Source organism: Chlorocebus sabaeus, chromosome 2 (assembly GCF_047675955.1).
Source record: "Chlorocebus sabaeus isolate Y175 chromosome 2, mChlSab1.0.hap1, whole genome shotgun sequence".
NCBI classification, from domain to species: Eukaryota; Metazoa; Chordata; class Mammalia; order Primates; family Cercopithecidae; genus Chlorocebus; species Chlorocebus sabaeus.
The window spans coordinates 6790122-6861965 of NC_132905.1; the positions used below are offsets into that span (position 1 = coordinate 6790122).

The 71844-nt window shown below is 43.5% G+C and overlaps 2 protein-coding genes across 3 annotated transcripts; both read right to left on the reverse strand.

Annotated features, from left to right (window-relative positions):
• Positions 1–839: 839 nt before the first annotated feature.
• Positions 840–28564, reverse strand: RAE1 (ribonucleic acid export 1). The gene is made up of 12 exons (XM_008013339.3): positions 28388–28564; positions 25663–25759; positions 24978–25082; positions 22756–22848; positions 14553–14639; positions 13091–13177; positions 12905–12976; positions 11124–11231; positions 6372–6478; positions 6212–6287; positions 5145–5339; positions 840–1963 (listed from the first exon to the last, which is right to left on the reverse strand). Exons 2-12 carry the CDS (start codon positions 25750–25752, stop codon positions 1877–1879), a joined length of 1107 nt encoding a protein of 368 aa, XP_008011530.1. The 5' UTR covers positions 25753–25759; positions 28388–28564; the 3' UTR covers positions 840–1876.
• A 5722-nt stretch (positions 28565–34286) lies between these two features.
• Positions 34287–48559, reverse strand: SPO11 (SPO11 initiator of meiotic double strand breaks). 2 transcript variants are annotated; one of them, XM_008013363.3, is made up of 13 exons: positions 48364–48559; positions 46108–46221; positions 44786–44874; positions 44308–44374; positions 43966–44074; positions 43537–43623; positions 42891–42927; positions 42439–42548; positions 39955–40054; positions 39304–39341; positions 38149–38225; positions 35448–35559; positions 34287–34949 (listed from the first exon to the last, which is right to left on the reverse strand). In XM_008013363.3, exons 1-13 carry the CDS (start codon positions 48492–48494, stop codon positions 34830–34832), a joined length of 1191 nt encoding a protein of 396 aa, XP_008011554.3. In that variant the 5' UTR covers positions 48495–48559; the 3' UTR covers positions 34287–34829. The 2 variants fall into 2 exon arrangements, with proteins under 2 accessions (XP_008011554.3, XP_037838189.2); XM_037982261.2 differs by lacking the exon at positions 46108–46221.
• Positions 48560–71844: the final 23285 nt, after the last annotated feature.

Sequence of the window (71844 nt, forward strand, 5' to 3'; positions counted from 1 at the left end):
TTTATTAAAACAGCCACGATTACACTAGTATATCTTTGAACTAGAAGATGCCATCAAACTTATGAATACTTAATGAGCACCTACTGCATGCAACTTACAGGTGACTGCAGAGATGTTGAAGTTTAAGATGAAGAGTTCCTCTAAGTCTTCATATGCATTTTAGGAAACATGAAAACAAATATTTTAAGCAGCTTCATGATCTCAGTGAATATTTCCTAGATCCTCATTAGCAAATATGCAGTGTGCTAAAGCTTTGGGTCCTGGCAGCGGAGAAATGAGTCTTGGCCTCATCTAGGGCTCACATCCTGGTGGCAGCGAAGAGCCCCCTGACCCCAGCTTCTGACAGCCCAAGTCCAATCTTGGACTTATGCACATATTTTATATTTGCCAATTACAAAAACTGTCCCCTTCAGGAGGCAGTAAGGTCCCATCCTGGGAAAGCGTACTCTAAAAGGAATGCAATTTAGACTCATTTTCCACCCTAGCCTGTCACTAGGGCTGGCAAAAACAATGAAACTCTGGCTAAGCTAAAGCTGACAAGTCTATTCCCTCTCATATGAAAGTTGGCTGCTGAGATAATCAAGCTTCCATCTCCCCTCACAGCAGTCTTATACTTGCTAGCTAGATCTTCCCCACGTTGATAAGACCACAGGTCTGATTCATAAAGTGAAGAGAAAAATGAGCTGGAAACGGTTAACCTGAAAATTCAGATATTTTTCTAGTGCACCTGCCTTTTTATCTCTAAAAAATAAGTTTTTAGGCTAAAAATTAGGGCTGGAGAGTGAGTGGGTCTGAATTCATTTGTGACCTACCAAAGAATTTAAACCAGAGTGCAGACGGTCTCTTCCAGTAGAAAATTTTATTTTCATTGTTTTTTATGAGGAGGCAAACACATCTTACAACATTATCAATACTAGAATTTCACACTCAGCAAGTCAGACTTCACACATTAGTCCAAACAGGAAGGCCTAAGCAGCATTTGAGATCACAGGTGAAAAATACAGTGATAGACCCAAAAGTCACACGGTAAGCTGAATTTCACTTTGAATACTTACCAACCAGGAATTTTAAATTACACAATATACAAAAGCAACAGCCAAACAACCACTACCGAGGGTATGAGTTCAGGGCAATTCCCATGCAGGGGACCTGGGTTCTAACTTGAAAGTCACACAAGTGTCACCCACAAATGGCCTGTCACCCAGCACAAGTAACGGTCCCCATTTGAGTCACTCGGAAATCTGAGCAGCAGGGCCAGAAAGCACTGGGGATGTTGAAGATGGGAATGAGGGAAGCTAGGAAAAACACATTCAAACTCTTCCCACCAGGGCTCACAGAGGCTGCCGCTCCCCGTGGCAGAAGTGAGTGCAGCTGGGGGACCCCTTTCCCCTAAGGTTGCTGCGTTTCCCAGAGGTTGTCTGAAATCTCAACTCAAAACCCCACGCTGATGCTGGGCAGGACGCATGTTCCTGAGGTTACAGGGTGGGAAAGGGGAGAAAAGGACAAAGGAAGCTCGGAAAGCAATCTGCAAGACTTTATTACAAAATACAGCACGGGGCTCACAGACGCTTGGCCAATATTCTCTAACACATACACTGAAGCACTGCAAAATCCCGGGCGGTGCCCGCAATCTAACGTCTATAGTAACCTCAACCCCCTTAGAGTTACAGAAAAACTCTGCAACAGGCAGTGGAATGGAGAGACGGCAAGTCGCCACGGACGCCTGGGCTCTCGGCTGCTCAACAATGACATCGTTTTCTCCAAGGGTTGAAATCCATGTCCATGGCTGACAACCCAACAAGGCTGGGACCCAAATTCGTATAGAGATGAGGCAGAGTGGAGAGAACAACTCTGGCCGGGCCAGAGTCTCCAGCCACTACTTCTTATTCCGGGGCTTTAGCTCTTCGGCTGCATTACGCAGGAAAATGTAATTTTTTTTCTGGGGATTATAAAATTCATGTCCCTAAAGAGAACAAAAAACACCAATGATCTTATTATTCAACAGAAAGCGTTTGTAGGTGCTTTTTCTAGGTGAAGTCCTGTGCTACAATACTGGAAGCATAATCTCTCAGAGAAATAAAACAACAAAGATAAAGTTAAATGTGAAGCAAAACTTCAGTCCTCAGAGAAAGGCCTAAGGACGTGTTGGTACCAGTGTGTCATCCATGTTCTGCTGAGAGAGTCTTCACAGGTTTGTGTTTTCGACACTGAGCCCCCTTTTAACACCCCAGGACTTTAACGCCAAGATAACTGCCTTGGGCCCCTTGGTCAGCATTAGCTCTGACCTGAGAATGTTTCACGGAAAGGAGGACATCTGACCTGTGAGTATCATGGGGACGAAGGAGGACATCCCGCCCCACACAGAAGGAGCGACAGACACAGAGTGCAGCAGAGGCATGCACGGTGGCGAGGGATCCAGAGGCGTGTGCAGAGGTGTGCGCGTCTGCCCAGGCCCACACTGGAGGGGTGCAGGGCTACAGAGCATCGAAAGACCCCTGAAATCAGGAAGAGGCCATACTACAGGGCTGTGAACGGCAGAGGGAGGCCTTTGAATGTTATTCCCCAGGAAAAAGGAGGCCGAGGGCAGGTCAGTGATGTGATCACATTTCAGTTTTAGGAAGAGAGGCGAGTGGGGTGGGCCAGGCAGATGATCTGGGAGAGAGACAGCAGGCAGGGGCCACAGGTGGGCCAAAGACCTGGAAGACGGAGGTGGGGCGTGGTGCCGGGTGCACTCTGTCACCTGTACTGTGATGACACGTTTTTATTCTCTTCCCAACAGGCACGCCAAGAAAGCTCTAGAAGTTTTGCTCAACAGTGACCACTAATTCTCATAATATACAAAGTGTAGTTTTTCTGAACAGTTACTCAAGCAGCAAGCTAATAACATCAATCATGTGTGATCATGACTTTGCACTAGATAACTGTCCTTGAACTAAGAGCAATGAAAAACCCCTGAAGCAAATTTCTCTTTTAAACTAAGGAGATTCTAATTTTTGTAACCCCCACAATAAGCTGACATTAACTGCTTAAATGAATTAGATTATTTCAATTTTTAAACAGCACTCAGAGCAATTACCTTTCTCACTGCTTTCAATTTATTACTACGTTTTTTAATGCTTATAATGTATAGAGTCCCGAGTGTCATTTAAGTTAAAATAGAGAATTTTGATGCAGCTGCTGGGACAAGGACGCAAAGAGAAGATTCAGTAAAGAGCCCAATGTGGGAGTTGAGGCCTCGGGCTCCACGCATGCCACAGCCTGTCCAACCTCAGCCAGGCAGAACCAAAAAAGTACACTCGTCACAAAACTGAGTGCATGGCTTACACAGGTGAATGGATAAACAAATGGCACACCCTACCTGGGAATACTATGCAGCACTGAAAAGTAACAGACGAGTGATTCACTCAACAGCACGGGTGAATTTCAAAATCCTTATGCTGAGGGAAAGGAGCTGGGGCAAGGGGAAAATGTAGTGTAGGGCTCCACTTACAGAAAATTCTAGAATATTCAGACTGGTCCATAATGCCAGAAAACAGATCCATGGTTGTGTGTGTGTGTATGGGAAGATTACAGGAACACACACAAAAACCTTTCGGGGAGATAACTGTGGTGATAGTTTCATGGGTATTTACAGATGTTGAAACTGATCAAACTGTACTTTAAACAATGACTGCATTTCAACTGTACCTCAATAAAGTTGCTTTAAAAAAAATACAGCTGCATGGCTCACACAGCAAACCCTCAAACGGGGAAACACAGAAGCAGCAGCAGGCCTGGAGGATCAGAGGGATGGAAGGCAATCAGCTGGACTTCTGTGTCTATGTTCAGGGCCTCAGGTAAGGTGCAGCCACACTCCTGAGACTGGGAAATACTAAAGGTGGAGTGGGCAGGGCCGGAACCAAGGGACGTCTCCAGTCACTGGCTTGTGTGGCAGCAGGTGTCTTGGGAATGCAAAGCACTGGTTAGAGCCCTGTGGTGGCCCCCCAGGGTAAGATGGCGAGAGGTCAGCAAGGCAAGAGGGGCCAAGAGACAGGAGCTGGCAGGAGGATGGAAACCACAGCCCGAAGCAGAATAAACCAGGACATGGCCAAGCAGTAGTGAGGAAAGCTGTGTGGAAGAGGAAGGGACAGGTGAGTGCCCGGCACAGACAGAAAGGAAGCTTCTGGACTGGACAAGGAGGATGTGGCCACGGGGACTCTGAGTACAGCTCTAAGAGGCCAGAAAGTACATGGCAGTGGACTGAGGAGGAGACCGAGCACAGGGAACCAAGAGGGTAGGTGCTGACACCACTCTCTCTCGATAGCCTTAACATACAGGGAAACGGCTCCTCGAGGCTTCCGTGCTTAGACAGAGGGGAGGAGCTGGTGAACGGGGACAGAAGACAGTGGGAGAAGGCCCAGAAAAGAGCCGTGAGGGTGGAAGGAGGTGGGGTCAGCACAGGTGGACATGAGGTGAGCGGGAAAGACACTGCAGGCCACTAGAAGCCCCTCCTATGTGAAGCAGGCGACCTCCCCATCGGAAGCCAGGGCAGGGTAGGTAGGGAAAAGTCTAGAAGGCTGCTGTGGAGCAAAGGGCAGAGTGGGGTGGGAGGAGAATGATGAAAACCACAAATACAATGATGACAACCTCTCCAGAAGAGCTGAGCAGTGGAGAAACACGCAGGCTGGCTGAAAGCCAACACACTTCCCATGGGGCTGGGCTTTGAGTACCCGAGTCTACACATTTCACCATCACTCCCAAAGGCCTCAAAATTGCAGCCCCGCTCCTGCCAGCTCCTAACTCCCCCTGCGCAAACTACCCAGCTAACCAACCAACCAACACCACCCAGGCGAAAGCTCCATGACCCACCCTGCCACCCCCTTCATGAAGTGCAGCCCCTGGCTTGCCTGTGCTTCTGTGCCCAGGAACAGAGCAGCCCATAATGGCTCACACTGGCTGACTGCTTCCTGTGTGCTGGGTTCTGGCCAAAGGCTGTACTGAATTCCCACAACCATGTGAGGAAGTCCTGCAATTTCCCCTTACAGGGAGGGGACGGTGACCTGCCCAAGGACACATGTGAGTCCTGAGAAGAGTCACAACTCAGGCCTAGGCCTTCTGAACCCAGAACCTGGCTCTACTAACTTGGAGCGCCCGGGAGTTCTCACCTTTGACCAGTCGTAGCTGGAAGCGTACGCAAATATGTTTCCATTGTGATTGAAACAGCAAGCTGAAATGGGCTGATCTAACTGTTCGGAAGTTTTTAGTTTTGTTCTGGCATCTTTGTCCCAGAAGCTGAATCTACCATCAGATCCCACAGTGGCAAGGGTGCCATGAACAGGATGGAACGCGATTCCATTTACCTGCAAGGTAAATGCACAATGAGAAGCCAGGCAGAAGGGTACGGAGAAGGTTCCACCCGCGCACACTTCCTGCTTGAGTTAGGAAACAAAGCGCACAGGTACATTTCCTTCGAGCTGCCGCCCGCTGATCGCAAAAGAAACTATCCAGACTTCCTCCATCAAATGCCAGCCCAGAACGCAATCTTGCCTCCTGTAAGGCCTGCACACCAGAGAAAGTGAGCATGTGGACAGCAAGAAACAAGGAGTAGACCTCAGGAAAACGTTTCTTTTGAGCAAAAGATTTCTCAGTGTGAGCTCTGTGTGTGAGCTGTCTACCAGCACTCCTAAGGGAGGGAGAAGACTCCGGCAAAACATCCTAAGCCTGCGTTCAGAAACAAATACACAACGCTGCTAGTCGGGGGCACATTAACACAGAAAACAAGGCCGGGTGCGGTGGCTCACGCCTGTAATTCCAGCACTTAGGGAGGCCGAGGCGGGCGAATCACAAGGTCAGGAGTTCGACACCAGCCTGGCCAATATGGTGAAACCCCGTCTCTACTAAAAATACAAAAATTAGCTGGGCGCCTGTAGTCCCAGCTACTTGGGAGGCTGAGGCAGGAGAATCGCTTGAACCCAGGAGGTGGAGGTTGCAGTGAGTTGATATCATGCCACTGTACTCCAGCCTGGGCGACAGAGTGAGACTTTGTCTCAAAAACAGCAACAACAACAAAAACCCACAGAAACCTGAAGCCTACAGCATAAGCCACTTATTTCCAGATATGAACACACACAAGCTCTTCAATGATGAGTCTTTTCTGATCCCACAATTCCTCAGCCACCTCCAAGTCTGGTTTCCAGATGTATCACCACGGTTAAAGTGTCTAAAAACGTACCGCATAAATGTCTTGAGGAGCTGAAGTGTTGGTTCCATTAGATCGATGACATTTAAAGGTGAAGTTATCTTTGGCACTGAAAAACAAAGGTTCATGTAAGTCTTCCTTTGTTAAAAAAAAAAGTCAGGTGAAATCTGCAAGCTGACAGAGTCACACTTACGGGTTTGGGGGGTTGATATAGTGAATAGCAACTCTCCCCTCGATACTTCCCAGGGCAAAACCAGTAGGCTTGTTCTGTTTGTCTTTAAAAATAGCCACACACCGATGCTACAGTTAAAATAAAACAGAGACATAATCACAGCGTAATATAAGATTTCATGACTAACATGAAGGTAAGTCATTTTTACCCCATGTTTAGGTTTGAGAAGAACCAGAAGAACATCACTCAAATACGATACAGCAGTAAGCATTGCTTTCTAACTCCTTAATAACTCCGTCTAAGCCGTGAGCTTATGACCAAACTGCACACCCCGTGCCCCTCCCTGCCTCCGCTGCTCGCTCTCCCTCTGCCACCCTACAAGGCCGTGTTCACACCAGCAGAGCCCCATGGGCAGCGAGGCGGAATGCCCGTGGGGAATGGAGACGTCCCTGGCTAGGCAGACACCCCTCAGGAGGTCACCTGATGCCTCTGCACCTCTGCCTCCCCAGCTGGAGGAGGGATGCAGGCTCTGCTGCACCAGTCTCACAGGGAAACAGGGTGAAGGGGACAGTGGGTGCAGTGGCCATGCTACACACAAGCAACACGCTGCACTTCGCCCAGTGTTGAGTTTGAGGGCCCAAGGGCGGGTCTCCAGTCTACAGAAGAACCCAGAGGTTCCACTACCCAGCCTTCTGGGCAGAGAAGCCGACCACCCTGAGGAGAAGCTAACTTCAGAGATATCACTTCTTCCTTCCAGTCGTGGCAACCTGCCCAAAGCCCGGAGCGCCACCTGCCCTGCCCGAGCTGGCCATCTGAGCTTCTGTGTGAGTTCAGGGGAAGCCCGGCAGGACCCAGGCAGGGGCTAGGCAAGATGAAGGGAGAAGCGCCTCTGGCGTTGTGACAGCTGCTGGGGATGCATGTTTCCTAAGTACGAAGGAAAACGGCCTGCTCTTTCATTGCTGTACTGTTTGCTCCCCCACCTTTTTAAAAATTGCCAGACCATTACTTTTGTGAGTACAAAGAAAAAAAGTAAAGCAAAGTGACAAACATCTGCAAGTTCTTAGACGACAGAAAAGGCCATGGCTGGTCCTCAGCACAGGGTCTACTGTGTGGCACACACCAGGAACTGCAGAACTCCAGGGGTGCCACTTGCACCAGGAGCCACACGCATTGGCCCTGTGCAAAGGCTGACGACAACCAGTCCTCGACAACGGAGAGGCCAGGGCGCTACCACCAGGTGGCAGGAAGTGAAGCCAGATGGGACCCACTTTTTTGGGGATTCACCCAAAAAGAAATGGGGAGGCAGGGAAGGGCTTAGGCCGCAGTCCGGCAAGGCCAGTGGTGCCACTTACAAGAGCCGCTGCCTCACCTCGGGAGGATGCCTTGAATGAGCGCCAAGGTCTATGTGCTTATTTTATTGTGGTAAGAACAGTTAACACGAGAGCCACCACTTAATACATTTCTAAGTCTACGTTATTGTTGACTACAGGTACCATGTTGTACGGCGTATTTCCAGAGCATTCTCATCTTGCTTAATGAAATTTCATCCCATTGATTAAGTAGCTCCCCATTTCCCTCTCCCCCAATCCCCTGATGACCACCATTCCACCCTTTACTTCCGTGAGTCTATGTTGGATGTCACATTTCAGTGGAATCATGCAGTTTCTTTCCGTGTCTGGCTATTTCACTTTGCATAATCTCCTTCATGGTCACCCATACTGTCACGAGTGGCAGGATTTCCTCCTTCAGGCTGCACAGCATCCTACTGCAGGTATACACCTCATTTTCTTTATCTGTTCACATGGCTATTGAGAACAGCGCCGCAAGGAACGCTAGGAGTACAGGTCTCTCTTCAAAATACCCATTTCGATTCTTTTGAATCAAGACCCATAAGTGGAACTGCTAGATCATACGGGGATTCTGTTTTTCATGTTTTGAGGCCTCCAGTTTTCTGTAACGGTTGTGGCATTTTGCATCCCCCCAATAGTGCGCAAGGGTTCCAGGTTCCCCACACCCTCCCCAGCACTTGCTATCTTTGGGCTTTCTGGTAACAGTGGTCCTGTCAGGTAGGAGATGGTATCTCATTGTGGTTTTCGTTTGCCTTTCCCTGATGGTTAGTATGTTAAGCACATTTCCATACACCTGCTGGATATTTGTACATCTTCTTTGGAGACATGTCTATTCAAGTCTTTGGTCCATTTTTCATGTTGCCAGTTTTCTTGCCATTGAGTTGCAGGGGTTCCTTATGCATTCTGGAAATCAATCCCTTGTCAGAAATAGTCTCCAAATATTTTCTCCCATTCCACAGGCTGCCTTTTCACTCTCTTCATGGTTCCCTCTGCTGTGCAGGAGCTGTTAGTTTAACACAGCTCCACTTGGCCATTTTTGCTTTTGTTGCCTGTGCTTTTTGGTGTCATAGCCAAGAAATCACTGCCAAGACCAATGTCATAGAGTTCCGATCTAAGTGCTTTCCCATATTTGAATTAGATGTGGCAGAAGGGAGGGAGAAAAATGAACAGATTCCCAAATAATTTCAGGGTGGAGGGGAGGAGACTGAGGATTAATGAGACAGGAGGGGGAGAGTTCAATCAGGGGTGACCTCAAGATTTCTGGCTCTATCAAAGGAGATGGAGGTCTCATTGAATGGGCCGTGAAGCACATCAGGAGTAACAGGCTGGTGGTGGCCATGAGGGGCAGGTTCGGATCCAATGTTCACTCTGCAAATATTTACAGAGCACCTTTTACACTTGAGGCCCTGCTCCAAGTGCTGGGAGGTGGCAACAAATACAAACAAAAATCTCTGCTCTCATAGAGTTTACATTCTAGTAGGCAAAAGAAGTGAAATATTTAGTATGTATATGACATCCATATATACACATAAAATAGATGGTACTGCTGGTAGTGGTGAGGGAGAATCCTAAGGCAAGGGTAACATTTGAATAAAGAGCCATACAACATAGTCGTGGGTTTGGCGTGGGATACTGCAGGCTCAGACGCCTGGGAGACACACCAAGGAGCTGTCCGACTGGGTGTCCCTGTCAGGAGCACAGAAATGAGGTCTGAGTCTCCAGTCCACAGGGTGTGGCTGAGCGACAGTCGATGGGAGATCAGTTGTGCTTGGGTGGAGGAGGCAGCAGCTTAGGGAGACATCTGTGGAACCTCCACATTCAGCCAAGAGCCAGCAAAGACGGAGTAGCAGCCACAGAGGTAGCAGGTAAGAGGCTGGCAAGACAGCAGCCGGGGAAATGTGTCTTGTAAGAACAGTGAGTGGTGCTCTGTTCCAGTAAGAGGATGGCTGTCCAGTGTCCCCTGGAATTACCAATGAGGATGCCACCAGTGGTCATGACAAAAACCGTTCTGACGGAACAACAGGTGCAAAGGTCTCACGAGTGAGAAATGAGTGGGAGGTAGGGGAACAAAGGACATTTCAGGCAAGATGCCCAACTGCGGAAGGAAAAGGGACCCAGGCGGTACTTGAGGAGGATGTGGGGGTCAAGGGAGGTGTGTTTTCTAGGATCAACTAGATTTGAGCAAGTGTCAGTGCTAATGGAGAAGTACTACGTGGCAGGAGAGATGGGGGAATGGGAAAGAGGTGATACTCTGCATACGGTTCCCGAGAAGTCTGGAGGGCATGGGGTCCCACCACAAAACTGGCCTTAGCAGGACGGTTTCCACCTCATGGGGGAAAAGGCAGAGGAGGAGGCAAGCACAGACAAATTTCTAGATCCGGCAGGAGAAAGAGGAGGAAGTTCCTGTTAGCTTCTTTTTTCTCTGAGCAAGAGCTGATCTGATTGGCTGAGACAAAGACTAAAGGATGGAGAAGCTGACAAGAATGCAGGCCCAGCAGCCCTGTGGCAAGTGGACAGGGCTGAGCGAAGGAGAAAAGGCTAGCAACTGTCTAGGTGTGATGCAAGCTGAGTTGAAGTCGGAAGCTAGGAATTTACAATGGAACCAACCCATCCAGATGTGTAATTTTATTCTCAAGGAAACCAAAATATTTCGCCCCAAAATAGACTTCTCTGACATATTTCAAGATGGCTATTCAGAAGGACTGGAAATAATAGCTGAAAAACTATCTTTTGTGGGGAGATTTGCATCTGCAGAGAAAAATGGGCACTGGTGCAGCCAGGCTTTCTCCGAGGCCCTTCCCCTGTACTGATTCAGGGAAGATTAACTGCCGTCTGATGCCGTTATCTCAGTCCTCTCCGAGGGTGCTGCCTGAGGAGCTTCCTCCACATTAACAAGACCACCTTTGCCCCACAGAACTCCTCTTCTCTTCTTCCCATAACCTGTCTTGTCACGAGAACCCGATTTACCATGAGAGCCTGTTTTGGGCCATGCCCTGAGCCCCCTTCTTGCTGTGACCTCGAGATGGTATGAAAGCATCAACCACATTGCCTTTAAGATCTTCGTAAGACGCTGTGCACATCAATAAATTTGTATGCCATTTCTCCTATTAATCTGTCTTTTGCCAGCTGGTTTTCAGTAAACTCCTTCAGAGAGCAAAGGAGAAGCTTTCCCTTGGTCCCTACAATTCAGTTGCACTCAGCCATCCGGGGGCATGTTTGGAGAAGATACAAGTTCAGTTCATCCAGGGATACCTTAGTATTACTTAGTATTCACTCACTAAGTATTTGTGTTTATATCCTTTAATTCACCCTCCTTTGAACATACTTATAGGTTTTTCAAAATACAACTGTATTCCAGATGTGAGCACAATCTTGCATACAGCAGGTGCTAAATACATGCTTCTTGATTTGACTAATGACGCACCTGATGTTTCAGGGGAGATTCTATCCTCCTGAATTCAGAAGGTTGATTCTCTAGTTGATAGACAATCAGGCCCCTCTCTGCAGTTGCCACCACAGCCATGGGGTATATCTAGGGAATAGAGGAAAACAGAGACGCAATTCAGGTGAAGCAGTATGCTGTTTTTATACTAATGTGTGTGATTAAGTTTTGGTTACAAAATTAAGTCTGCATTTTAATAATCCTGTGATTATGTTTCACTAAAACCTAGAGAAACAGTATTTGAAAGTGGAACATTCATATATTTTAAAAAGTCTTGTGTTTTAAAATTAACTATAAATTATATGGATATTTAGAAAATATACTCAGGAACTAAGAATAAATAAAAATCCCCTACACCACCCCTTCAGTTGCTCTCACTAATTGGCTAACAGTGTAGTGTATTTTATTTCAGTCTTTGTCCTCAGCATGATGCTGGGTATGTAGCATATTTCTGTACAATTCATATCCTTTACTCAAAATGTGTTCCATAATGTCCATGTTACACACTTTTTCAAGTACTAGCAGTGGCTGTCTAACGTCCCCTCAAATGAACCTACCAAAGGGTTTATTTATCTGTGTCTTGGTGGCCCCTTAGACCACTTCCAATGTTCCACTATATAACATAAAACAAAGACCAGCCAGATGTGGTGGCTCACGCCTGTAATCACAGCACTTTGGGAGGCCAAGGCAGGTGGATCATGAGGTCAAGAGATTGAGACCATCCTGGCCAACACGTGAAACCCTGTCTCTACTAAAAATACAAAAATTAGCCAGGCCTGGTGGCGCACACCTGCAGTCCCAGTTACACGGGAGGCTGAGGCAGGAGAATCGCTTGAACCCGGAAGGCAAGAGGCTGCAGTGAGCCGAGATCGTGCCACTGCACTCCAGCCTGGCAACACAGCGAGACTCCGTCTCAAAAAACAGACAAACAAACAAAAAACAAAGACCACTTCTATCTTTATTTTCTTGTGATAAATTCCTAAAAGTGGAATTACGGGACTGTTGGTACAAAACTTTAAGATGTGACTAAACAGATGGAGAAAGTTCCATTTCTTTCTTTTCTTTTCTTTTTTTTTTTTTTTTTGAGACAGAATCTCACTCTGGCACCAAGGCTGAAGTGCAGTGGCGTGATCTCAGCTCACTTCAACCTCTACCTGCTGGGTTCAAGCAATTCTCATGCCTCAGCCGCCCAAATAGGGATTACATACATGTGCCACCATGCCCGGCTAATTTTTGTATTTTTAGAGGGGTTTGTATTTTTGTATTTTTTTTTGTAATTTTTGTATTTTAGATGGGGTTTCACCATGTTGGCCAGGGTGGTCTCAAACTCCTGACCTCTTGGCCTCCCAAAGTGCTGGGATTATAGGCGTGAGTTACCGTGCCTGGCCGAGAAAGTTCAATTCTATCCCACTCAGAGACAGTCCCCAAAGACCTGGTACCACCTCACAAAGTTACTGCAAGTTTTCCTACTGCCATGGAAAGGACATGATAGATATCACACTAGAGATGGCACGTAGCTAGCTGCATATGTTCAAACAAGTGGCAGGAAAATCTGACATCCAGTATTAAGTACTTCTAGAAGAAATGCAGTACAAAAATCTCCCAATTGAAGACGACTGAGGCAATCTGAACTCTATCCTTTATAGCTATTACTAAAGTTGGCAGGATTTTTACATTACCCACTAACTGCAAGATACCACAAGGTAAGAAATACTTATTTTGTTTTTTTAAAAGTAAATACATGTTAAGTTAAAATCCCTTACCACATCAGCACAGTAACACCTTTCAGGGAGTTGCAAAACCATCATAGGACTTGAGGATCGAGTATCCCAAAACTAAAAGCAAAAAAGAGAAGCCAGTATGTGACCATTCAGAGCAGAAGTCAAAATGGTGCAAGAATAAACGACAATCCTGACGGGGCCAAACAATGCCTCAATTGCACATTATACCTTTAAAGTCTTATCCCAGCTCCCAGTCATCACACAGCTGTAGTTTGGAGCTTTGATCCAATGGATGGTTTTAACAGGAGCATCATGCTTTCAACAAGACAAAAACAAAACAGGCCAAGGTAAATGTAACAATGTGCTGAATGGCTTTAGTTGTGGCAATTCAAAGGGAAGAAACTAATTTAAATACTGAGATCATACCAAACAAAAATGAAAAGATATTTAGCATTTTACCAATCTTTCCTCACTGACATAGTTTGCATGTCCCCACTAAATCCCATGTTGAGATGTAATCCCCAGTGTTGAAGGTGGGACCTGGTGGGAGATGTCTGGGTCATGGGGGCGGATCCCTCCTGTCTTAGTGCAGTCCTCACGATAGTGAGTTCTCACGACATCTGGCTGTTGTAAGGTGTGGCACCTCCTCTCGCCCATAGCTGTCTCTCCTACTTTTGCCATGTGATGTGCCTACTCCTGCTTCACCTTTCGCCATGAATAAAAGCTCCCTTGGGACTCCCCAGAAGCCGAGCAGATGCCAGCGCCACGCTCATACCACCTGCAGAACATGAGCAAACTAAATCTCTTCTCTCTATAAATTACCCAGTCTCAGGAATTTCTTTACAGCAATGCAGGAAGGGACTAATACACTCCTGATCAAAACAGTCAATTTAATATAAGAACATACATCTACCTTCCATTCCAGCAAACTTTAATTTTTTAACTCATAAGACATGTGCGAGTGAAAGTAAGCTCCTCCTTAGGGAGATACTCAGAAATAACAAGTAGGGGAGTCCACCAGTTTTACTCACTAAGGTGACATGAATTAAGAGATCAAGGAGATGTTTCTAGTACACAGCACTGTGACCTGAGTACGCAGCGCATTCCTGAAAATGTTTCAGCATTGTGCTCTTCCTGAAGCCCCCTTAGCAGGCTGGACCCTCTGGTTCTAGGTTCTCTTATCTTCATTACTTCGGCCCTTGGCATTCTTCACACAGTACCTGCCAGTGGCCCCTGAGTAATGGTAAAAGCTCCACATGTGTGGGGAAACGCCCCTCTTACTCGCTGCTCTATTACTGGCCCCTAGACAGAGAACACTTGCTGAACGAGTAAGTGACCAAATACAGTTGGCAGAAGACCAGCCATGCATGAGGTCAAAACGTCCAACCTGTGAATGTCATGGATCACCTATGACCTATCTTTCATAGATTTTAATGTCGCTAACTCCTTATGACTCCATCCATACATATATGAAGACCCATGACAAGACAATCTGTGAACACTAATTAAGAATGAGAATGGTTATAAAATTGTTATTTCTGTGCTCAAGACGTTTCTGCTATATTGTCTAATTGATTTGACAGAGTCTAACTGCACCTTTTATTATAATTATAATAATTATTTCACTTAAAGAGCCATGAGAGTCCTGGGTACCAGCTGTGCCCAGCCTTTCTGCAGAGGCTTCTGTTACCTGTGCGATCTGTATCGCTTGGTTACTGCTGAGGTCCCACATTTTGGCAGTTTTATCACACGATGCCGTAAACACTTTGCTACCATCCTAAAATAAAATGAAGAAAATTTTGCATTTTAAGGAAAATTAAATCTCTATATACATTTAGATACTAAGTTGAATATACTGAGGCAAACTTTGGCAATATTTATTTTTCCAATTGTTTGGGGACCAGTGTACTGCAAACTACAGTGTCATACAAAAAACTCATTTTCATCTATTTCATTATTGACTTACTTTTCTAAGCGAGAACATACAAACAGGATTTTAAAAATCAGAAATCACAAACTAGTGAAAACAAACTCTCTTGTCCCTGATCCCAGGTCTCCTGTCAGCAGCAACCATGGGCCACTTTAAAAATTTTTTCTTATTTTGATAAATCTTAAGCCTTCAGAAAAGTTGCAAAAATACAAAAAATACCCATAAGCACTTCACACAGATTCACTAATTGTAAACATTTTGTTACATTTGTCTTTCTCTCTATATATAAAACACATAACTCTATAATCACTATTACTTTTGTTCAGTCCCTATCTAATAACACTTCGAAGTACATGCAATAAAGCTATGCCAATTTACAATAGTCACTGGTCCTATCTAACCTGTCAAATAGATTTAAAAATTAGTGGTCACTGTCTGATAGTTTCATAATATCCACACAAAGAACTCAAAGTAGGTTTTCTCTGTCACTGCAGCTTGAAAGCAGCCAGACATATTATGTCAGTCAATGAGTGTGGCTGCATTCCAATAAAACTTTATTTACAAAAACAGTCAGTGGGTCAGGTTTGACTCATGGGCCATAGTTTGCTGAACCTTGGCCTGGACTATTTATTTCATTTTTGGTTTCAGAGCTCAAAAATTGACCACCATTCTCCTCTAGCAAAAACTTGTTCCACTGAAGTGACTTCATTTGAAAGAAGAGATAAACCTTGCTCCTCATGCTTTTAATGGCATTGTAATTCTACAAATCCTTGAAAACACAGCAAAGGAAAGGTATGAGTGTATGGAGAGGGCTGCCCTGAATCCAAGTGAACACTGGCCTCTCAATCTCATAACACTAGCCCCACCACATGTCATCAGCATTGTGGAGCAGAGCATGCCAATCTCAGTGGACAAGTGCAGACATAAAGGAGAATCCAGCAAAGCACTGGGGAGAGAAAGAGTATGTGTGTATGCTCCACCAGCTGCTCTAAGTCTACCTGCTTCAGCCGCAGAGTTTGAACCATGTCCTTAAAGTACCGAAGATTCAACTTTACCAAGTTTGGCTTGGGAGGAAGGATAGCTTGAGGCCAAGAGTCTGAGACCAGCTTGGGCAACATAAGGAGACCCCATCTCTACAAAAAATAGAAAAATAAGCCGGGTATGGTGGTGCACACCTGTAGTCCCAGCTATTTTAGAGACTGAGGCAGGAGGATCACTTCATCCCAGGAGATCAAGGCTGCAGTGATCCATGATGACACCACTGCATTCCAGCCTGGCAACAACCCTGTCTTTCTAAACAAGAGAACAAATTTAGAAAGATTAAACAACTTGGCAAAGTCAAAAGCCTGGAAGAGACAGAGCTGAAATTTGAACCCAGGCCTCAACTGGATGAGACAATGCTTAAAAAGCTATAGGCATGTGGTTTACTTTTCAAGAATCAGCTCTACTGGCAAGGCGTGGTGGCTCATGTCTGTAACCCCAGAATTTGGGGGAGGCCGAGGCAGGTGGATCGCTTTGAGCTCAGCAGTTCGAGACCAGCCTCGGCAACATGGCAAAACCCCATCTCTACTAAAAATACAAAAATTAGCTGAGTGTGGAGGTGGGCACCTGTAATCCCAGCTACTTGGGAGGCTGAGGCAGGAGAATCACTTGAACCCAGGAGGCGAAGGCTGCAATGAGCTGAGATCGCACCATTGCATTCCTGGGTGACAGAGCAACAGTTAAAAAAAAAAAAAAAAAGCTCTATTCTTGTTTTCTATAAAGCATTCACAGAAGCCTTTCCAAACTTTACAGTTGCCTTCTGTATTCTTTTTCTCACCCAGCACCAGTTCATCTTACCTCCCTCAGAATGTACAACTCTCATTCCCATGTCTGATCCTCCCACTAGATGGTATGAAACTTAGACTCAGTTTTATAAATTCCAATAGCCATTAGTTAACATTTGAGCAAAAGGATTCCTGCATCAGTTAGTTCTATTTCTTGCCATACTTTATGAGAAACTTTCTAATTCTGACCCGTCGCCCAATCAGTAAAGACAGGCAAAATACATTAGAAAAGTTTCAAATCTACTCATGCTGCTACTTTTCCATGCGTAAACTAAAAATAAGTTGCAGATGAAATGAATGCTTCAGTTTTCAAACTTTTCATGTATCTATTAATGTAGTGTCATATCTTTGATCAGGTATGTCAGGAAGACATTTTACAGATGATAAAAATGCCTTAGAGAAGCCTATCCTTGCTAATGAATGAAATGGGAGCAACTGTGGCCCCTAAACTATGTCAAAATGTTTATACACAGAATTATTTCTTATATACGAGATAAATAAGATCACATTAAAGCAGCAGTCCTCAACCTTTGTGGCACCAGGGACCGGTTTCATGGAAGACAATTTTTCCAGACTGGGGAGGGGTGAGGGTGTGGTTTCAGGATAAAACTGTTCCACCTCAGATCATCAGGCATTAGATTCTCATAAGGAAGACACAACCTAGATCCCTCACGTGCGCAGTTCACAACAGGGCTCGAGCTCCTATGACAATCTAATGCCGCCGCTGATCTGACAGGTGGTGGAGCTCAGGGAGTTAAGGCTCACTGGCCCACCATTCACCTCCTGCTGTGCAGCTTAGTTCCTAGCAGGCCATGGACCTGTTCTGGTCCACAGCCTGGGGGTTGGGGACCCCTGCATTAACGTATGGATATAAAATTAAGATGGCTCACACGTTCCCTTTAAATAAGACATCCTGATGGACTAAAGACTACCACCCTATTAGCCAGTCACGGGAGCACTATCATGTATTTGGTATTTAACTTTAGGGGTGCTGTGACTCAGTATGGCAAGAGCCTGATTCCTGCCAAACCCATTGTAGTTGAACTTATGCTGAATATTCCAGACTGACATAACAACCATAAGGTGTTAATTCTGGTTGAAGGATATAACAATTAATCAACAGACGCTCACGCTTGCACATACGCTCAATTTCAAGAACTATTTCCGATTAAATCTGCAGCCCTCCCCCAATCTGACTTTACTATCAGCCTGGGTAAACACACCTTTGCCAAACCCCAAACACAAGAGACTAAAATGCAACCCAGTCAGAACCCAGACATATTTTAACCACAAACACCCCAACAGCTACCCCCTGATTGATGTAATTTTCTAAAAAATCTTAAGACCCCCCTACCAAATAAATCCTCCATTATGTATAAGATATTAACTAAACTTCTGCCCTAATACCAATATAATACCTTGAGCATAGCCCTCTGAAAGTGCTGCCCCAATATACCATAACCCTCAGTCAACCATGCTCTAATTTATGAATAACCCTCTCAGCCAAATCTCTGCCAATTCACCTTTAAAGACCCTGAACTTCCAGAACTGTAAACAACTATTTCTTTCTTTCTCATACTTTAATTTGCCACTTAAGTATTCTATGCAGTTAATGTAGCTTAACCACTCAAAGCAAGACACTGAAAATGTCTAGATGGGTCCACACAACACCATAAACAGATAGGTTTGGTCCTGGCCTTTTTATTAGTTATTTGTAAGATTACACATGCAAACATCCCTACCCCAGTGAAAATGCCCTCTAGATCACCCGGATCAAAGGGAGCAGGTATCAAGCACGCATACACAAATGCAGCTCAAAACACTTTGCTCAACCACACCCCCACAGGAAACAGTAGTGTTAAATCTAGTAATAAACAGAAGTTTAACTAAGCTATACTAATATTTAGTGTTGGTTAATTTTGTGCCAGCCACCGTGGCCATAAGGTTAACCCAAGCTAATAGAACTTGGCGTAAAGAGTGTTTAAGGTCTGCCCTCAATAAAGCTAAACTCCATCTAAGTTGTAAAAAACTCTAGTTGAAATAAAATATACTACAAAAGTAGCTTTAATACCCTGAAGACACAGTAGCTAAGACAAGAACTGGGATTAGACACCCCACTATGCTTAGCCCTAAACCCTAATAGTTACATTAACAAAACCATTCGCTAGCGTACTACAAGCAACAGCTTAAAACTCAAAGGACTTGGCAGTGCTTTACATTCCTCCAGAGGAGCCTGTTCTATAATCGATAAACCCCGATCCACCTCACCATCTCTTGCCCCCGGCCTATATGCCGCCATCTGCAGCACACCCTAAAAAGGTTATAGAGTAAGCACAAGTACACACATCAAAACGTTGGGTCAAGGTGTAGCCCATGAGGTGGCAAGAAATAGGCAACATTTTCTACGTCCAGAAAATCTCACGACAGCCTTTATGAAATCTAAGGGCTTAAAGAGGATTGAACAGTAAACCAAGAGCAGTGTCTGACTGAATAAGGCCATGAAGCACGCACACAAAACCCATCATCTTCCTCAAATACTACTCTAGAAATCACTATTACTGTTAATTTTCTACACAGGTATAGAGGAGATAAGTTGTAACATGGTAAGCATACTGGAAAGTGCGCTTGGATAAGCCAAAGTGTAGCTTAACCCAAAGCACCCGGCTTACACCCAGAAGATTTCATCATGACCTGACCACTCTGAGTCCTAACCCCAAACCTCGCGAAAAATATTATCAAACTTTCTTAATCAAACCATTTACCTTAAACAAAAGTATAGGTGAAATTTCTATCCTGGTGCAATAGACAGTACCGTAAGGGAAAGATGAAAGAACTAGATCAAGGAATAAAAAGCAAAGATAAGCCCTTATACCTTCTGCATAATGCATTAACTAGAAATAACTTTACATAGAGAACTATGGCCAAGTCCCCTGAAACCAGACGAGGTACCCAAGAATACCTGAAAGAGCACACTCACCTATGTGGCAAAATAGCGGGAAGATTCATGAGTAGCAGTGACAAGCCTGCCAAGCCTGGTGACAGCTGGCTGTCTTAGTTCAACTTTAAACTTACCCATGGAATTACTTAATCTCCCTGTAAGTTTGTTAGTCTAGAGAGAGAGAGCTCTTTAGACTCTTCCTACAGAGAGTAAAAAACATTACCACCACAGTTGGCCCAAAAGCAGCCACTAATTAAGAAAGAATTTAAGCTCAGTATCTAACTATCTTAAATTCTAACCAGTCTACTGAACTCTTAACATCACATCAGACTAAACTATTACTTAATAGAAGCAATAACGTTAATATAAGTAACATGAAGGCATTCTCCATTGCATAAGCTTACATCAGACTGGAGTAACCCACTGACAGTTAACAGCCCAATACTAATAAATGATATAATAAACACCCTATTATTTGCACTGTTAACCCAACACAGGCATGCTCTAAAGAAACATTACAAAAAGTAAAAGGAACTTGGCAAATCCTACCCTGCCTGTTTACCAAAAACATCACCTCTAGCATTACCAGTATCAGAGGCACGGTCTGCCCAGTGACATATGTTCAACGGCCGTGGTATCCTGACCATGCAAAGGTAGCATCATCACTTGTTCCCTACATAGGGACTTGTATGAATGGCCACACGAGAGTTCAGCTGTCTCTTACTTTCAACCAGTGAACTTGACCTATCCGTGAAGAGGCGGATATAAACAAGTAAGACGAGAAGACCTTACGGAGCTTTAATCCATCAATGCAAATAAAAACTCCAACAAGCCTACAGGCCCTAGCCTCCTACCCCTGCATTAAAAATTTTGGTTGGGGTGACCTCAGAACATAATTCAATCTCCTAACAACCTAAACTAAGACCACACTAGTCTAAGTGAGTTATTACACACTGAGCCAATAATTTGATCAACAGAATAAGTTATCCTAGGGATAACAGTGCAATCCTATTCTAGAGTCCATATCGACAATAGGGTTTACGACCTCGATGTTGGATCAGGGCATCCTAATGGTGTAGCCACTACTAAGGGTTCGTTTGTTCAATGATTAAAGTCCTGTAGCGATCTGAGTTCAGACTGGAGTAAACCAGGTCTGTTTCTACCTATTTAACATTCCTCCTAGTAAGAAAGGACAAGAGAAATAGGGCCCACTTCATAACGTGCCCTCACTCCATAGATGATGCTATCTCAATCTAATAAATCATCACACACTCTACCCAAGAGTAGGGTTTGTTAAGATGGCAGAGTCTGGCAACTGCATAAAACACTTTATAATCAGAGGTTCAATTCCTCTTCTTAACAACATGCCTATAATTAACCTTCTCCTGCACCTAAAATCCCCACTCTTATCGCGATAGCGTTCCTTACACTCATCGAATGAAAAATCTTAGGCTATATACAACTACGTGAAGGACTCAACATTGTAGGACCCTACAGACTGCTTCAACCATTCGCTGATGCAATAAAACTTTTCACCAAAGAACCCTGGCGGCCCTTACCATCTACTATCAATACCCTTTATATTACTGCTCCAACCCTAGCCCTCTCCATCGCTCTCCTCTTATGAACCCCCCACCCTATACCAGATCCTCTAATTTTAATGGAGGCCTCCTATTTATACTAGCCACATCAAGCCTAGCCATCTATTCTATGATCAGATGAGCATCTAATTCAAGATATGCACTAATCAGCACACTATGAGCTTTGGCCCAGACGATTTCATATGAAGTCACCCTAGCTATTATCCTGCTATCAGTTCTACTGATAAGCAGCTCATTTAACTTATACACACTCCACAAGAATTCCTCTGACTGCTCCTACCATCATGGCTCCCAGCCATAATATGATTTATCTCCACACTAGCAGAAACTAACCGAGCCCCTTTTGATCTAACAGAAGTAGAGTCAGAGTTAGCCTCAGGCTTCAACATCGAATATGCCGCAGGCTCATTTGCCCTCTTCTTTATAGAATATATGAATATTATCATAATAAATGTTCTAACTACTACTATTTTCCTAGGAGTACTACACACTGTATATCCGCCAGAACTCTATACCACAAATTTCATTATCAAGACCCTTCTAACCACTCTCGTCTTATGAATTCTAACGGCATACCCCCAATCCCACTACGACCAACTTGTACACCTTTTATAAGAAACTCCTACCACTTACACTAGCATTTTGCAGATGATATATCTCAATGACTATCCTAATTTCCAGCATCCCACCCCAAACACAGGAAATATATCTGACAAAACAATCACCATATGTTAATGCAACATGCTGAGTGCAAAGGTTGCACCCTACAGGACTTCACTGAGATGACATTCCTGTAAAGGCAAAACTATAGGGACAAAAAAAAAAAAAAACAAAAAACAAAAAAAAAAAAACAGATCAGTGGTTTCCAGGGGCTGGGAGTTGGGAAGAAATTGACGAGAATCTGGAGGCCGATGGATCTGCTCTGTATTTTGAACACAACTCTATGCATTTAACACTCACAGAGCTGTACACCAAAAAGGTTCAATTTTACAGCAGGCAAATCAGACTCAATAAACCTGACTAAACGAACAGGTACAAGGCCTCGGAAGGGTCCTCACGGCTTAGCAACTTCAGCACTGCAGTGTGTCTGCCTGTCACCAGGCCCCTTACCATTCTCACTACTTTTGGGTTCAGCCACCAGGAGCAATGGCAGGAGAAGAGAAGAGAGAGGCTGGGGTGTTCAACCCCTGGCTCCCCTCGCCAGGCCAAGGCCTATCTACAGCTGTTCATCCCTTGGCTCCCCTGTGCCAGGTGGAAGACCCTCTACAGCTGCAGCACATGCTGTGCTCCAGGAGCCCCGCCCACTGCAGCTCGCCATAGGTGTTTCACCTTTCCTGCTGGCTTCTTTGTAAACTGCCGCTTAATCATTCAACTCTCCTTAATCACACACACAAAATTTAACACAAGAAAAGCTTTCAAAGAAAGTGGCTAACTAAAGCCAACATTAAGAACATTAACAAACGACTATATTTATGTTCAGAAACTTAGAATTCTTACAATATGAACACATAAATGCTATTTGTGTTTGGATTATTAAATATTCTCAGTTACTCTGTACTGTAAGTAAAAGGGTACATGAGAAACGGAAGGGAACGTACATCACTCCAGCAGACATCCAGCACAGGCCCAGTGTGCATCTGCTGGGCTTTTGGAATGGTCTGTCCACTGTCTTGAACTTCCCAGCAGCGAACCTGTAGTAACAAAAAAATTCAACGCAAACAAAGCAATTTACAATGTATTGCTTGCATTTAACACCTAAAAACTAATGGGGTACACCTTAACCATACATAGACTTCTCATAGCAACCTAATTATCTAACTTAAAGAACAAAGGAATTAAAATATCTGTGAAAACAACTGTTTTCTTATGCCTAAGCTATTAAAATAAACAAATTCTATTGCTTACACATAAAATTGCAGATAATTTTCTCACTGCATCTATGAGACATGTCTTCTTTTTTTTTTGAGACGGAGTCTTGCTCTGTCGCCCAGGCTGGAGTGCAGTGGCCGGATCTCAGCTCACTGCAAGCTCCGCCTCCCGGATTCACGCCATTCTCCTGCCTCAGCCTCCCAAGTAGCTGGGACTACAGGCGCCCGCCACCTCGCCCGGCTAGTTTTTTGTATTTTTTAGTAGAGACGGGGTTTCATTGTGTTAGCCAGGATGCTCTCGATCTCCTGACCTCGTGATCCAACCGTCTCAGCCTCCCAAAGTCCTGGGATTACAGGCTTGAGCCACCGCGCCCGGCCAGAGACATGTCTTCTAAAGTAGAATATCACTTACCCATTACCATTCTCTGAATGGTAAGACCAAAGTAGAAACTTACCTCTTTTCTGAATACATTTTTATAAAATCTCCCCTCCGTTAAAAAAGTAATACATTTTAAGAGATTTTGTAAATATGGCAAAAAAATAAAAATCACCCTAATCACACCACAGATAAACACAGCTAATGGTTCTGTGTGCTCTTAGTCTTCTTTCCATGTACACATATTTTCTGGAAGACACTAGATCACACAGTATCTTCGCTTTTGCAGCTACAGCTTTCCTCCTGCATCACCAGCCTGTTCAACTTTAAACATCCTTTTTCGGAAGCAGCAAATCATCTGAAATCTTTCTAGAAATTACACGTAGAACGCAAGCTTGCTCAACCTTGACTACCATCTTTCCTCCTGTTCTCCTAACCCCTGCTGCCCCTGTGCTGTAGGCTACAGTTTGAAAACTTTTCCAAAAACTTACAATGGTATTCCATCATACAAACACACCATAAATTGCCATTACTATTGGATATCAACATTTTCAAAATTTTCACTAGCATTATGGTTTTTTGAGAGGCAGTACCAGGCACTGGCTCACTAGAAGCATGGGCCTGAGCCTTACTGTGCGTCTGCGGCCTCTGGTTTTGCCACCCACTCAGATACGTAACCCGAGGCCAGTTATTCTACTTCCCTAAGCTCAGCATCCTGATCCATAAAATAGAGACCAAGTTCCCAGTGCTTTGGCAGTTATAAAGGTTAATTTAGACAATGCAGATGAAGTACATTATCAGGTTTCCTACTCAAGTCTCAGAAGGGTATCAATGAGATAAAGGGTATAAGCTTAAGGATTTTTGATAACTATTGCCAATTATCCTGTGGAAAAGCTCTGCCAACTCACATACCTACCAGTCATACATGTAGGGTTTCAGCTTATCCTTGCTGGCACTATTATTCTTTTCAACTTTTAATTTTGTTAATTTAATAAAAAAAGAGTCTTAAATTTGCATTTTTCTGATTACAAGTATGGATGAATGGTTCACGTTTATTCTTACTTTTGTGAAGCCCCTCTTTACACCCTTTGCTTATTTTTCCACCAGAGTTTTCTTTCTTTTAGTAAATTGTAATTTTTTTTGTCTTTCTTTTTGTACACGATAAGTAAGTATTTAGGCAGATCTGTGCTATTATTTAATGTTGAAAAAGTTTAACACATGCCTGAGGAACACTGTCAGGATGCCAAGAAGGGGAATTTGTTGGTGTGTGCCACTGGGTATAATGTTCACTCTGGATAAGTATGACATTTTATTTAGGAATAAACTTCAAGAGATTGAACTACAGTAGAAAATTTCGAGCAATACATTTTTGCGCTTTCCTAACAAAAACCAGTGTAAGAACAAATAATGTCTGCCATTCAGAAGGGTTCACACCCCTAAATTGATTTCTTTAAAAAAAAGGCCATAAATAAGTCTAAGTAACTGATTCATTTACTTGGGAAACAACAGAGCTAAAGCTGACCTTGCCCATACAAAGAGAGATGATTTATAGAACACATATTTAAGGAGCACTTACATCATTAGCCCATGATCCTGCAATAAGAAAGTTCCCCGGCAAGGTTGGTGGGCTAAAAGATAGACAACCAATGCTATCATCAGGAGATGATGTTACTTCAATATCCTGGGGGAAAAAAGTCAATGTTAAAATGTATGCAAACTCACAACTTAATTCAAAATGGTTTTCTTTCTCACTAATTACCTCACGGTGGCCTTCCCTTGTGCTCAAGAACTAACTGAATTAGACCTTTCCTTACTATGATCAAAGAGAGCAGTAAAAAATAAGCTGGAGAAAGCACCAGCACCACCAGGACTAGCAGCAGCAGCTGCTGATGAAATGCCCATAGTCTCGTTTTCTAAATGACCAGTTCACTCCGGCCCCACAGTGCTAGATCATAGTTTTCACCTGCCCTCCCTTCTCCCCAGCCATGGGAATTCTGAGTCAACAGTCCTGGGCCAGGCCCTGGGAATCTGCACTGGAATCTGCACCTTCGGTGATTCTGGAGACCTGGCAGGCCAGGAAGAACAGGACACTAGTAGAGGGGACACATTTTCTGTGCTCCAGTGTTTGAGAAAGATGAGTTAGACAAAGTTTCAAAGCTTTTGGCCCAAAGGAGGCTCCCACGTCATCTCAGGTTCTATCCTTGATGGGAGAAACTCTGGCCAAACTCTTCCTACAAGCCCCAGGAAGCTTTTCGTGGTACCTTCATAGGGTTGTGATTGTCTGTGGTTGCGCTGCCAAACATGCTGGTCCCACTGGTTCCAAAACCTGAGGTTGTTCCAAACAGGCTCATTTTGACCCTAAAAAATAATGAAACATGTTAAGGGTGGGTTTTCTCTTAAGTAATATCACTGAGAGGCAATGGTAAGATAATTAACTGGCAGAAGAGAAATACTCAAAGTGGCTTGAGGCTAGGCTTCACTTTTCAGACAAGATTCATACATGCAATGAGCAGAGCGCTTTCAAAAAATAAACCTTCTATTTTAGAGTAGTTTTAGGTTTCCAGAAATAGTAAAGATAGAATTTCCATACACTCCATATCCAGTTTCCCCTATTATCTCATATTAGTATGGTTCATTTGTTACCATTAATAAACCAATATGGATACATTGCAGATTATTTTGTAGTCACCAGCTAGAAAATACATTCACTCATGTTTTACATAGAGATACTGAGCTGTGCATCAGGAATACAACAGTAAACAAGATGGCAGGTCCCCGTGCTTTCAGGTTTCCACCTACTGGGCATTCACTTTCTTACTAATTTCTGAATTCTGGTTTATGTCAGTATCTCCATGAAACTACCTAGAACCACCAGTCCCGGCAGCAAATGGGCAATTTCTTGGTAAAAGTTTTAAAAAGGTCTGGCATCGTGTTTTGGATATTTACCCAGCAAGAACCTCTCCCACCCTGGGTTTTTTTCTGGGTATCATAATCTAACAGGCCCACCAGGGTTTGGCCATGGCCTCTGCCACTCAGGAGTTGGGACTCTGATCTCACCAGTCTTCATCTTCCTGCTCTGCAAACATAGAGAACATTAACACCTTCTCCAGGGCTGGTCTGGGGATCAAATCAGATTATGTAGAAAATGCAGTGTCTAGTTCATAGCGGGTACAATAAATGACTTTTCCTTTCTTTCTTCCAACTCCCCGAGGAGTTACATACACTGAAGCCACATTTCAATCCTGCTACCCGTTACACTGAGAAGTCCTCCATACAAGTCACTTCTCCAAAGGGAGACAAATGGCTGAGTGACATCCTTGCTAACAAGACAACACAGAACGGAGAAACTGCAAGGAATTTGGGGAAGGCATTTGAGTTTCCTCAGCTTCATGAAAAATAAGTGCAGAACAAAAGGTGAAAGCAACAGCTACAAGCACATGTATGTTTTAGTGAACGTGAGGGGATGTGGTGCTTGCCGACCACATTTCTGCCCTCAAACGTAGAGGTACTTGAAACACCAGTTAACTGTATGAACGAACGAAGGCAAAACAAGGCTTCTGCAATCAGTCCAGGTGCTGGCTACATGGCTTTGGACAGGTCGCTTAACCTTGATTTTCTCATCTGTAAAACAGAGACACTAATGTCTACTTCAGAGTTATGAGAACTAACTGAAGCCACACACACAGTGCCTAAAACACTATAGGTTCTTAATAAATGTTACTTTCACTCTATTCCTCTACCTCAACCTTCAAGTTGGGAGAGAACATCTCTGCCATTAGGGATGAACTTAGGGAAAAGAACATGGTAGGTGAGAGTCGTTCGTGTTAGTCAGTGTGGACCACACCTTATGCTGAGCACTGGGAAACTTTCAAAGTTCAGAAGGCACACGCATCTGTGGGACCCACCTAATCATTTCTTCCCGCTCTCTACTGCCTTGCTGCACCCCAGCCCTCCTAGCTCTGCTGGCTTCCTTTCTCTCCTGAACACAGCAAGTTCATCCCTGCCTTGGAGCAAACCTAGTGCTGTTTCTTCAGCCTGGGATGGTTTGTTTCCCCTTCCCCACAGCTACCTCCGTTTTAATCTTCATATCCCAGTGCAAAAGTTGCCTCCTCCGAACTTTTTGGGGTCATGAAAATGTCCCAAATTTGAAGTTGTGATGTTTACGCAACTGCATAAAATTTCCAAACTCACAATGTACACTTTAAATGGCTGAAAGGGTTATACTTCAAAAAAGCTGTCACACGTATTCTTTAATTACCTCCTCAGAGGCTTCTCTGCCAACTTTAACATATCTAACCTTCCACCACATCCCCTTGCTTTCTTCACAGCACCAGTCATGACCTGGAATTTCTTGTTTACACTCAATCTCTTCCCCACCAGAATGCAGGTTCCAAGGGGGCAGCCACTTGCCTGGATTCTTCCCTTAATGCATGCTCTGTCCCACAGTAGAGTGCCTGGCCCAGGGCGGCTGGTATTTAATAATACTTGCGGGGAGAAGTACTGCCTGTATAGTTGCACCTATATACGTATACAATAAATACTCGGCGGGGTAAGACAGAAACAGACTTAGTTTCAGAAACTGGTAACTGCTCCAAAAGAAATGAAGCAGGTTGACGTGGAAGAGGCTAAAAGGGGATGCCCTTCTGCAAATCGGCCAGGGAAAGCTTCTCCGAGGAGCTGACATGTATCCGACGAGAGGCCAGATGTGTAAGGGGGAGGGGCGGAGGCGACAGACACTGCATTAACGCAATGTGACCCTTCCCAGGGCCTCAGCTCCCCCACAAGAAAAACGATTGATTAGACCCTAGGTGACCCCTAAGGCCACTTTCAGCTCTGACCTCGCTTCCAGGATCCAGCAACGAAGCTTAGGCAACAGTCCCGGTCGCGCCCCAGCATCCCGCAGAAGCGCGCTCCCCGGAGGCAACTGGGCCTCTGCGGGCGCCATGGTGGCGGGTAACAACGGGATGCGCGCGGCACGGGGCCTACCTGGGGATCTCGCCGCGGCGGAAAGCGGCGGCCGGGAGCAGGAGGGTCTGAGGAGTTTGCGAACCTGCTCCGGCGCGGAGGACGAGGGCGAGGAGCGTGGACAGAAATCCCAGGAGCCCGAAACCTCCTTAAGCCGTCGGTAGACACTGCCCTGACTACCGCGGAAACAACGCGCGTGCGCCCTGGAGCCACTTCCTGCGTCGCCCGGAAATCGTCGATGAAAAAGGCTCCTTTCCGCAAGGCTACAGCACATGCGCAAAAACGCTTTACACCAGCAGTTTGCGAATTGGTCCAAGGTTGGTGTAGCCGCTGCAAGTTGCTAAGCGACTGCTTTTATAAATCCGCAACTGGTCGGGCGCGGTGGCTGACGCCTGTAATCCTAGCACTTTGAGAGGCCGAGGCGGACTGATCACCTGGGGTCAGGAGTTCGAGACCAGCCTGGCCAATATCGTGAACCGCCCCTCGCCCCCGTCAGTACTAAAAATACAAAAATTAGCCGGGCATGGTGGCGGGTGCCTGTAATCCCAGCTACTTGGGAGGCTGAGGCAGGAGAATCGCTGGAACCCAGGAGACGGAGGTTGCAGTGAGCCAAGACCATGCCATTGCACTCCAGCCTGGGCAACAAGAGTGAAACTCCGTCTCAAATCAGTCAATCAGTCTGTAACTAGGGCTAGTGCAAGGTAGCCAGCTGTTTTCTCTTGTGAATTAATTATTGCATTTATCATGTATAAACATCTAAAATACTATGATTGCTGCCAATTCAAGTCCAAGGCCATCCTCTGAGAAGCTGCTCTAATGCTGCCTCCGAACGAGGCAAGACTGGTTGGGAGTTTCCTGCCCTGGCCTCTCTGTTTGCCCACTGGGGTACCCTGAGCTCACCTCGGGGCTCTTTGGGCCTCAGTTTCCTGCTGCATGGTAGAGAAAATGATGCCTGGGCTGTTCCTAATTAGGGTCAAGTGAAATCACAAGTGAACTACTCTTACTAATAGAACATTCCGTAGAAATGTTAAGGGATTCTTACTACTCACACACATGCCCACTCCAAATGTTTGAGCTGGTTGGTTCCTCCCAACCCCCACTTTTAGGAGTGTCTGAAGAAGAAAGGGAAAGAAAAGACCACAAGGAAGGGATTTCGTGAGGTTACGTAGGTACCATGGATCCTCTCCTTCACTACTTAGCGTGGTCTGTGTGCCTTGGCCTCCTTAGGAAGCTTTGGGATCTGGGGTATCTTCTTATAAAATGCAGATTCAGTAGGTCTAGGATGGGCCTGAGAATCCACATTTCTACCAAGTCCCCAGCTGAGATTGCTGGGCCACAAACCACAGTTCCGTACCAAGGCTGTAGATCATTTAGAATCCTGGGTAGCTTTTTAAAAACTGTGATGCTTAGACTGCACCCTTAGAGATTCTGATTTAGTAGGTCTGGGCTAGAACAGAGGAAATCAATATTTTTTAAAAGCTCCCCCGGTGATTCTAAGATGCAGTCAAGATTGAGAACCTCTAGTCTAGACGATGATGGTAATAATAGCTCTTTTGAGCATCAGCCTATGCTAAGTGCTTTAGATGCTCCATCTTATGTAGTTTCCAGAACAGCCCTAAAAGATAGGTATTGCAATTACCTGCATTTTATAGATATGGAAAGTGAAGTTGACAGAGGTGATGTGACTTACCAGAGCTCACACAGTTGATACACAGTAGGTCCAATGAGATCTGTCCTGTGCCTGACCCTCCTACCAGCAAAGCTTTGGACTCATCTCTGAGAAATGCTTCTTCTTCAACTACCTTTTCTTATCCTTTTTTCAACGGAACTCCTCTTACTATCTTTCCTTTAAACTCTCGAAAGCCCTCTCAAAGTTCTCTCAGGATTTCAAGGCATATTCTGCCTCATTAAGTAGTGTATTTGTCTTGTCTAGATTCCCAGATTTAAAACTTGTATCTACTTCCATGGTATTTGCATGGTATATGCTTTGCAGCACCAAGCAGAGTATCTTACACGTGTTCATTATTAATACTTGTTGCATTTTATAGTTCAATGCCCAAGGTATCTTCCAGAAGTCTCTATTATGATACAGACTCCTCTGTAATCCTGGTTATTCAGCATACTCTATAAACTCTTCCCGCTGTCTAGGGTATGTAGTTGACAAACTGCTTTTGCATATACCATCAGTGGAACCACTAAGGAGCAGTATGCTCGCCCAAATATTATAGCTAATATTCCAAGACTCTTGTTACATGAATAATCTCATTTAATCCTCACCATGACCCTACCAAGTCATTATTATTGTTGTTACTCCTATTTTATGGTTGATGAAACTGAGATCAGGTTGTAAATTGTCCCAGCCATAGAGGCAATGAGTAGAGGCAGAATTGGAATGCAAGCAGCCTGCCCCAAAACCGAACTCTACACTTCCACAGGTGGCAGATTATGCTGATTTATGTTTTCCCTCCTAGAAACAAAAAGGGAGAGCAGTAATTTTTTATTTATTTATTTATTTTTTAGATGGAATCTTGCCCTGTCGCCCAGGCTGGAGTGCAGTGGCACAATCTCGGCTCACTGCAACCTCCGCCCCCAGGACTCAAGTAATTCTCCTGACTCAGCCTCCCCAGTAGCTGGGATTACAGGTGCACACCACCACGCCTGGCTAATTTTTGTATCTTTAGTAGAGATGGGGTTTCACTATGTTGGTCAGGCTGGTCTTGAACTCCTGACCTTGTGATCCGCCCACCTTGGCCTCCCAAAGTGCTGGGATTACAGGCGTGAGCCACCATGCCCTGTGAGATCAGTAAAATTTTGTCCATGGGTATGATTGTATGATTATTGATCCATACAATATAGGTGAAAATAATTAAACAATAGAAAAATAATTAAATTTTGGTAGTGACTATCGTTCAAACTGGTAAACTTTTCTGCCATTTTTTACACAGGGAATATTTATGAATAAGTACAGTTTCTATTTAATTGCTAGGTGAATGGAAACTGAACATGCCTATATTCTTAGCATGAGTTACTTTTCATTTTGAATTTTTAATAAGAGATGTACTATGTTGGCTTACAGTTTTGTGAACAGCTTGGTTGCAAAGAAGCACACATTAAGTGTGGCTTTACCGGGAATTGGGGCATCCAAAGCGGATTAACAAAGCAGATTCCTGTTGAGTGTATCACACAGAAACCCTCTTGGTTTTCCCCAAACTCTTTTGTTGTGACTCAAGACTCTTTCACCCCATTCCTTAAGATAATGACTTGAAAACATTTCAAAGAAATTTCCACCCAAAATAGTGGAAGGAGTTGAGAGCACAGTGAGCGTTTGCCAGCAGAGGGCGACCTTGGCTTGTTTCTACAGGATTGTTTACTTGGGATACCTATCTGTGTAACAGTGAACAGAAGTTCATTTAGCAAACAGAAGTACACGTTTCTCAATATTTCACTACAAAAATATTCCGTTGAAAATCTTTTAATGTACATGTATATACAGCTTAGAAAGTCTGTTCTTTTCAGCAGCACTGAACAGATTATCTACATCAAACTAGCGGCTCAACTGAGACACTCAGTAAGGAATTCGTAGATGGAAACCCTGGAGGATTTTCCTTATTTTTGTAAAGTGCACTATGGTTTTTCTTCCCTATGAACTTATAACTTTCTGAAATCACTTAGTATCACCAATGATTATAATCTAATTTCTCAGAAAACGGGGGGTATTACAAGCAGCTTTTACTTTGTTAGGGTCATTATGAGCCCTTCAGGGAAAACTAAGAGTTTCTGGGCACCTTTTTGTTGTACTGGTTTTTGTTGTTATTGTTGTTTGAAACAAAGTCTCACTCTGTCACCCAGGCCGGAGTGCAGTGGTGCGATCATAGCTCACTGCAGCATTGAACTCTTGGTCTCAAGTGATCCTTCCACCTCAACCTCCCAAGTAGATGAGACTATGGACGTGTGTCACCATGCCCAAGTAATTTTTAAAAATTGAGATGGGAGTCCCATTATTTTTCCCAGGCTGGTCTTGAACGCCTGGGTTCAAGCAATCCTCCTCCTGCCTGGGCCTCCCAAAGCTCTGGGATTACAGGTGTGAGCCACTGTGCCTGATCTTGTTGCATTCGTTTTTAAAAACTTTAATTACAAAGATTCCAATCTAATGTTCTTTCTTGATTAAAATTATGGAAGTATCCAAATTAGATACAGTAGATGATGGTAGATGGGATGACTGTTATCAGTTACCATTTTAAATGCTAAGTATTATGGTAATCCTTTTTAGAAAGAAATCTCTAGAATTAGAATTCTAGATGGTTCCCAAATATCTACTAGCATTAATTTTTCATTTTCATCTAATAAAGATAGGTAGTAACGTCAAACTATACATAGTGCTCTCCTTCCATTTTTGTTTCCCAAATAACTGAAAATTATTTTAAGTAAATTTGCAATAATAAACTTAAGATGACTTAATTATCCAAACTGGAGGGATCTGTCTTTTTCAAATTTATTTTTAAATTTGAATGACTATCGTAGATTTGTGACTCCTTCCCATTTTGATAGTATATCCTAAGCCAGATGTGTTGTGGGTTAAACATATTTTTAAATTAGTAATTTCTTCCTTTACAAAGCATACCAAAGTTCAGTGACACTGTTACATGTTAAAGGAGTAAGTATGGTATAAATTCAGAGGAAATTTTTTCTTATTTATAAAAATGTTTTTACAATTTTTGACAGTCTCACGAGTAAGTAAAATTAACAGCATACCAGAATGTTTTCAAAATGAAATGTTTGGTTCCTATGTGACCAGGGAATATAACATATTTGTTAATTGTACATATGGTATCGGGGGATCTTGATTTGACACTAGCCAACAATAAGACTTGCAGACCTTTCCCCGCAGTGTGCACACAGACCACACGTGAAGTACTTTACCTGTACTAGCACCATGGTACCCAGACTTTCTGGGTTTAAGTCCCAGCTCCACTGCTTATTAGTTTTGTGACCTTGGGAAAGTTATTTAACCTTTCTGTACCTTTGTTTTCTCACCTGTAAAATGGGGATTTTTAAAAAAGTACCTAGCTTATAAGGTTTCTATGAAGATGCAGTGAATTATTGTTTGCAAAGCACCTACAAAAATACCTAGCGCATAGCAAGTGCTATGTATGTATTTTCCTTTATCATTATATTACCTTATTTAGTCCTTACTACATACCTCTCGGGCAGGCCCAGCCTCACAGGTGTACAACCTGTGAAGTCACCCAGGACCCCAGACTAAGAAGGGCCTGTGCTTGGTTTAATTCTCTGCTGCTATCATCTTGAAATTCTTAATAAAAAGGGATCCCACATTTACATTTTGCATTGAGACCCACATTTTCTTGAGGTAAGTAGTAGTATTGTCCCCTGGTATTATTGTGGCTTTGGACAAATAGCATCCTCAGTGTTCTCACCTGTAAACCATGGTGTAGTGACAGAGTAATTACAAGGTCCTTGGGAGAATTGAATGAGACACTGAATCAGCAGTGATTGGCACATATAAGTTCTCAGAAATGGTATATATTATTATTATTGTTACCATTTCTCTTTGCAAAATAACTAACTTAATATTTCTGTGCTTCTATAAATTCTTATTCTTGCTTGCAAGCACAAGAAACTTTCAGTGCAATTAAAGGTTTACTGAAAGCACAGAATAAAATCATAAAACTCATCTCTGGCAAAATTAAGATAGGTTTATGGAGGGAAAAGGTCACATATTTACTGTTGGAGAAGTAGCTTATTAAAATCTGAGACTTTTGTAGATCTTAAAACTGAAGAAGTTTTTTGTTCTACAGACCTAGACTAGAGAAGCATTCAAGACCTTGGAGAAACTTTTCAAATAAATAATATTATCAATAAAAAGTAGGCTCAATACAAAATAAAGCAAAACACTGAAGACTATATCAATCCAAATATTTATTCATACCAAATTTTACTAACTTAACAAATGAATTAATGGAGTAAGACCCCTAAGTATAAAGGCAAAGGAAAATGTAAGCAGAAACTACTGGATACCACAGTTCATTTGCAACATCTCAAATTCAGATCATTATGATTTCTGTTACCAGTAAGATACTTTATGCCTTAACATTAGTTATATCGTAGAAGGTAAATAAAGTATTTTGTAGACTTTGATGACATGTATAAAATATTATTTTTTCAAACATAATTTAAAGGTCAAAATAACATATTCTTTTATAATTTACTTTAGAAGATAGGATAGAAATCTGTCTCTACAGAGGATAGAATAAGGCCTTCTAAAGAAAACTGGAGTACAGCATTTGTTTTGACAAAAAAAAAAAAAAAAAAATTAACGGAAAGTTATTTTATTTCACCTTTAAGAATTAAGAATATAATATATGTTCTTTCCACAATAGTATTTGCCAATCAAAACAAAACTAATGAAAAGCCTCTGGCAATCAGAAGTTCTTCTGATTTATTTTTATATCCATCCTCCAAATTTTAATTTGTTGGGTAAGTACACTCTGGAAAGATAATCTGATGATAGGAAAGTCAAAGCTTGAATTTCTGCCTTCATTTTAGAGTCTGCCATTATTTCCATCTGTCAATAAAAGTAAAATATACTCATAGCAGAGTTCTTAGCTGCATTTCTGTCAGTTCAACAAACTAGTAATCTAGAATTGCGTTATTCTCCAAAACCAGGGACAATAGCCTTAAGGGTCAGCCAGAATATTCTAGAGCTGCTACAGCTAAAAATATCTGGAGTGAGAATACTCTGTATGCTGTCTTCAGTAATTAGGGATAGTCTGAATCTTTATGATTTCTTCTTCCTTTTTTTAATCCCACAAACTATGATACAGCCGTCAAGAATGTGTATATAACCATGATAAGGATAAAAACAGGCCAGCTGTATTCACTGATCTCATCTATTAGCATTCATATGACTCAATTTCAACAACTATTTACCGCCAAGCAACACTTATGTTAGTCGTGTCATATAAAATTTCAAGAGGGATATTTTCAAAATACGACGTGAATAGCCACTACTAAAGTAAAAACAATTAAACATGCAACACTTGAATTGTAAAAAGAAACATACTTCTTTTCTCCAAAATGGTTGGCAGGTAACATAAGGTCTCCTCAGGATACTGTCAAGTTTCATTTGGTCCCTGTTTGTCAGTGGAATCAAACTATCTTTAGGTACATTTAACCTGGAAAAAAGTAGGTGAAAAAAATCAGTAAAAAAGTGTTTCTGTAACTTGATTGTCATGTATTTTTGCCTGTATTTATTATACTACTTCAAGAAACTCAGAAATAGGAAAATTAGTACAGATCTACCTCTTACATCCAGGATTGAGGGGATCTGTCATGTCTCAAGACCAGCAAGTTTTCAAGTTCATAGTGGAAGTTTGTGTTTCCACAGTAAGATTCTAAAGTTTTTGTTTTCCTTCATGTCACACTCGTGGGATGATGACAGGATGACAGGAAGACTGATATTGGTTATTAAATGCCAATAGCACTACCATCATGTATATAGATACCAGGGCAGCTTAATAATGTACAGTTAAGCCTCTCAGAGCCTCACACTCTTCTGGCAGTGATCTCAAATATGCATGGCCAATGGCTGAGATTCACTGAGGGACTTTAGGTTCCATTGAGTATTTAATTCTTCATAATTCATTGAAGATTCTGGACCATGGAAATTAGTCTCTCACTTTTATCACTTTACACACACACACACACACACACACTCTCTCACTTTTATCACTTTACACATACACACACAACACATTCTTACCTGTCTAGTTTTAAATTTGAAAAACATGGAATATAACTTTATTATGGTATGTGTTTTAAAAATAGAACATGAGAGGTCCTGGATTTATGGTGTGGTCTACCTTTTGAAGTCACAAATCCTAGATTTCCCAGGAGAGTCTTTTTCAATGTGTCCATAATTATGACCATTTGCCAGGGGCAGCTCTTGGATAGGGGTGACAATTTGATTGAAAGGGAGGCCTAGAGGATTTTCCTTGCAGCCCGCTTCTGTAGCTACCATAGTGTTTTTCCTTTGATCGTATATTCATTTGGAATGGCTTTTTAGTGCACTGATAGAATTTATGAGATGCAGCTAGAGTTTCTTGAAGCCATTCACCTTAATAATTATCAGATCATGTCTTGAATTTGTGTTAAAATTGTTTTTATACAAACAGATTACCCCCAAGGGATTTTGACCATGACACACATGCACTAAATTGAACACGTTAATTCACTGGCGTGTAAATATTCAAAAATAAAAAATGAAATGTTTCCTCTTGGACCCTCATTTTGTAGAAAGTGGCTGATCACCCAAAACCTGTTCACATTCCATATTTAGGAAACAAGCACCTGTTATCAAGGATTGCTCACCACTTAAAGAAATCCAATAAACATGTTTAAATTCATTCTTACTGACCAATTACAACAATAAGAAAACATTTTAAAATATCACATTAGCAGAGGTGAAAAAAAATGTTAATGCAGTAAGCTGAGGGACAGGTGGACTCTTACTCTTCAGAGAAAGCAAGATACTTAATCTATCCAGACAGCAGTCAAACCCTGATTACAGGGATCCTCTTTGACCCACCAGTTCTTCTGGGAATTCAGCCTGAGGGACTAATTAAGGATGTGCGTAGAGATTTAGTTACAAGAGATTCCATCAAAGCACTACCTATCAGAACAGAGATTTGGAAACCACCTAAATGGCTATGAGGGGATGGCTGAATAAACACTAGCACATCTAGAATTAAAACTCAGCAACAAAAGATGCTAAAATAAGAAATGTACTTTATTGACATGGAAAAGTGATCACATTGTGTTGTGTTTTAAAAAAAGCAGATTACAAAATAACAGAGTATGATCTCAGTTTTGTGAAAAAGTTATGGCTATGCACAGAAAAAAAATTTACAAAGGTAAGGCTGCTGATATGTAGGTGATATTTAACTTGTTACTTAGTATTTTTTTCTATAATGAGCATATATAGTAAACTTGCCAAACTTGAGGTTCCCAAATTTTAACAATCTTAAAATGATATTTTTCTTTTGAAGTTAAAAATTTAAATCTACGACAAAATTGACTCATATGGCAAATGATGTTGTCAATGGTTACAATTTAATTGGATTTACTGTATTGTACCTTTTTTTTGGTTGTTCGTTTTTTTTTTTTTTTTTTTTTTTTTTGGAGACAGATTTTCACTCTATCACCCAGGCTGGAGTGCAGTGGTGCGATTGTGGCTCACTGCAACTGCTGTCTACCAGGTTCAAGCAATTCTTGTGCCTCAGCCTTCCCAGTAGCTGGGATTACAGGCATGCACCACCACACCTGGCTAATGTTTGTATTTTTAGTAGAGACAGGGTTTGTCATGTTGCCCTGGCTGGTCTCAAACTCCTGGCCTCAAGCAATCCACCCGCCTTGGCCTCTCAAAGTGCTGGGATTACAGGCATTAGCCACCATGTGCCCGGCCTACAATGTATTGTACTTTTAAGTACAAACAGTGTATAAAATGTCTTCACCATAAAAGTAAAACAAAAACAGTTCTTAGCTAGCTGAAAGTGTAACACATTAACCAAATTCATGTGTTAGGTATTTTAGTTGAAACAGAAACATTAATGAATTTAATTCATAATTATATAATCATAAGTCATTGTGGACAATATAAAGAAAAAACATTAAGAGCTTTTCCTTGTAGTGACTTTTTAGGCTTATTGTTACATATGACAATGAATTGTCATTTTAAATATCCTAGTTCTGCTATACTATCTAACCTTTTCAGATCAGAAGGGAGAAGACCAAGCCATCTAATAGCTGGAACTGTGAGATGATGAGCTTCAAAAGACATAGACTAAAACAAAGAACAAAAGTGTATTAGGTGAGGCTAAATTGCAGAAAATTAGCATTCTTGTTTTTCAGTCAAATTTTTCACTTATTAAGAAGGACAAGTACTAAAGCTGGCTTCACATGCCCAGAGCCCACAGAAGTAAGAAAACCATCAGGAGCTATGCTAAGCTGGGCTTTTAGTGAATGTGTTAAAACTTTCTGGGTTAAGTGTGGTGGCTCATGCCTGTAATCCCAGCACTTTGGGAGACCAAGGCAGGAGGATGGCTTGAGTTCAAAAGTCCAAGTTTGCAGTGAGCTGTCACTGTACCACCACACTCCAGCCTGGGTGACAAAGTGAGACCTTGTCTCAAAACAGCAACAAAAGAACAACAACAACAACTTCTATGTAGTGTTTCTGAATTAATTTTCTAAAGCAAACTATAAATGAAGCTCTCTGACCTACATTTCTTATTGTTCATGATTCCCCATCTTACACCCTGCTCCACCATCCTTTTCATCTGCTATAAATTTTGCCATGCATCAGAATCCCTTGGAGGATCCCACCCCTAGAGATTTTGGCTCGGTAGTTCTGGATGGGAACTGAGATTTGCATTTCTAAGAATCTTCCAGATGATGCTGATGCTGCTGGCTTCAGGCCACACTGTGAGGCCACTCGTATATGGTAATTGTAGACACTGGCAGTGACATTTATTGTTTCCATTTCTCCTTATAGTGGGAGAAAAGGGATTAGAAAAGTCAGAATTCAAGGCTCTATATAATATTTAGAGTATATTTGGTGATTAGACAGTGTTGTTATTACCCCAGAGCCCCACAGTTCCTTCAGTATGCCAAGAGAGTGCAGGATAATAATGCCACTTGCCCATAGCTAATCCCACTCTGTCATCTGTGGTTGCACTGGTCATACTGGGAGCCGGAGTCACAGCCGCCGACACACAGATTGCTCCTAGAATAGGATACTAGGCCCTCTGGTACACTCTGGGTACTCTCAGCCTACTTGGGGGTGATTAGTAAATGCAGAAATCACCTCAGTGAATATAAAATATCTAAATAATAAAAAAAGAAAACTGCTTTTCTATACTTACCATAGATCCATACTTATAGATGCACATTATTTCTATGCCTGTTAAAAGAAAGTTTACATATTACCGGTTAATTTGCACTCTCAAAGTTTATCTACTATCTATAATTTTAATTTTGTGGACATCGCCAGTGAAAATTTATCGTTCTCAGTTTAATATGACAAAATAACAATAAATTGTCTCAAATAATTATAGACCTAATTTTAATGTAATTATTTTCTTTTAAAATGTTTTATAAAAGTGTCCTGAGAGTAGAAAACACAACTACAGGCTGGGCACAGTGGCTCACACCTGTAATCCCAGCACTTTGGGAGGCTCAGGTGGGCAGATTACCTGAGGTCAGGAGTTCGAGACCAGCCTGGCCAACATGGTGAAACCCCATCTCTACTAAAACTACAAAAAATTAGCCAGGCATGGTGGCATGTGCCTGTAGTTCCAGCTACTCGAGGCTGAGGCAGGAGAATCACTTGAACCTGGGAGGCAGAGGTTGCAGCAAGCCGAGATCGCGCCTTTGCGCTTCAGCCTGGGTGACAGAGCAGGATTCGATCTCAAAAAAAAACAAAAAAAAAAACAAAAACAACAACAACAAAAAAACACAACTACAAATATGATTTAGTTATGACTATTGTTGTAAATAGTCCAATGATAAATTACCATGTGGATCAGCATCTACAAGAGTGAAAACAGGAACATGAAATGTATCCCAGAGTTTCTTGACTAAAAGTCTTGTGTTTAGATCAGGAACTCCCTTTCCCTAAAAGCAAGATGAAAATTAAGAATTTTAACTTCAGAAGAATAAAATGGTTACAACTACACTCTTATTAATAATTTAAAAGTTAGGCTGGACGTAGTGGTTCACACCTATAATCCCAGCATGTTGGGAGGCCAAGGTGGGCAGATCACCTGAGGTCAAGAGTTTGAGACCAGTCTGGCCAACGTGGTGAAACCCCGTCTCTGCTAAAAATACAAAATTAGCCAGGTGTGGTGGTACATGCCTGTAATCCCAGGTACTCAGGAGGCTGAGACAGGAGAACCACTTGAACCTACAAGGCAGAAGTTGCATTGAGCTGAGATCACGCCATTGCACTCCAGCCTGGGCAAAAAGGGTGAAACTCTATCTCAAAATAATAATAATAATAATAGAAAAATTACAAGTTATGCTCATACAATGGTTAGTACTCTGCATGTGGCCACAGCAACCCTGGTTCATATCTGAGTCACAGCATCAAAAAAAAAAAAAAAAGGTTACATCTTCCTACCTTGGATTTCAGGTGCTGAAAGCCTGGTGTTGACTGTGAAAAAAATTGTACATTATGTACAAACAGAGTGAAGGACTGTGAATTATGCCAGTCCTAGGAAATGATCCTAAGGAAATATTTCAGCAAAAACAGAAATAATAAACACCCTACATATTTAAAGATGCTCACTAAAGTGTTATTTAAAATGGCAAAAACTAATATAAATAGCCAAAATATCTAACAACAGGGATGTGGAGAGGCAGCATAGTGCAGTGGTGATCTGCACCAGTTGCGGGGCCAGGCAGCCTGAGTTCGCATCTCAGCTCTGCTACTTCTTAGCAACAAGAACATGAATGAGTAACAAAACCACTCTGTGGTTTGGGGCTCTGTGACAACATATAAGATTATTATAGGAATTAAATTATTTAATAATCATAAAGCACTTAGAAGAGTACCTGGCTTAAATTTAGGGTTTAATAAAACTTAACTGGTGGGATAGTATTATGAAGTCATTAGAATAATAATTATGTAGAAAAGTAAACTGAAGAGTGTTACAACAATGTTAGAGAAAAGCAGAAAACCAAATGAAACAGGGAGCAGAGGAAGAGTGCAGAGTAGCCCTAGAGATTCAGAATGGGCTTTGGGTTACCACTGTTTGAATTCCCTCTCTGCCCATCATCAGTGGTGTGATGTTGGGCAAGTTTCTTAGTCTCTTTAGGCCATGGCTTTATCTATAAAATCAACATAAATATGCCTGTCACACCGAGTGATGGCATTATAGTAACATGGAGTTCAACTATTCAAATCCAGTCCTGGTTTTGAATAGCCATCGAGATGTGGTAAAAATACCTTCCTGCATTCCAGTACCCCATTATTAAGGTGACGATGATGTTAGTACCTACCTCCTAAGGCTGTTGAGAGCCTTTACAAGTTGATATGTGATAAACACCAGTAAATGTGAACTCTCACTACGTCAAGTGCTTAGCAGGGCTCCTAGCTCATCATGGGTACTTAGTGTATTTTCACAATGTTCTTTGGGAAAAATAATAGCACATGAACACAGTAGAAGAGTCAAACAGTATTAAAGGACCTGGTGGAAAATGGCTCTTCCTAATATGGCCCTCGAGTCCCAGCCCCTTCTTGAGAGGCGTTTGTGAGGGATGTTTGTGGAGGCAGCGAGGAGCGCTGCCCTGGAGACGAGGTGGAATGGAGTCTTAGAAGGGCTGACCATTTCCACAGAGGCATCCAGATTTAGAGCAGAAGTATCAGACAAAATCAAAAGATTTTGAACTGGCGAGGAGGGAAATGACAGGTCTGGTGTGGCAGGGAGTCAGGTAGGTCGAGTGAGAGATGATTGAAGTCGGGGGCCTGTCTGCAGCCTACCAGGTGGTTGTCTTGTGTCGGAATGAAACGGGAAGGATTAAGGGGAAAGGGCTGAAATGAAAGAGATTCCCAAGGCCAATTCAAAAGGACTTGTTGACCATGGGATGTGAGCAGTAAGTCAAACTGATTCTGACGTGTGGACCTCATTGCAGTATCTGCATTGATAGCCACAGGACAAGTGGCAGGAACGCTCAGCTCTTCAAGGAAGAAAGCTTTTGAGTGTGGTTTTAGAAACATGAACTTATCAAGGTTACAGCGCTCTATGATCATGCCATGGTACTTTGGCCTGGGCAACAGAGCGAGACCCTGTCTCTATTTAAAAAAAAAAAATGAACTTGAGGTGACAGCCAGCTTTGAGGATGTTTGAATAAATGCCTTGGAAATTTCTGTTCTATGATCCCAAAGGATGCATTATTTTGAAAACAGGACGTTGTGTAGATAATATTGTAAATCCTCTTACCAATCACGATAACAGTATATATTAGTATTGGAATTATAGTAAAGTTAGATAATATACCGTAATCATGATGCATGGAGACAATTTGTTGCAAAAGTTGTCATCTAGGAGCCGCTGAAATGTTGCATCTTTTTCTACAATTAATACAAACTTTGCATCTGTAACTAAATCTGTGAAGTTAAGGCTGATAATTTGAAAGCAAGAGTATTTCAGTTTAATCACCAACTAAATTAAGGTGCCATATAGATAACTCAAAAGCAGCTACAGATACAACATTTTAATTTGTACCTTCAAACATATAAACATATCTATTCATATATTCAGATATCTGTCTCTTCCACTAGATGTTGAGCTCCTAAAAGAGTCCTAAAGAAAGGACCATGGTGTGTTCATCTTGACTGCTATAGGGTCTAACTTGTTCCTTACACATTATGAAGGCTTGGCTTACCAAAGGAATGAATGAATGAATGAACATTCCAAAAGTTTAAATAGTTTTCCCACTTAAAGGATACTCCGAATTCCTTGAATATTAGATGGCACAGCAACAGCCTTTTAAAAAAACAAAAACAAACAAACAAAAGAAAAACAGTTTTTATCTCACATAAAAAGCAAAAAACCACATTTTTTAGTTGATCACAAAGCCCTCTGTTTTTATTTTTCTTTGACCATACCAGTCATCAGAGACTTATTCCTCTGTTAAAAAATAGTAGAAAACAGCTTTACCCCTCAGTGAGAAAACCGGCATATGACTCACAGCAATTCTCCCAACAGGGGTACTAGCTTTAGTATTGTGGACTCTCTTTGTATCTAAGCCCAGCAAATAGTTTAGTATTAAAAATACCGCTTTCAGAACCAGAACATTTAATGAAGATTACTAAATAACCACGCTAAAATGATCAAGCTACACTTTATCTGAAAATAATGGTGCATTTTTAAAGAGTTGTATATGTATGCTTATTTCAATCTGACATTTGACAATTAGCATATTTTGAAACTATGTAATGTACAGTACTGTAAAGCATATTCCTACTCATCTTTCAGTTTTATTTTGAAATCTTAAGCTCTAGGTTACATAACAAAGCAAGAAATACAATTAGGCTTCAAAACTGAAGGAGCTAAAAGAGTTAAAGCTGTGAAAACATCGATGATGCTTCTTACTGTTGCACCACAGGTACAATTCACTTTGGTGCCATCTTCCTCGATATACCTTAAGTTGCCGGCAATTAAACCTTTTGATGTAGATAACTGCAAAAAATAATAGACATATTTGAAACCTGTTTCACGAATATGTTTTATGCTATTAAGTCACTCCTCATGTTCATCTGCTAAATTATTGGTATTTTCACTTGGATTGAAATTTAAGAGACGAAAGAGAAAATATGTAAAGGTATTCAGGAATTAAAAATATTTGGTAATTCATCAGTTTGGTCCATTCACCCAAAGGAATATATTGAGAATCTATTATTTAAATTTATAGTGAGAAAAATGCAGCATCAAATTATATCCAGGCTATATTATGTTTTAAAATTATGTTTTATGCAAGCATTTTGTTTTAAAATAAAATGTTTTGTATTAGGTACTACTTACTATATGCAGACTCCTCCTTGACACTTTTAACATACAAGAAATGTCATTGATAATATTGTCCACAACAGTCTGGTTGCCAAAGAGTTGGCTGTCAGTGTAATATATGTCTCTGTGAAAATTTAAAATACATTTTTTTAATTAACCATATTCTCTTTGAATATGACAAGTATTAGAGTGTTAACCGAAGAAAGCTTTAACTGGATGAAAACACAACATGTAAAAAAAGTAAATTATGAGCCATAGTTTAGTCTTATGTAACTTTTCAAAGTATATAATAAAAGTTAATCCAAGTAATTCTCACATTATATTTTAAAGAGTAATTTACTAGAACAATATATTTACCTTTTGGTTGCATAAGTGTTGCTCTGTACTAACTTATAAATCATGGACAATATTTTAAGGATTAGAGCTGGAAAGTAAGATTCAACAAATAAGTTGCTCGTCATTTCTCTTAATGATTCAAAAGATACTGCTATCAAGGATTTTAACTTAACTTCAGTTAACATTTAAAAAATTATCTTTCCAAAATGGGAGGGTTAAGTACAGAACAATTACCTGAGGAATCAGTTAAAATTAATTGCTCTATGGACAGCAAAACTAAGAGGATGATTTTGCACTGAACCATATACCTTGAAAAATATGTTTATGTTGATAACCTACTTTCATAGTTATTGACAATGAAAAATTCTAGAAATTTATTTTATGTACAAAAGTGGTCTATTAAAACAAGTAAAATTATTTAACTAGGAACAAATAAAATTAAGAAGATAACTAAATTTATTTATCCTTTATTACCAAAAGCTAAGAACAATTAACTTACCAAATTTTTTAACTGATTTTGGTGAATCACTTTTGATCTTTCTTGTGGTGCAATGGGATACCATCTGAAGACCTACAGAATCTTCAAACCTGTCGTTTTGTTTAAAGCAAAGGAATAAAGTGAAAAAGACAACTTCTAAACACCAAACAATATATACTTATGGTCTTTAAAACCCACACTTCTTCTCAATTTAAGCACTGAAGCTTAGGATCAACTGGTTTGAAAGCATAGATCATTCCAGGTGATAACTAGGAAATTAGATTTGTGACAAACAGAGGCACCAAGATAAACCATTTAACATAAATAAGCTAATACCTTTGATTAGCGGGTGTGGGAGTGTGTTTGTGTGTGTGTGCATACTTTTTTCCTGGGAAGACATTTTTGGTGTATGTAAAACGTTTTCAAATATTTCACAATTAGTACTTTACTCATTTTAATAATCTACTCATTTAATAATTTTACTCAATTTAATAAGCTTTGAAATGTTTCATTTCTGGTTTACTTGCAAAATTACACTACATAAAATAGCAATTTTATTAGGTTGTTAAGCTGAACTGCCAAACTTCCCCTAAAGGTGGCAGAAGGCACTAGGTGGATATGTCAGGTGTAAGCTGCTTCAAAGCTAGGTAAAATCCATCTTTCAAAACATGACTGTAAAGTACACAGCTTATATTACTTATATAGATCATAAAACAATAGTGAGGAAGGAGACTCAAAATTCCTTTCATTTTGTTTCTGTACCTCTTACAAAATATGAGAGGCTGAAAAAAACCTGTATAATCAGGTTCAATAATTCTGATAAAGCTGTTTGCTGATTTTACCCTTTTTGGACACATGACTTAGCAGGGGTAGAAGGTCTGTTAGGAGAAAGGCTTAAATGTGCTATATGTTCAGGATACTTTTATTTTGGTCTGGTATCAGGATTGGTTATACTTCCCGTGAGCAAGTGGTTTGCTTTTGTGGTATGTATGAGAATTGCACCCATGACATCTCCCCCTCTGCTAGAAAGCATAGCTCCAAGTTTAGTGTCTATTTTTAGCAAAATTATGAGACTTTACCACATGCATTTGGAATTCTAACATCTTCTGGTGCTCCATTCTGTTGGTGCTAGCATTGTTTTCCCTTTGCCTCATCTTTCACACCTACTTCTAGTTTACATCACCTCTCTGTATGGTATGTATTATGTAAACTCCCTAAATTCTTTTTTTTGGCACGGTAATGGCAATAAAATGAAAAAAAAAAAATGACCAGAACTCTAACTCAAATAATTCGAATAATGACATAGATACTGCATTTAAAAAATAAAAATGCAAAATGCCCACTTTATGTTTTCCCAGCTTGATCTGTTGTCTATCGTGAACGCAGGTGCTTCGTTTCTTGCCAAGCTTGTGATTATGTCTTGGATAATATTTTCTATAGATACAAGAACCTCAGAACTGAAACAATAAACACAGCATGATTCCATCTTAATCATAAATTTTGACTTTATAATATGTAAGATTTTCCCAGATCAATATTAAAGTAACTTTTTATTTTATTCTTTTTTAAGACTAGGTAATTGGGAAGGGATTTTTTAAAAAAGAGAAAGACTAGGTAATTCATGCCAATAATTATCTCTCCCATTAAACCTTTACTACTGCATTAAAGCAACTGTATTTACAAATAAATTTCATTTGCTTGTAATTTTACTTCTCAAGCAATTACCAATTGAAGGTCTCCCTTTTACATTAATGACTATATTTTTATCTACACTTCATATTAACCTACCATAATCTAGCTGAACTTTAATACAAATTTGACATACTACTGATAAATGTTTTAATTAAAAAGTGATACAATATTGGCTTTGAATTTCTTTCCCAAAAATACAATGCAAAAATTTCAAAAGAAACACCTTTTGTGGTCGCACATTACCCTATTTAATCTCAAGCCTTAAAATCGGCTCTTCTGAAATTTAGTGATACATAAAAGAAAACGCTTAATTACTACCCTGGAAAGAAAAAATTGTGAGACCGGGCGCGGTGGCTCACGCCTGTAATCCCAGCACATTGGGAGGCCGAGGCGGGCAGATCACGAGGTCAGCAGATCGAGACCATCCTGGCTAACACGGTGAAATCCTGTCTCTACTAAAAATACACACACATAAGCTCGGGGTGATGGCGGGCGCCTGTAGTCCCAGCTACTCAGGAGGCTGAGGCAGGAGAATGGCGTGAACTCGGGAGGTGGAGCTTGCAGTGAGCCAAGATCCGGCCACTGCATTCCAGCCTGGGCGACAGAGCAAGACTCCGTCTCAAAAAAAAAAAAAAAAAAAAAAAAAAAAAGAAGAAAAAAGAATAAAGTGTGAGTTCTGCAACAAACGGTGACTTGGCAGCAATTACGCCACTCTACAGCAAAATGTGAAGACTAAGCCCAGTTTTCTGTCAGCTGACTGTTAATTTCACAAGCCATCAGCTTCAAAAAATGTTGTTCTGTTATAAACACCATTAAGCTCATTGTCTAGGAAGAGAAATCAAATGCACTCTAGAAAACAGGCAAAATGTTGAGAGCTTTAATTTCCACAGGAACTTGAGTTTTTACTGAAAACTTGTGTATCAGAAAATGAATTTTAAAACTTTTAATCTATTCTAATATTGGGAGGTAACAACTGACCCAAATACTCATTTTTCCTAGTTTGGAGAAAAAAAGTGTTGCAGGATAATACTGTAACCAACTTTAAGATACAAACAGATTCATCTACGTCTGCGCTATTAACAAGGGACTTGCCACTCTCCTTTTCCCTCACTCTCCTAAGTTCTCCCTCAAACTAAATTCTTTTGCAAAAATTGGTTTGCTTGTAGGTTTTTCAGATTTTTTGGTGGTTGGTTTGGGCTTAAAAATAAAAGGCTGAAAAACTTTGCTGAGCAATCAACCAAGAAAGCAGGTCAAGGAAACAAAAAGTATTTTTAAGTGAAAGTGGTCAATCACGTAACCATGTTTTCCGTGGTTAATTCCAACATGGATAGCTGAAGGGTTCCTGTAATTAATTTTAAATACATCATTTAAAATATATACTTTGTCTCCACTTCCAAAACAATAAAACATGTTGTCTTATTATAAACCACTTAAAATGTGTTGATGTCCTTGTTAACTCTGAGAAAACCATTCGCTTACTGAAAGAAGACATACAACACTCATTTTCTTTCTCAAACAAAAACAAAACAAAAAAACCTTAAAGTTTAACCTAAAATTTTATCTGAAAAAACGTTTAAAAAATACAAAGCTAACTGTACCCCAAACTCCCCAACCTATAAAGGATCTTTAGGAAATCTTCCAAACCAGCTGCAGAGAGCCTCCTGGAACATTCCAGAAGGGAACATCCTGGAAGCCACAGAAGGGGGGTTGACACCTGGCTTTCTTTTTGAGTTCAAAATAAGGGTTCAAAGCAGGTGGCGGGTACTTAGGATCTTTTTGGGGGTTCCAGGCTGGCCCTCCAAGGGGTGCCTCCTCAGCCTCAACACTAGGAGGCAGCCCGGCGCCGGGAAGAACGCCCGACTTCTCTACAGAGTGGCTGCCTCGCGCTTCGGCACCAGCTCCTGTACCTGGAGGCCACGCGGCTTCCCCCACTGGGGGGCTCCTGGCCACCTCTCCTCAGGGCAGCCAGCAGGGACTCCCTGTGTCGGTCTAAAACCTCGAAGAACGAGGCCTCGGGCCCCATAGGTGCAAAGGCCATGAGTGTGGTGGGCTGCCAGAAGCTCCAGAAGCCCCTGTCCCGAGCTGCGCCTTTGGGGTGTGGCTGCGTGCCTTTCCCGCGCGTTCTGAGCGGCCAGCGCGTGCGCACATCCCACACCCAGAGGCGGGGCTGGACTGGCCTGTGCGTAGTGCAGGGCGTGGAGTGCGCAAGCGCAGGGCTCGGAGTGCGCAAGCGCAGGGCTCTCAGGCACGGTCCCACCTACGAGGCCCTGAGGCAGGCGCCTCCCTGAGCTTCGGTCGCGCAGACGTGGGCTCCGTGTGGCTGAACTGAGAGAGGTTTGTGTGGCCTGCTGCGGATATTGGATCCAGAGTCCCTTGAGATGATTTAATTATTTTGGGGGTGGGCTGTTTAGGGACAGCAATATCAGCGATTTTTCATTAAAACACATAACGGTGAAGATCCAGCTGTATGGGATTACAGCTCTCGGCACTGGGTTCAGCTGTGATTGAGGCAAGTGCAATCTCTGTCCTTACTAACGTTTCGTAGCAGTTGAATGCCTCCAAAGCCCTTTGCACTCAGATCCCTCTTCTAATTCCCTTGAGAACCCCAGAAAGTTCCTATGTGTCATCCTAATTTTGCGGGAGCCAGGAAAGGTCTTCTCAGAGCAGACAGGCCTGGGTTAAAATCCCAGCCCTCCCACTCTGTAGGGCAGACGAATTTAGCAAATGAAAATACAGGACAACCAGTTAAATTAGAATTTCAGATAAACAACAAATACTTTTTTTTTTTTTTAGGGTAACTACGTCTCATATAATGTTTGATATATACTTTCACTAGAAAGTTATTTCATAGCCATGCACAGTGGTGCTCACCTGTAGTCCCAGCTACTAGGGAGGCTGAGGCAGGAGGATGGATTTAGAGGCTCCAGGAGTTGGAGGCTGCTGTGCACTAGGATTGTGCCTGTGAATAGCCATTGTACTCCAGGATGGGCAACACAGGGAGCTCTCTTCTCAAAAAAAAAAAAAAAATTCTTTTTTTTTTTAAATGAAAGGGCTCGCGTATTTATTACTGAACCCAGCCAACCAACACGTTCATAACAGGTTCAGAGAGAAAAAATATATTCCCAATAAAACATGTCCAACTCTCCAGAGAGTGGCGACATTTTCACCTTGATGTGGTAACATGATTGTGACCTTTGGACAGTATAAATGTGTGCCATCTCCAGTGCAATTCCTTATAGGCCCAGCTTGGTTCTTCTCCAGTGTCTCCTTTTGGAGTTGTACCTGTTTTTATTACCAGTTTTCATCTGAATCCACTGGGGAATGGGACGATTTTCCTTTTGTTTCTCGGGCAGGAATTGCTTAATCCTGAAAGTCTTGTGAGACGACATGGCAAGAAGCGGAGTCAAGCACACACCACGATGGCAGAGAAAGGAACGTTATTTCATTGTTTATGTGAAGTTCAAACTTAACTGGCATCTTGTTTTTTATCTAGCTCCTCTCCCTCTTTACCATGTCGTCCCCTCGCAGACTTGGTGAGTGGTGCCTTTCCCCTACTTGTTCCATGCCTTCTAGAGCAGAAGATAGGAATTCTGAAGCCCCAGGAAATGAGTCCTGACTTTGGGGAGGAGAGGACAGAGGAGCCAGACCCTAGAACAAGGCGGCTCCGAGGCCTTTGGGGGCCTGGTCCTGCATGGGTGGGGTGCTGGGGGCTTGGCCCCAGAAGAGCCACTCGGGAGAACTGTTTTGTTCCTTCCATTCCTGGTAATTTGATAGTTTTCCAACTAAAACTGGTTTCCCGTTGTAAATAATGGACTCCCTCTGTTCACTGGGATGGTTGCCTGTGTTGATGGCTGTTCTGCGTGTACCAAGCACTGTACTGATGGCCTTACGTTGCTGTTATCACAAATACTTCCTCCCTGCCTACCTTGCACCAGGCAAGGTTTATTACTGAGGACACAACTGTGAACAAAGCAGGTAAACCCCTTCCTTTTAGGGATTATCAGAGCCTAGAAGGAGGGGAGAACTAAGGGCAATCAGGTGAACTCTTTTTTTTTTTTTTTTGAGACGGAGTTTTGCTCTTGTTTCCCAGGCTGGAGTGCAGTGGCACAATCTCGGCTCACTGCAATCTCCACCTCCTGGGTTCAAGTAATTCTCCTGCCTCAGCCTCCTGAGTAGCTGGGATTACAGGCGAGTGCCATCACACCCGGCTAAGTTTTTGTATTTTTTAGTAGAGATGGGGTTTCACCATGTTGGCTAGGCTGGTCTTGAACTCCTGACCTTAGGTGATCCATCCACCTCGCCCTCCCAAAGTGCTGGAATTACAGGCGTGAGCCACTGCACCTGGCCAGATGTACTCTTATATAATTAAATTGGCAGGGTAAGAAATGCACTTAAAATAAACCAATGACTTTAAGAGGTGAAAAATAGTACACCCAGTTCACACATGAAGATACTGAGGTTTGGAGAAATTAATCCATTTGTGCAAGATTGGACCTCCAGGAAATGATAGAGCTGAGAGTTAAACCTTGTCTCCAAATTCATGCTCTTAACCACTTGGATATGAGGCACCTGTGGGGATCTGGCTTGGAGTGTGTCATCATTCTGTGGGAGTTTCTTTGGCGGTGATCTTAGTTTTCTCATCTTTGAAATGAGGGTGTTGCGGCAGGTGGGTTCTCATGCATCATCCCCAAAGAGGAACAAACAAATGAAAAGCTCTTGCAGGCCGGGAGGTCAATGACACCGTCAAGGCTTGTCTGCTGGAAGGTGCCTCTCTTCTGGGACTAGAAACATTTCTGTCCACTTTTCCCTATCCCCTGAGGACAGAGCCTGTGCATGAGACTCAACCAGAAGCCAGCAGCCTTGCTAGATCTGACACGAAGGGAAAGGTCCTGAGCTGGGTGGGGGCACAAGGAGAGGATCAAAACAGTGAAGTGAACAAACCCGTAATAAAACTGGCATTCCTGAGAGGAGAAACCGCAAGGTGCGACTTGAAAGGACTTGGCTGGGGTTCCCACTGCGCTGACAAAAGCAGGAGGGGCAGCTCACCCTCCAGCAGCTATGGCTCTGCCTGTGCCCTGCAGGTATCCTGCTCCACGGCAGGACTTGCAGGCCCTCCCCCAGCAGCTGCGTGCACCACCTTCACATCAAAGTCAACAGTCCCAGCCCCAGGCTGTGAGCAGGAACCAGAAAAACATTCTGCTCCTAGCAACACATTGCAAATGAAACTGACAAATGCCAACTTGCAGGGCAGTCTCAATACTGAGTTCTCCCTATGGGCCAGGAAGCTTCCCCACAAACCCCACTAGCCGGTGTTTCCTCCACAGTCCCAGCAGGGCTGTTTGGAGGGCCAAAACCTTTGTGCAGGCTGGAAAGGAGTATTGTTTCAATTAGGTGCAAAGATCTATTCCACCTCTAACACATCCAAAAGGGAAAGAAGGGAGGCAAGGATGGGGAGGCCCTTTCAACAAACCAGACAGGAGAGGATAGCATACTTTTTACATTTAAACAAGGTGGCTTCTTTAGCAAATATAAGTGAATTTTAACATTTTGTAGATTCATGGCAGGGTGCGGTGGCTCATGCCTGTAATCACAGCACTTCGGGAGGCCGAGGCGGGCAGATGACTTGAACTTAGGAGTTTGAGACCAGCTGGGGCAACAGGGTGAAACCACGTCTCTACAAAAAATACAAAAATTAGCCAGGTGTGGTGGCCTGAGGTGGAAGGATTGCTTGAGTCCTGGAGGCAGAGTTTAGAGTGAGTTGAGGTTCATGCCACTGCCACTCCAGACTGGGTCACAGAGCAGACCTTGTCTCAAAAAAAAAAAAAAAAAAGAAAAATATTGTACGTTCTTGTTAGACAAAAAGTAGAGAAAATGCCATAATATTTTCTTCTTGAGGGTTTACAGCCATTTTTGCTTTGCATTTTTTAGCTTTAAAAAAATTATAAGATTGCTACATGCTTCTCATAAGATACTGACATAATTCAGAAGTGTGTGAGGTGTGAGTGAAAGAGAAAGAGACCTCCCCGCTCCCCATCATTGCAGCTGCACTGGCTCCACCTTCATGGGTCCTGCTTTTTTATTTTTATTTTTATTTTTTTTTTGAGATAGGATCTCCCTCTGTCACCCAAGCTGGAGTGCAGTGGCGCCATCATAGCTCACTGCAGCCTTGACCTCCTGGGCTCAATCGATCCTCCTGCCTCAGTCTCCCAGTGTGTTAGAATTACAGGTGTGAACCACTGCTTCTGGTCTGGTCTGCTCTGCTCTTTACGCTGTAACTTTTGGATCCTGGAATGGTTCCTTCCTGCTCTAAGGCCTTTGCACTTGCCTTTCCCTTAGCAGCTCGGGACTCCTTGTCCTTTTTCTTCCCCTACTCTCTTCCCTTCCCCTCCCAAATCCAACCTGGCTAACTCCTGCAGCCTTCAGATCGCCCTCTGAACATCTCCCTGGGCTACACCCCTGTGTCTTGACTCCTGGTTACCATGTGCCCACAGTTCCACATGGCACATGGAATGATTAAATGAATGATTCCCCATGCAGTTATCTGTGTTACCTATTCCTTGTATTTTATCCCAGGCATTTTTCTATGCATGCCTAAATTAGCAACGTGTCTAGAGTAAGACCTCACTCTGCAGACTGGTATTGCTGCCTCTGATAATGATAGGAACTGAGGTTTGCTGACAGTCAGACACTGGGCCCAGTACTTCATGCACAAAATCTCATTTACCCCCTTCCATTTCACAGCAGAGAAAGTTGGGTACTGAGAAGTATAGAAATTGCTGGGTTTCATAAAGATGCAAGTGACAAGGTGCTGACAGGAAGGGTTTCTTTGATCTAAGCCGCTATACGATATTGCCTCAAAGTCAAGGTAACTTAGTATTGATGAATTAATTTGCTTGTTCTTGTAGCCAGTGATCATGTACCAGGATGTGACATAAAGCAGATCAATAAAATAAAATTAAATCTAATGTTAAGAAGACACCAAAATATTTGCAAGCCTATGGGTCATCTTATTAACAAAAGCAGGATGTTCACCTATTTTTAGAGAATGCTGTCATGCACTACCATGGACCCAACACCAGCTTCCATGACTGTCAACTCATGGCCAACATTTTTTCACCCGCATCCACCCTCTTCCCTACCCTCACACCAGATTATTTTGAAACCGCTCCCAAGAATCATATTATTTTATTAATAAGTGTTTCAGCATGTTTCTAAAAAATAAGGACTCTTAAACACATTATAATTCTATTATCATACTAAAATGTATGTTAACAATCATTCTTTAACATCACCAAGTATTCTGTCTGTTGAAATTGCCCCAATTTTTCAGCAATTGTTTTCTTCTCATTTAAAAAATTTATTTTTAATTGACACATAAAAATTATATATATCTATCCTATACAACATGTTGTTTTGAAATCTGTATCCATATTTAGCTTAATTAGCTAAATCAAGCTAATGAACATACACCTTAGCATCACATACTTATTGCAGAACACACACAGATAGTCCTAAAATCTACTTGCAGCGATTTTCAAGAATGCAATACCTTGTCATGAACTGTAGGCACCATGGTGTACAATAGATCTTTTGACCTTATTCAACCTGTCTAACTGGAATTTTATATCTTTTGACCCCTATCTCCCCAGTCTCCTAGCCCCCCTCTGTTGCCCACCATGCTCCTCTAACTTCTATGAGTTTGACTTTTTTAGATTTCACTTATAAGCGAGACCATGTTCTGCATTTGTTATGTTTGTTTAGTTTATTTTCATTGAGATGCGAATAAGGTCCATCCACACATGGCTGTTGGTTGATATGACTCTTAAGCCTCCTTAATTCTGTAGGTTCTTCTCCACTTTTCTTTCCTTGCAATTTACTTGTTGAAGAAACTGAGTCATTTGTCCCAGAGAATTTTGTGCAGTTGGGAGTTTGGGGATTGCATCCCTGTGATATCATTTACTATGATTTTCTGTTTCAGATATTTCTTATAAATTGAGGGTTGAATTTGGAGGCTTAGCTGTTTCTGGTTTGATTTTTTTTTCATAAAAATATGTCATAGGTGGTTTGAAATACTTATTTTTTATTTTTAGGCGGAGTCCTGCTCTGTCGCCCAGGCTGGAGTGCAGTGGTGTGATCTCAGCTCACTGCAACCTCCGCCTCCTGGTTCAAATGATTCTTCTGACTCAGCTTCCTGTGTAGCTGAGTTTACAGGTACCCACCACCACGCCTGACTAATTTTTGTATTTTTAGTAGAGATGGGGTTTTGCCATGTTGGCCAGGCTGGTCTTGAACTCCTGACCTCAGGTGATCCACCCACCTCGGCCTCCCAAAGTGCTGGGACTACAGGCATGAGCCACCATGCCCGGACTAGGTTTAAAATGTTTAGAACCTCCATTATAACCTTCCAGAACTTCTGTGGCTGGGACTTCCAGGTTGAGAACTTCAGAGCTAGCCTCAGTCTCAGCCTCTCATTCACTGAAGTAGCAGCCAAGCCCGGGAGACTAAGTCACGCTCAGCAAAATCCCTGCAGCCTGCAAAATCCCTTCACAGACTACTGACCTAGACGGAGAAAGCTGAGGAGGGCTTTAGAAAAAGCAGCTTCCCTCTGCTGCCCTGAGTCGCCCTGGGGATTTGCAGGGGAGGTTCCCCGACCTGGTTCGCTTTCTGCTTGCTAGCACGCAGGGTGGCTATGTGCCACAGCCCAGCCTGACTCATCCTCTCTGCTTTTTATTTCTTTCCTCCTCACACCCTCGCTGAGCTGCTAATTGCTCTCCTCCACCCTCCCCCTTGGTTGGAATCCTGAGGCCCTGACCTAGAGACACCCCATCACAAGTGTTTTCCAGCCAGCTCCAAAACCTCATCTCTGCTTTATTTGAAAATCAGTCAACATGAAACAGAGACTTGCTCTGATTTAAGTAGACTTTTAAAACTCTAAAGTAATTTTCCTTCTCTCCTTTCGCTTCTTCTTTTTCTTTTTTATTGTTTGTTTTCCATTTTTTAAAGACTTCTTGGCAACTGGTTTTGGGAGAAAGAGACCCTTTTGCAAAGGACCAGAAGGCATGTCCAGTGTTCAAACCCAAGGTGATGAAACCCCAAAGGTGTTTTCCTTTCCACATCTCTGTCTCTTCCACTCCCAGGCACACACCAGAAGAGCTGTCCGATTTACACATTGGCAGGTTTATGATTCATCCAACAAATGGTTTAAGCGCCTTCATGGTTCCCAGGGCCCTTCTCAGTACTGGAGATTCAGCCAAGCTCGGCATCACCAAGTTCCTGCACACACATTGCTGGGGAAGGCAGATTAAAAAAAAAAAAAATTCCAGGAGTGGTGGCTCATACCTGTAATCCCATCGTTTTGGGAGGCTGAGGCAGAAAGATCGCTTAAGCCCAGGAGTTTGAGACCAGGCTGGGCAACACATTGAGACCCCATCTCTGCAAAATATTTTTTTAAAAAAATTAGCTGGACATCGTGGCTCGTGCCAGTAGTCCTAGCTACTTGGGAGGCTGAGGCAGGAGGATCACTGGAGCCCAGGAGGTTGAGGCTGCAGTGAGCTATGATCAAGTCACTGCATTCCAGCTTGGGTGACAGAGGGAAACCCCATCTCTAAAGAAAAACAAAGAAAGAAAAAAAATACACAATTTAAATTCAATCACGATGTGTTAGAGGGAAAAACGATCTGGGTGGTAGGAAAGTGGGTGACTGGGCAGGAAAGTGCAGTGAAGGTGGGAGAGAGGAGGGCAGAAGAAACCTGTCTCAGATGAGGACCTTGGAGCTAAAGCCTTAGCTATGAAGAAGATCTGAGGGGACGAGCTCCAGGCAGAGGGAGCGAGGAGCTATGCAAAGCCCCTGCGGAGAAATTCACTGGGAGAACTTAAAGGTCAGAGAGCAGGCCAATGTTGTTGGAGAGATGGGCGGGGGGTCTATCGGCCACAGTGAGGAAACAGGTCTCTGTTCTAAGGCAGTGATTCCTTAGTGCTGGGGGTGATTTGGCCCCTCAAAGGACATTTGGTAATGTTGGGAGACATTTTTGGTTGCCACCCATTTGGGGGCAGTTGCTCCTGGCATCTAGTGGGAAGGGGCCAGGGATGCTGCCTAAGCCCTGCAAAGCACAGGACAGCCCCTACCACAGAGAACTCATCAATCCCGGATATAATAGTGCTGAGGTTGAGAAACCCTGGTCTAAGAGTGGTGGAAGGTCACTGGAGGGTCTGAAGCAAAGGAAGGATGTCGTGTGTGTTAAAAAAGGAGAGTGGAGTGCAGGGAGGGAGGGTGGAGGTGGGGAGATGGGGAAGACGTTGCACTCGTCTCAGTGAGAGATGCTTCTAGTTCCAGGAGGCGGACCTCAAGGATGGAGAGAAGGCAGATGTTTTGAGATTGTTCCTATTCAAGTAAGCTATGGTCAAACACGTTTTGGAAATGTTGTACACTATACCGAGATAAGCAGTCTAGCATGAATCCCAGAGCAAGGCTATTTAAGTTCAGATCTTGGCTTTGCCTCTTGTTAGCTGTGTGATCTTGGGCAGGATTCTCAACCTCTCTGTGCCACAGTTTTTCCATTGTAAAGTGGAATAATAGTGTCCATCTCAGAGGGCTAATGTAAGGAGTAAATTAGTTAATATACATATAAATAAGCTAGTAGATGACAGAACACTGTGAATACTCAATAAGCATTATCTGGTATTAGTACATACTCGTTTTGGGAGTATCACTGGTTATATCCACAAATTGAAGTCTCTGAGAAGACCTGTAACAAAACTGTTGCTGGACTTGCTTAGCTTGCATTCACTAACCTTATATTTTCATGACACGTCCCCCACCCCCACCAACTGTCTGAACACTCCGAAAACCAGAGATCCTCAGAAAACATTTATTTATTTATTTATTTATTTATTTATTTATTTATTTATTGAGATGGAGTGTCGCTCTGTCCCCCAGGCTGGAGTACGGTGATGTGATCTCGTCTCACTGCAAACTCCACCTCCGGGGTTCAAGCAATTCTCGTACCTCAGCCTCCTGAGTAGCTGGGATTACAGACGTGGGCCACCACACCTGGCTAATTTTTGTATTTTTAGTAGAGACAGGGTTTCACCATATTGGCCAGGCTGGTCTTAAACTTCTGGCCTCAGGTGATCCACCTACCTCGCCCTGCCAAAGTGCTGGGGTTACAGGCATGAACCACTGCACCCAGCCCCTCAGAAAACATTTTAAAATCATCTTTATTGAGATCTAATTCACACATCGTAAAATTCATTCTTTTAAACTATACAATTCAATGGTTTTTGGTATATTGAAAAAGTTGCGCAGTCGTCCTCACAATCTAATTTTGGAACATTTTGTCTCCTCGGAAAGAAACTCTGTACTTATTAGTAGTCTCACCTCATTCTCCCTTCCCCCAGCCCCTGGAAACCACTCATCTACTTTCTGTCTATGAATGTGTCTGTTCTGGACATGTCACATAAATGGAGTCATATAGTATGTGGCCTTTTGTGATTGACTTCTCTCACTGAGTGTAGTGTTTTCAAGATGCTGCCATGTAGCATGGATCTGTGTTTCATTCCTTGTTCTGGTCAAATGCTATTCCACTGCATGGAGAGACCACATTTAGTTCATGTGTTCATCAGTTGCTAGACATGGGTTGTTTCCAGTTTTTGGTTATTATAAATAAAGCTGCTATGAACATTCATGTACAAGTTGCAGTGTGGATACATGTTTTTATTTCTCCTGGGTAGACACCTAGGCGTGGAATTGCTGGGTCACATGGTGAGCTCAGTGTTGAGCTTTTTACAGAGGAGAGCACTCGGAGGTTTGTGGATGTTGGCGTTTTGTTTGCTCTGCCATTTCCCCCTCTTCTTTCTCTCCCGCCATGTTTCCCCCGTACTCCTAGATGCCAATGAGAACTTTACCTCTTCCCAACTGTTCAATCTTGAGGAAGTGATTTATCCTTCTCTGAGCCTCCATTTTCTTACCTGTAAAATGGGAATAAAGATGAAATGGGATTATTTATGTAAAGTACTTGCTCTAGTCCTAGTAGTCAACTGGTTGAAGCCGTATTGTTGCTAGTGGCATCTGTGAGTGTGCATTGTGAGATCTTCTTCATGTAAGCAGTATATGGATTGGTAGATGCAATTGCCAGCAATGCTGTGATAAAGAATACTGTGCTTGTCTCCTGGGCAGGACGTAGGATACGCATATCTTCACCTCCATTGGAGTTGGTCAACTGAATCTCTAAGGCAGTTGAACCAACGCACACTCCCAGTGGAAGAGTTTTCACCACACCATTTTTGCTGAGCCCTGATAATTTCTTACTTTTTGCCCATTTGGTGGGTGTGACACAATGCCACCTTGTGGTTTTGATTTGGATGCCAGATACTTTATCCGGATTATGTTATTTAGCACTTGCAGACACTTTGTGAGGTTCATACTAATATGATCCTTTTTTTTGAGACAGAGTCTCATTCTGTTGCCCAGGCTGGAGTGCAATGGCACGATCTCAGCTCACTGCAACCTCCGCCTCCTGGGTTCAAGTGATTCTTCTGTCTCAGCCTCCTGAGTAGCTGGGACAACAGGTGCTCGCCACCACGCCCAGCTAATTTTTGTATTTTAGTAGAGACAGGGTTTCACCATGTTGACCAGGCTGGTCTCGAACTCCTGACCTTGTGATCCACCCACCTTGGCCTCCCAAAGTGCTGGGATTACAGGCATGAGCCACCGTGTCCGGCCATATGATACCCATTTTGCAGAGGAAGAAATAGACTTTGAGAAGTAAAGGGCTGGCCCATGAAACATGAAGCCAGGCAGTCTGGTTCCAACACCTAGGCTCTCCACCTGAGCTTTACTCTGCCTCCTTGGGGCCTGGGCTGACGAATAAACATGAAAAAGACCCCAGAGTGACTACTGAGACTGCCAAGAAATTGAAGAACTACATTCACTCTTTCCATCAGCAAATACTTATTTGTGCCAGGCTCTGTGAACAAAATAAAGTCCCTATTCCCAGGACTTCTGGTCCAGTGTGGGGAGACAGCAAATAGATATGCAACATTACATAAGCTCTGGGAGAAAAATCAAGCAGGAAAAGGGGCTGCAGGGTGATGTTTGTCTGAGGAGGTCAAGGGAGGCTTCTCGAGGAAGGGACATTTGGACAGAGAACTGGACATTCGTACAGGAAGGGACATAGTGAGGGTGCGAGCCACGTGGCCAGCTGCAGGAAGAGCTTTTTTAGCAGAGAGAACAGCACATGCAAAGTTTGCATGGTGGCATGATTGGGGCGTTTGAGGAATACCAAGGCAGCCTTGGTAGGCAGAACTCTAGAGCTGGCTCTGGATTCTCATTCTCTGGTTATCCAACCAAACAGGAATCCAGGGGCTGCTGCGAAGGATTTGAAGTTGAAATGAAAGTCCCAAGTCGGTTGATCTTAGGATATGAAGATGATCCTAATGGGCCTCATCTAATCAGAGGGGCCCTTTAAGAGCAGAGGATCCTCTCTGGCTGGCGCAGGGGAAGTCAGAGGGTTTGGAAGCACGAAAAGGATTCCAGGGACCCTTGCTGGCTGAAGATAGAGGAATCCACGAGACAAGTAATGCAGGTGGCCTCTCCAGGCGCTGAGAGCTGCCCCCAGCTGAAAGCCACCAAGGAAATGGGGACCACAAGGACCTGGATCCTGCAGTTAGAGAAATGAGCTCAGAAGAGAACCCCAGCTCCTGGTAAGAACATAGCTGGCAACACGTGATTTCAGCCTGAGCAGAGAGCCCAGACGCACTGCACTAGACTTCTGACCTACAGAACCATGAGCTTATAAACAGGTGTTGTTTTAAGCTGCTAAATCTGGGGCAATTTGTTACACAGCATAGAAAACAAATATAGAAGTCGTGTGGCTAGGACAGGGGACACAAGGACAGGGGACACAAGGGGCAGGAGGAGGAGATGAGGCTTGGGAGGGACTGATTGCCGTGGTGAGGACTTTGGCTTTTATGCCGAGGGAGGCGGGAAGCTGCCAGAAATGTGTGACTCTCAGACCCCCTGGCCCTCTGCCACACACTCGCCTTCTCGCAGGTTCCATCCTGCCCAGTTTTTGTTCTGCCACCGCAGCCCACTTCCTTACGTTTATCCATCTATCAACTGATGTGTGTATGTGAGTCAGTCAGGCCCTGTTGATTGCAGGGGACAGGAAACCAGCAGAAAGTACTTATCCTCCAAATCCAGGGACTTCAGGGTGAGCTAGATCCAGGAACTCAAGCATTACTTTCAGAAATCTGTGTCCTTTCGCCTCTGCCCTTCGCCCTCTTCTGTGTGTCTGCGTTTTCAGGTGGGCTCCCCACACGGTGGCCAGGATGGTCACCAGCAACTCTGGCCTTCACCCTGCCATCCCAGTGATCCAGGCAGAGAGACCCCCACCTTTCTCTCAATGGCTCTCTTAAAAGTCTTAGAGATGACATGCCTAGAGATGACATGCCTTAGCCCAGCTGGGTCACAAGGTCACTGTGAAGCCAGTCACAAAAGGTGGGCAGCCGTGGGGAGAATACATTTAATGGCTGGGCCTGGGCCATGCACTTCTTCCAGGAGGCAAGCGGGGCAGAGGGCTCCAGGCCCACCCTGAAACCCCCTGGACTGTGAAAGTGAAGAGTGGTCCTTTATGGGGTCACTCGGGTGCCACCTGCAGCAAGAGAGGAAGCAGATGCCCCTGAGAGTGGCCAGCTTGGTCCACACCTCCAGGTGCTGTGGGTGCCTGCACTCAGATACGGCTTGGAGATTCCAGAGCATCGCGCTCTGTTGCATTCAGGTCACCCCCCATCTCTGCATCCTATTAGGTCTTGGCACAGGCAGCAGGACTTGTGGAAATATGACAGAGCCCTGCCTTTGACCTGGTTGTTTACTGGAGAAATAAATAGAGAAAATCGGCTGAACAGATGCTTGGACGAACGGAGCAGCCCTGGGAGGCACATGCAATAGTCGCCTTTGTAAACAGACGCGGCTCAGAAAGTCTGTCTGAGCCCCAAACAAACGAGGCCTGCAGCCAAGCGTGAAGCCAACTGGGTTCCCCAACCAGCAAGGATGAGGCGCCCTGGAGCCGTGGGGCCACTGGGGGCTGAGGGATTGCCCAGGATGCCCCAGCCTGTAGGGGTGGTGGGGGTACGCACTGACTCTTACATTTTCCCCTTGCTCTTTTGGAAATGCAGTTTTGGCTTTGGGAGTCCAAGGTGGGCGGATCACGAGGTCAGGAGATCGAGACCATCTTGGCTAACACGGTAAAACCCCATCTCTACTAAAAATACAAAAAATTAGCCAGGCGTGGTTGCGGGTGCCTGTAGTCCCAGCTACTCGAGAGGCTTAGACAGGAGAATGGCATGAACCCAGGGCGGAGCTTGCAGTGAGCTGAGATTGCACCACTGCACTCCAGCCTGGGCGACAGAGCGAGACTCTGTCTCAAAAAAACAAAAGAAAGAAAGAAAAAAAAAAAAAAAATATATATATATATATAAATAAAATGCAGTACTGGAAACAGGTCTGGGAGGAGAGGGGCTGATTGGCTTGGAGATTCCCCTCCCCAAACACCAATAATCATTACAATCGACCTTGCAATGGCCTAAGGATTTTATCAGGTCCCCTTCTCCCCGGCACATGTATGATTCTCTCATGACATCTCCTCTGCTTGAGCTCTAGCCACACGGGCCTCTTTGCTGGTCCTCAAGGACACCAGCTATGCTTGTGTCTCAGGGCCTGCGTACCTGCTGTTCCCACTGCCTGTGACGCCCTCCCGACCGCAGCCCTGTGGCTTGCCCCTCACTTCCATTAGGTTTCTGCTCAAATGTTCCCTTAAAACACAGGACTTGTATCAGGCTCTGTTTTGCTGCAGTGGCAAACAACCCAAGCCCTCCATGCCCGACACACCAAATGTTTATCCCTCACACACACAGCACCTCCAACCTCATTCTAGGGGGATCTGAGACCCAGGCTGATGCAGACTCCAGCTCCACTTTCACGGTCACAGCGTCAGAGGAAAGGGAGTGTGGCAAGTCACAGTGACACCTGTCACTTCCATGCACACTTTGTTGGCCAAAGCAAGTCACAGATGTCTGGGAGGAGAGCCAAAAACATGAGTGACTAGCTCAGTGTCACCTCCTTTCTTAGTCACCCTAAATAAGCAGTCCCACCCTGCTTTAATGCCTTTCCTATGCTGCTCCCCACCTGACGGTGTGGATATTTAGCTGTTGTCCCCTCGCTTCCCCCAGAATAAGGTCTTCCTGAGGGCAGGACTTTGGTTTTGTTCACTGGTTTGCCTGCAATATTTAGAACACTGCCTGGTGGCATTCAATATGCACTCAAATAAGTGTTAGTCAAATGAATCAGGAGCATTATGAACAGTTAATATCGAAGGCTACTGACCATGTGCCAGCTGCCATGCTAAGAGCTGTTCATGCATTTACTCATTTGATCCTTGTCTCAATCCTGTGGGGGATGTAGGTCTATATGACCCCCATTTTCCATATAAGGAAACTGAGGCTCAGAGGGGTTGAAACAGTTGCCCAAGGTCAAACAGCAAGTGAGTGGGCAGAGCCAACCTCTTGACCCACCTCTGAGGGGCCCTGCAACCCAGTCGCTTATGACCAAGAGGGCAGGGTCACTATGTCCAAGCACAGAAGTGGAGACGAGGCCTGGTGAGCATTTTCAGAGGGCAGAACACCAGTGGCAGAAAATAATAAAAGTATCTCTAGTTCTTGGGTGCCAGGCACAGTGCCAAGGGAGGCACATGCACCTTCTTATGGTCACAAGCATTGTTGGAATCCCCATTGAACAGGGGAGGAATCTGGAGGTGATGACACTTTCCAAGGTGCTGCTAGTCTCTGGGAAAAGCTGAGGCCCTGGTCTTCCAGATGTGGAGGCTGAAACACTAACCACAAGGCTGTCCTACCTTTTTGCTGACCTGTACGTCCAGAGCATTGCAAAAGAGGCATTAATTTCCATTGTCACTGTGCCCAGGGCCCCTCAGCAAGTCAGCGGGCTCCGCTTTCCTCTGCCGTGACTTTATGAAGCTCTTGATGGGGACATAATGCAAGCCATTGCCTTGTTGCCTAATAGTTTATTGCATTCTGTTTTTCCAGCCCAGAAAAGAAGGCGAACTTTAATGTTTTCCTCCTGTGAATGCTTGTACTTCTGTCCAGGCTTGTCCCTAACCTCTCCCCAGGTTCTATCTGTCACTCTCCACCCACTCCTTGCCTTTTCTCCGAATTGCTGCAACAATCACATAGAAGAGTGCAGGGGATTCCTCCACAGATGCCTGGGTTCGGGTCTCACCCCCACCACTTACTAGCTCTCTGCCCCAGAGCATGTTTCTCAGCCTTTCTGAGCCTCAGTTTTCTCATCTGTGAAGTGGGAATAATGACCATTTCTAACTCATAGGGTTGAGGGCTAAATGCATCAACTATGTAAAGACATGCATTGAGTGCTCCATCAGTGGGAGAAACCATCATTTCTGAGGACTCTGGTGGCACCAAACATCTCTTCTAAAGTGTTTGAGGTCCATCAAAGTTGGCACAATATTGTTCATGCCTCACTATTTGGAAAAGCAAAAGAATTGCAAACACTCAGTTATTCGCCAATACAGTACAAAATTGACTCAATCAATTCTCCGTGTCTGCAATGGAAAACTCTACAACTGGTAACAAAACCACTGTATTGCCTGAGGGGACTTTGGCTGAAAAAGGTGGTTGTGTCACATACCACATTAGTAGGTTAGATTTTGGGGACTTCACCTTCTGCATTACATATTTCTGAAATATTTAAATTATTTTATAAGGTAGAGGTTGTTTTGTAATCAGGAGAAGCAAAAGATGTGTGAGCTTCATGTAATGGGGTCCACAAGGAACTTTGTATGTCTATGACTTTGTTTCCCACTTTCCTTGACTCATCTTCAAAGAATTTGGGGGTTCTCAAAGTAGAAACCCTCATTACTGGTGTCTTTGGAACTCCTGATTTGCTGCTGAATAAAAACAGAGTTCAATGGGTCTGGTAGGTTTGGTTATGGTCTTGTTGTAAGGACTCTGAATTTCCCTCTGTGTGCCCTATGCAAGTGCTCAGCCCACTGGTCTTTAAATAAAGTTCAGTGCTGCCTGATTTAGTGGCATAGGTGGGAATCATTGCCAGAGCTTCTGTTTGGAGGTAGCAGTGTCCTTTCCATCACCCATACTGCTTTCTTCTGACTACCTTGAAAACCATATCCACGTGCTTTGTAATTATTTTATTAACCCTACATGTGGAGGTGGTGCTGGCAGCTGGGCAACCCCTTGAACTCGATTATCCCAATGCCACTCTGCATCCCTGCACGTTTCCTGTCACTCGGGTTTTTCTGCTAGTGCCAGCTCTTCTATCAAGCAAGTGGGTTAAGAAGCACTGTCAGCTCTGACACCCAGGCTGAGGCAGCCTCTACTTCTATTTGTACTTTTGCAGTCACAGCATTAGGGGAAAGGGAGTGTGGTAAGTCACACAGTGACACCTGTCACTTCCATGCACATTTTCTTGGCCAAAACAAGTCACAGGTGTCTGGAAGGAGAGCCAAAAGTCAGCAATTCAGACCTCAGTTAACTCATTAGCATTTTATTGAGACAGGGTAACTTCTGGAAAGAAAATAGCGGGCAGACGGAAGCAGTCACCAAACCTCTGATTGAAGACCTCTGGGATGACTGTTCCACAATCACTGGGCTTCCAGTGATCAGTCGCTTTTATTTCTACCATGTTTGATGGGGAGTCAGTTTGACATGTCTTTCAAAAGATTGGTTTGGGCGTCAATCCCATATGCCCCAATCCCAGCAGACGAGACCTGTGGTCATGAACAGAGTCCCTGAGATTAACTCCCATTCCCAGTTACAGACAGCTCACTTTGGTTCCTGGTGGTTAATGGCACAGAATCTGCAGCCAGTATGCCTGATTCACACCTGAGTTCTGCCTCTTACTAGCTGGTAGCCTTGGGCATGTTCTCCATCTTCTTGGGTCTCAGTTTCTCTATCTGTAAGATGCTGATGGTAAGGTACCCACCTCAAGATTATTGTGAGGACTAAGTGAGTTCATACATGCAAGAAGCTTAGAACAGGGCCTAGCACATATTAAGTGCTCGTAAACATTAGCCATCATGATTGCTATTTATTATTATTATTATTATTGTTTTTTGTCTTTCAGTAGTGATGACAATGTTTGTCATTATGAGTACATGCTCAAACTCTGTTCACATCTTTTCTCTGTCCATTTCCATCAATTTGATAAAAAGGTCTGTCTGTATTGGCCAAAGGTTACATTCACCCCCTTTCACGATCCTGGATTTTAACTGTCAACTCAGTTTTGCCTCCCTAGAATTTGAGAATGCCACACTTTTATTTCATTTCATCCATTGCCTGTGGTCTGCACGCCAGGCCCTTGCACCCTCACCTCGAATGCCTCCTCCCATCCTCTGCCCTGATGGGTGTTGCTCATTCCTGGGGATGACTTCGTCTATGAGGTCCTCTGCACCCTCACCACCCCTGCCTCTCATGTCCACAGCTCCCAGTGATTCACCACCATTCCTGTGTGCACTTGGATGGAATCTTCTACCGAGAGCCAACTGCTGTCCAGGTCTCCCACCTGTAAGTAGGGCCATTGGATCACACAGTTGTTAAGATCCTGTTCAAGCCAATATGGGTCTTTGGAACATAGCTAAGAAAATATTGATGACACCTGTATCGAAGGAATCATGAAACGTTAGTTAAGGACATGAAAGAAGATCAGAATAAATGGAGCTATGTGTCTATATTCATGGATGTAAGACTCAACATTATAAAGATAAGAATGTATCGGCCGGGCGCGGTGGCTCAAGCCTGTAATCCCAGCACTTTGGGAGGCCGAGACGGGCGGATCACGAGGTCAGGAGATCGAGACCATCCTGGCTAACCCGGTGAAACCCCGTCTCTACTAAAAAATACAAAAATCTAGCCGGGCGAGGTGGCGGGCGCCTGTAGTCCCAGCTACTCGGGAGTCTAGAGGCAGGAGAATGGCGTGAACCCGGGAGGCGGAGCTTGCAGTGAGCTGAGATCCGGCCACAGCACTCCAGCCTGGGCTACAGAGCGAGACTCCGCCTCAAAAAAAAAAAAAAAAAAAAAAAAAAAAAAAAAAAAAAAAAGAATGTATTCACATTTACTGAAGTTCAGTGAAATTGCAACAATTACTTTTGGATGTTGCATTTCTCTCTTTAAGTCCAGTCAAGTGAAGCAGTGGGAGTGGGGAAGGAACACATAAATCTGTAACCCGCTGTGATCAATTAGTTGTAAACACCATGGCACATCCTGGGCCAGCCAGGGTGTTGCATTCCTAGTGAAACTTAACAAACCGATTCCAAAACTCATATGGAAAAATAGAGACGAAGAATAATTTAGACAATTATTCCAAAGAATATTTGTCTAAGAAGAATATGTAGGGAAGGCATGCCAGACATCGAGTTGTTCACAAAGCTCTAGTTATTGAGAGAGGCCGATATTGAAATAGTGATAGAGAAATAGATGAATGAAACAGAATGGAAACTTGCTCCATGACTCAGGTGGCCTTGAAGACAAGGGAAAAGAATGGGTCATTCAAAAAATAATGCTGGGACAACTATTTCTCCATACCTTAAAAAAATTGATTCCAGCCATATATCATACTCAACACTCAATTCAGGATGGATTAACACTGTGTATGAAAGCCAAAACTTCAAAAAGAACATGTTAGAAAATATGACTCTTGGGGAAGGAAGGATTTCTTCTATGGATGAAAACCAAAACTTCAAAAACGAAAATGCTGGAATATGACTTTCAGGGAGAGAAGGATTTCTTAAATACTCCAGGTAGGAAAGGTGAGGAAGATAGTGGTCAGGCTGTGTGTTCCGGCTATGAGTCACTCCAGCTGCCACCTGCCAGCAATGTTATGCTGGGCATGCTTTTCATCTCTGTGCTTCAACTGGTAAAATGTGGGTGTGCATTTTGGAAAACTAAGCCCACTGCTGCCTTTCCCCATTCTTTTTTCGCCTGCAAAGTCAGTCCAACTCCCACCATGGAAGATGAGTGCTCTGGCTAATTTCTTTCTAGTGAACTGTAGGGCCAAGTCGAGGCATATGCCCCAATCCTAGCAGATGAGACCTGAGGGCCTGTGTACCACGGGCTTCGGAGAAAAGCTCACTTTCTAAGAAACAGACGTCCAGTCCAGGAGCAGACACCTTCCACCAGCATGTCATTCAGACTGCATGTGATACCTGGAGCTGCAGCAGCACCCTGTTACCACGAGGGCTCCAGTTGGAGGCATAGATGGGGGAGCACAGAGATGGAAAGAGCCTGGGTCCCTGAAGAGTTTATGGGGACACTGGTCTCAGCTGGTACTGCATGGACACCAGACATCACATTCTGGGAGAAGATACATTGTCTTTATTGTTCAATCCACTTAATGCATGATCTGTGATCTGCTATTAGATTTGTTCTGACTGATGTATAACAGTCCTATGTCATGATTCCTTGTAAGAATTAAGGGAGGCAGCCAGGCCGGGTGGCTCATGCCTGTAATCTTAGCACTTTGGGAAGTCGAGGTGGGTGGATTACTCGAGCCCAGGAGTTTGAGACCAGCCTGGGCAACATGGTTGCCCATCTCTACCAAAAATACTCCCCCCCAAATTAACCAGGCATGGTGGTGTGAGCTGGTAGTCCCAGCTACTCTGGAGGCTGAGGCAGGAGGATTGCTTGAGCCTGGAAGGTCAAGGCTGCGGAGCTGGGGCACCACTGCACTCTAGCCTGGGCAACAGAGGGAGACCGTGTCTCAAAACCAAAAAAAAGAATTAAATGAGGTAATAATGTGTATAAAGTGCTTTGCACAGTTCCTAGTGCTGCTGAGAGCTTGATAAATGACAGCTGCACAGTCGCTAGAACATGGAAACCCCTCACCGGGGTGACTGAGTAAGGCTAATGGTCAGTTAGAGGCACTTACAACAGGAAAGGCTCTGGCTGGAGTTCAACGGGCATTATCCCACGAGTCCTCATAAAGGTCACATGAGGTCGGTACTATTATTATCTCCATTTTAAACACCAGGAAACTGAGGCTCAGAGAGGTTAAGGAACTTGCCCAAGGGTCTGCAACAAGAATGTGGTGGAGCTGGGACTTAAATCCAGGCCAGGCTTAGAAACTGCAGAACTTACTCATCTACTTTGGGAGACGGTTCTCCTAGGACAGGAGCCCTGATGTTTCCTTTATGGGGTGGTGGGGAGCATTTTCATGTCATCAACAAATCCTGCAGCGTGTAGCCCCACCAGCTCCTGGAGAGTCCAGCGCCGGCCTCAGCCCTCTGCCTCACTGTGTCATGGCTGGTCCTGGTGCACTGCCCAGCGAGTCGAGGAAGAGCCAAGAACCCCTGGCCCAAACGCCTCACTAATAAAGTTAGAATGTTCTTGTCAAGAAGGATTTCTTTTGGGGACAGCCAAGTGAGCCACATGCTCAGCTTTTAGAGGCAAAAGGACAAACGTGACGCGTTCTTAGAGACTCAGCTATGGCAGCTGACACTTCCATCCTCAGGGCAGGGCGTACAAAGATGGGCCTGTTAGTTGCACATGAAATCCAACTTCCTTGGGGGTGTTTTGATGATTTCTGAACACTCTGGGCTTTCTTGCTATGTTTCTATCAATTTCCTCTTATGACTTCTGCAGGCAGTCTCGGTGCCAGCTCAAAAGGACCTCGATCGCTGGGACAGCAAGTGATGGGGATGGCCCCTACCCTCTTGGGGAGTCTTTTCTTTTTTTTTTTTTTGAGACGGAGTCTCGCTCTGTCACCCAGGCTGGAGTGCGGTGGCCGGATCTCAGCTCACTGCAAGCTCCGCCTCCCGGGTTCACGCCATTCTCCTGCCTCAGCCTCCCAAGTAGCTGGGACGACAGGCGCCCGCCACCTCGCCCGGCTAGTTTTTTGTATTTTTTAGTAGAGACGGGGTTTCACCGTGTTAGCCAGGATGGTCTCGATCTCCTGACCTCGTGATCCGCCCGTCTCGGCCTCCCAAAGTGCTGGGATTACAGGCTTGAGCCACGGGGAGTCTTTTCAACCCATCAGCTTGTGAAGGGGAGGGTGAGGTACCTGAATCGGGGGAGGGGACCCCTGGTGAGATCCTCGACCATCTTAACATTATCTACAGCCCAAGGGGAAGTCCTGAGTCAGAAACTGCTGTTTCTGTTGCTTTTAAATCCCAGCCCTGGCTCTCCATGCAGATTTCCTTAGCCAACTTCAAGCTGGACACTGCACAGCTGAATCCCCCGGGAGCACTGGAGCTGGACGCTAATGAAGTCACCACTGAACTCTTGGGAGTCTTCGAAGACAGAGAAGCCAGGAGGCAGCATCTGAGGCCACCAGCCCAGGCCATCAGCTCACAGGTCACAGCCTCCAGCAGGCCAGGGGCTTGTGTGGCTTGTGACTCAGTGTCGGATATAATTGCACAGAGACTTGCTTCCCTTTTCTTCTTCTTCATCTATCCGCAACACTGAAACTCCCACCCTCATTTGCATAATATATGCAACGAGGGAAGCTGTCCCCATCGTCACATGCTTGTGAACAGCCGTGTGGGTCAGCTTCTCACTGTGTCTGGCTGTCTGGCTGCCATTCCTGGGGTCCAGCATCTCCACTGTCACCCTGCTGAGATTCCATCTTGGGGTTATGGGTTCTTGTGTGCTGGTCACAGATGAATGATTTCATATTCTAGGCTGTGCTGATCTTTTTACCACTCACCCAAAAATAGGGAAAATATAGATCCAAGAGGCCCCTTGCTGAGTCAGCTAAGCTACTGGTGAGGAGGATGTGGGGAGTCCCTGCAGGGGCCTGGCCTTGGTCATCACGTTGAGCCCTAGGCTCCGACAGCCGGGGTGAGTGGATGTGGTATAAGCACTCCAACCCCCAGTGCAACCTCATCAGCCATCTCTTTTGGTTGCCATTTCAAAACCCTGGTATAATTTTCACTGCTATGTGGTGGTATTTAATTTTACCAAAGTATGACAAACTTGCAAATATATTCCCTTTGGGGATTTTCTCTCTCCTCCCATTTTACATGACACATTTCAAACAAACCAAATTCTTCCCCTTTCAGCTCCTGTCCATGTCGTTCCCTTTGCGCTGCTTTATGTTTCTTCCTGTCTCCTTCTGACATGATGTGATGTCTGATGTTACATCTGACTCTCTGGGTGCTGCCGGCAGTGGCAGCTTCAGGGGGACAGAGGCTTTGTAAGTCTTTTGCTGCTTCCTTCCCTGTGTCTAGAATAGCGAGTGTCTCGTGCCTCTTGGGAACTCAATCAGTATTTGGTGAACAGTGGTGCTAAGCCATTCACTAAATGTTAAATTATTGGACAACCTGTGATATGTGTTGAGTACTGTGGAGGACATAAATAATGGCCAGATGGCTACCATTGATGGATGGCTGGGTGCAGAGGCCATGGGACATCTCCACATCTGCTCTACATTGAACCAGGGAGCAGTGGGACAGGTGGTCAGAAAGCTGGGTTCCAGTGACCAACTGCCTGGCTTCATTTCTGGCCGCAGTACTTGGTAGATCTGTGACCTTGGGCAAGTTCTTTAGGCTCTCTCTCTGTCAGTTTCCACATTTGTAAAATGGGGATAATAGGAGTACCCATCTCATTGGGGTGTTGCCCAGATTAAATGAGGTCACGCATGTCAAGCACTCAGACACCCTGCAGGACACAGGCTGGATGAAGGCAGTGGTCACTAATCCCTTCAGCAGCTGATGAAGCAGGAACCATTAGGATGCCCATTAGCAGATGAGGAAATGAAAGAAGTTCGCCAAAGTACTCAGCTGGTAAGCATATGGGGCCTCAGAGGGGACCCATCCTGCCCTCAAGAAGCTTACAGTTCACCCTGGAGAGAGGAGACAATTGCACAGATGATGCTATGCAGTGCACTTTACAAAAAAGTCAGATTCAGACAAGGTGCTCCAATTCCACCACTCAGATCCCTTTTCTTACAGAAGGACCAGCTCGAGGGCCTGTATACCCCAGTCACAAACCTGTACTCTGTGACTTCCAAATGCCTTGAACAAACTCCCCTGCCGTTTCAAGGGAATCTTCAGTTATGCAAGGACGTGGGCTGGGATGGGACCTCAGTGTCATGTGGTGTTCAACATTTTACACAAATAGCAGGATTTTTGAAGAGTGTTCTGTGAATAGAAAAAGCTCCAATAATATATATCACAACCCGATAGCATTCCCAGTGATGGTTGAGGGTGGGCTATTCCAATTAATTCACAAGCTAAATTCATGATGGGACTTACTAGAGACCTGTAGCAAATGTCCATGCATTGACTGCATTATTTCTGCTGTAAGAGTGCTGAGCCTGGGGACCCAGGACACAGTCAGTGTGGCTTCCA

Excerpts from the sequence above, each read along its gene's own strand:
- RAE1 (XM_008013339.3), bottom strand. The coding sequence starts at position 25,752 with ATGAGCCTGTTTGGAACAACCTCAGGTTTTGGAACCAGTGGGACCAGC. Across the intron at positions 12,977-13,090 it reads GCTGGGATAAGACTTTAAAG|TTTTGGGATACTCGATCCTC; the intron begins GTATAATGTGCA and ends TTTTGCTTTTAG. Across the intron at positions 5,340-6,211 it reads CTCCTCAAGACATTTATGCG|GTAAATGGAATCGCGTTCCA; the intron begins GTACGTTTTTAG and ends TTTACCTTGCAG.
- SPO11 (XM_008013363.3), bottom strand. The coding sequence starts at position 48,494 with ATGGCCTTTGCACCTATGGGGCCCGAGGCCTCGTTCTTCGAGGTTTTA. Across the intron at positions 42,549-42,890 it reads TAATATTCAAGGAATTCGGA|ATTTAGTTACAGATGCAAAG; the intron begins GTATCCTTTAAG and ends TTAACTTCACAG. Across the intron at positions 40,055-42,438 it reads CTCCATGCATCATGATTACG|GGAAAGGGAGTTCCTGATCT; the intron begins GTATATTATCTA and ends TCTTGCTTTTAG.